The following is a 69,087-nucleotide window of genomic DNA, read 5'->3' on the forward strand; positions in this document are numbered from 1 at the left end:
ATGGGTGTTTTTTTTTCTGTGCTAAGAAGTTTTATTTTGCCTACCCACAAGTTTTGCTTTATAAACAAATTTGAGCTATTACTACTGATTCTTGTAAATTACGCTTAACGTACCTTTTACAAACTCTACACACAAATAATTCAAATAATTCTCAACAGAGGAGGACATCCTCGACAACGCATTCTTACTTTGATCTCAGCGATCAATATTTATGAAACCAGATATCTCCATCACATTCGGATCAGCTTCATTAAACTTATCATCCGCAGGCAGGTCATTGCTGGAAGCATTTAAAATATATACTGAAAATGAACAAAAACACTCCAAAAAGTCCACAAAGCACAAATTCTAGAAAACTATTCACATCAAAAAAATAAATCAAATCAACTTGTAATCGTACTGATCACAAACGCTTTGTAAATGACTGTACTCGGTTGTAATTTATATTTCAGCACCCTAACATGGAGGGTAGCATTGTTTATTGTGGAAAACAGTGGAGAAACATTGAAGTTCTGCTCCTGTTTTTCTACACATACCCTGAACGTAGTGGTTCGGGGCCCCCGCTCGCCTGGAATCCCAGGAAGCCATCAGCGAAGCCTTCACTTCCTTTAGAAAACAAACAATGAGCTCTCACTCAGATCCATGACCCTTTGGCGAGTTTTCATTCAGCCCTGAATGCATGCCAAAGCGCTCGACGTGACAAGGAGATTATTTGCTGTCGGTGTAAAGTAAATAAGCTCTTTATGGCTTTTTTCCAAATTGTATTTGACTCTTTGGGACTCAGTCATGCTTGACCTCAGTCAACACTGTGATTCCCATAAGCTCCACAAATAGAGGTTGAATTAGTGAAGGAGTGCAACGCTTGGGTTTTGACATCTCATCAAGGCAAATTTCTTCTTTAAAAGAAACTTAGTTTTTCTGTTGACTTTCTGTGAAACATTCTATCAACAAAAACCACTTGCCCATGAACTTTTTCTTCCTCCTGTTTCCCTTTAACCCACAACAGGTAACTGTGCCCATTTCCATAAAGGAGGCTGGTGGTACAACGCCTGTGGCCAAGCCAACCTCAACGGTGTCTGGTACACCGGAGGAGTGTACCGCAGCAAATTCCAGGACGGCATCTTCTGGGCTGACTACGGCGGAGGTTTCTACTCCATGAAGTCTGTCCGCATGCTGATCCGGCCCATAGACTGAGGGTGCTGGGTCGTCACATTCAAGACTCACTCTTTAAGTTGCTGCGCTATACAGTACATCTGCAGTGAGAGGTCGATCGCGGATGGACAAACTCAGCTGACGGAAAAGAGGCCGAGCATCGGTTTGCGGGAACAGACGCAAAACTCTGCACATATGGGGATTTAGGAGACACGAATCTGTATCACACATAACTTTGTAAAGTAGCAAAAAGTTAGGAGTTCTTGAACTTTTAAGCATTTTGTGTGATGCCACAACCACAAACTTCGACATGTTTGTTTTAATAAACCAAAGTAGTGCATCTAATAGTTGTATCGTAGGAAAAGAATACATGGTTTTCGTATTATTCACAAATTAAAAACTGAAAAATGTAGCAACCATTTGTTTTGAGCCGCCTTTTACTCTGACATCTATACATAAAATTCAGATGTGGAATAGTTTTTGACCCGTGGCAAACCAATGCAAATTTTATTGATGTATCGTCCATCTTCTGGTAGAACATCACTAATTTGGTAGCCAGAGCTACAATGGAATGCGTTAGAATGTCCCAAAGTCCAGACCAATTAGGAAAACACGAAAAATTTACTTTAAAACACGTCCTCCATTGGGTCATTGGGCGAGAGGCTTGGTACACCTAAGACAAGATGCCAATTTATTTAATAAGTTACAGGGAATTGGCCCAACAGTCATATTTCTGGACTATAGGAGGAAGCAGTTGGATTCTGGGATACACAAACAGAACTCTGTGCAGAAAAACCCAAGACTGGGATTTGAACCCAAGTCTTTCTATCTTCAAGGCAACAGCCTCAAGGCAAATCGCGCAAATTGTAGTTACGAAAATCCATATGAGAATTTTGAAAAGACCCAAGTTTTTCGTTAAAAAGTTTTTTGCGCTAGGATGAGGTGGTTTTTAAGCCGTATCGAAATAAGTGTATTTCGCAAAACTGCGTCGTGTGATCAACGACCGGATGTCACTACTGGCGGAAAGTACTAAGAAGACAACAGGAAGTTTTTGGAGGATGATGGTGCAGCATGTTTCATAATGACTTATCCCGTGAAATATTCACATGTGATTTCAATCGTTCTTCTTATTCCATGAAAAGGCCGCAGTTGCGAAATTGTGTTCTCCAACATCAGAGGAATATTGTAATGGAAACGCAGCTAATGCTACCAACTGTACCACCATCTAATTGGACTGAGTTGGAGCTCTTTGTAAAAAAAAAAGAATGGCTACATATTTATTGGTTTAAAAAAAAAAAACATGGAAACCATGTAAAATATATAGTTTGTGGTTGTTGCTTGACAAAATGTGAAAAAGTTGAAAGAGTATAAATAACCTTTCAAGGCCCTGCATGTTAAAAGGTAAACAATATTTCAGAGTATTCAAATCTATAGCTTTACTGGTACTAACGTCACATGATCCAAATGCAACTTCACCTACCTCACCAAGATAAACATCTGGTGCTAACAAGAGTTTCCGCTTTTACTTAGCTTTAGGTACAAAGAGCTGGAAAACACACTGTGTTGAAACAGGCACAGGCAAACTACACACACTTTTCCTGAAGCAGCACATTTTAATTGCACAATGTTTTTAATTGAAACCCCTACCCCTAAAACAACCTTTCTACTGCATGCTAAAATACTTTGTCCGAGTGCAGGTGACCAGAACGTATAATTTATGCTTACAATTAAGTTATCATAACAGTGAAGAGGGCCAGGAGTCCTTTGAGAGCAGGAAACGATCCTGTAGAATAACAGGAGCCGTTTCCTCCTGCTGTAAATAGGACAATCATTCTCAAAGTGTGCGCGCTCATATGGAAATTGTTCTTGTGTGTTTTTCTCGTTTGGACTTTGATTAAAGTTCAGTATGACTCTGGGAAAGGCAAGCATTGTTGAGAGGGAGGGGGGTTGGAGGGGGGAGGAGAAAAAATGGTGGAATTAAGTCTTGCTTTGCGTGGTTTTGGAGATGGAAAAATATGCCTACCAGGCAAATTGAGAGTTTTAAGCACTGGGACAGACAACGAGAAACACATTTCTGGAAAACAAAAAAAAACAAAAAAACCCAGACTGGATGGAGGGAGGAAGAGAGAGGAGGAAGATGTGAGGGAGGGAGATGGATGGGAATGGAATCGGTCCAAATTTCCATGTTTGTTTTTTTTCTTCACAGTAGCCTACATGCCACCACTCAATCCTGCCTTTTAATACATTCTTTCCACTCAGTGGAGGATCTCTTTATCTTTTGGTGAAGAGATCTCGCATGGATTAAGCCATGGATCCCCATGCAGCGATCAGTTGGAAGCCTTTCAGGGGGGAAATCACGTCAGCAGATGGAAAAGATAAAACATCGAGTCCATGTTGAACAGCAAAACTGCAGAAAACACATTAAAGGCAAGCAGATCTGCAAATAGACCTAAACACCGACCACAAGAGATCTCACACCCAGCGATGTAAGCCTCTTAACAAAGCAACAAAACACTCTATAAGAACTCTAGTCACATTCATTTGGTCACCCATGCATGTTTATGGAAAAACGCAAGCACTATTAGAAGCTGCATCATTTTCCTAAAACTGAAGCACAATAAAAGCTGAGAGCGGTGACTCACTCTCCTCTGAAAAACAACTTCATACAAGAAGCAGACACGAAATACAATCACTCCTGGTTGGCCTCTGCTCTCAGCACATGACATGTTTTCAGTTCGCACACACACATAGTGTTCCTCTTCATGGCGGCGAGAAAAACTATTATTCGGTCTTCATCCAAACCAAATATCAACTAGCCTGCTGCAGGATGTAAAAGCATAAACAACTGTCAGAACTCATCTCCAAGCAAAAGAGTAAAATAGTGGCTACTTAGCTTAGTAAAAAAACTAATGCAAGGTTAATTGTGTTAGTGGGTGTAGTGGCTACTTCGCCACGAGCTGGCCAAGTAGCCACTAGTAGTTAAGTAGCCACTACTGGCTACACTTAGCTAATGACTACTTAGGCTTTAGCTATCCTGGATGGTTAGCTAATGGCTTCGCGTGTGACAGTTCGGCCTAAACCCTACTGTATTGTTTCTGCAAAACCCAAGGGGTTTGCAGTTACAATACATTAGCTAAGTAGCTATGGCTAAGTAGCCACAGCTACCACAGCTACTTTTTAAGTAGCAATTAGCTGTGGCTATCTAGTTCTGACATGTATCTAAGCTAGGTAGCCACGGCTACTTATCTAAGCAAGTCAGGGGCGTTGACTAAGGCTAGTTCAAGGAGCCTGCTGTAGGATGTAAAAGTCATTCCAAGTCTCATTGGAACGTAGACTGCAATTTATTGAACATAAATGTAAAATGATGCAATACTACATCTCATTTTAAATGTGCGTATACATTTTTGTTATATGTCTGCAAGCTTTGGGAAAGCCATTCAGGAAGCCGAATGTAAGTTCACGTTCACCAAAAGTGCTCAATGTTATCCAGTTGGGAGTTAAGTCCACGTCTCAACCAGCCAACCCAAAATGTCACTCTCAAGGAAATTGGTTAGGATTTTCAAGAACAACCAAAGCAGCACCAAGTTTCCATCCAAATACAGACTAGAAGCCACTGGAAGAACTACTCTCACAGTCTCACAGAAATATTACATTACCATGGACAAAAAGGGAGTTAGTAACAAAAAGGGCGTTAGTAAGGAAAGAATCTCCTCCTTCAAAAATCAACATTAAGTAACTTGATTGGGTCTGACCTAAACCCTACTGAAAATTGTAAACTATATATTTATATAGATTTTTTTATTTTTTTTCAAAAACCATACATCCCAGAAACCAAATGTTTTTAATGAGAAAAGTGGTGAAATATCCAGCTGGAATGATATCCTACTGAACAGTGAGGTACAGGTTTGTGCTGCCTCTCAGCCCTAGAGCTGGATCAAAATTGGGTCCAGGTGGGTATGAGTCAATCTGCACACAAAGTGAGTCAAATACTCTTGGGGAAGAACCTTTTGAAGGAGAGGGTGCAGGAAAGAAGACTTCAGAAAATACAATAATAGACAGCAGAAGACTGGTGAATAGTCTTTTCCATCAACAAGGTTCCTCTTTGTAGCATCTCGTAAATAATTTGTCCAAAGGAAGAACAAATTAGATACTGCTATGTTGGCTGTATGCCAACATAGCAGTATCTTAAGCAGTCCATGTGTGCTTACTAACAACTCTGGCCAAGAATTAGAGTGAGGTCAAATTTTCCTCCAAGAATGTCTTAAGCCGTTCCTCCAGTTTGAAAGGAGTCTACCTGTGGTGAATTCAGCCGACTGAACGTGATTTGGAATGGATTCTGAGTCCTATAGGGTCTCATGGTCAACAGCACACCTCAGAGTTGAAGCTAAGCAATAAAATCAAATGAATTGTCTACAGTGCATCAAGACTAGATTGTCAAACCACACATTTGAGAAATGGTATCCCACTTTTGGCAGCAGAGACCGACCCCAGAAGCCTTTTGGTCTCAGTCATTTGGAAACGGTAGATGCTTAGAGCCACAAGCTTTTGACCTAGATCTGCCTGCCAGACCAAAATACATAATCAGCAAAGAGACAAGAGGTCTTGAATCCAAATGAACATTTTTATAAAAACCAACAAGTAGCTGTCTACCAACACTGGCCATCCACTATCCCCTGTGTGTGCCAAGCTTGTAGAGTTACATCTAGTACGACTAGTGGCTGTCACTGCTGCCAGAAGTGCTTCAACAAACACAAAGTCATGGTTGTGAATAACTTCAAGATCAACACTAGAAGTTAACATCCATTTCCTCAGAGAGAACTTAAAGTTTCAACTCTGTAAATATCAGGTTTTTGAATAATTTGGATATAATAGCGATGAAAGCATATGAACTGGTTTCATAAGGTGTTAGCATACTCCAAAAAAGATAGGAAAATATCTTCTGCTCTCTGGCATTCTAGATAATCTGTAGGCACAAGAAGATGTGACTTGCTAGATGCAGACCTAAGCAACCTGATCTTTAAAGCTGCAGTACGTAACTTTTTCCAAAACTTTACGTACTGCAGTTTTGACACAGACAATCTGTGAAAAGACCAAGCTCCTCCACCTTCTTCGAGTGCTACTACTGCTAATGGCCGTAGTTCCAGGAAAAGCATTTATCCGCCATCATCGTAGCCATGCTAAGTAGCACCACTAGCTGTAGCATAGCAGAGAGCAAGGTGGAGGTTGTGAGCATACACGAAGGTGATTGACAGTGCGAGGACCCTTCCCCCTGGCTCTGATTGGTTGTTAACGATGGAACTATGTGGAGAAGTCAGAGGAGCTCAATTTTCTTCCACAGATTATCTGTCTCATATTACAGTCACAACATAGCGATAGTTTTAGCAAATTTGACAAAAAACTTGAAAAATATATATATGTTTTTATATAAAAGTTACATACACTACCTTTAAATCTCTCCTTGTAATTAGGAATGGGTCTACTTTGGTGCTCCGTCAGCGATGGGGCCGCTGTGTGGCTTGCTCCATAACTTCTGGAGCTGTCGGTCCATTTTTCCACTAACTTCGCCCAGCACACAGGCCGAGCCTTTGGATTTTAAACGGCATGGAAATGCACGGGTAGCCCGCGAAAACCAAGCCCCTGCACAGCCCAGACCCTGGAACAGTGGAGGTGACATCCTTGGCTCCCCTGAAAGGACCACACTCACCACCTCCGATCGCTGGCCGACAGACGGAGGATGGCCGACCGCCGCTGCGGTGTGGTCCTCCGAGAAACGCTGCAGGTTTCTGAGCTGAAAGCCCTCCTTGTCGCCGAGAGGAGCTTCCAGTCTACAGAGTTTACCGCAGGGGTCGGAAGATGTTGGGACGGTTCTCTGCCAGAAAAAGATCTGCTGTTGTCCGTGAGAGCAACTCATTAACCCTCCGATGTGCAGTGGAGAGTCTAACGGCAAAATCAACAGGCAGGATGTGGAAGATGTTTTCTTTAAAAATGTCTACCCTGATGGAATGGTGGGAAAAAAAAATCTGTGGGAGTGAGTCCTCCCTTAGAGTTAAGATATTACCAGAAACCTGTACAAAAAAAGGACATAAAAAAAGATTATGTGGAGGGTTCTGGAAAAGGCTCACTTTAGAGCCGAGAGGTTCAGTTCTCACTCCCAGTACTTAATATGATGGAGCGCCAGTTATTTATCTGTGAATAAGAGTTTAAGGCAAAGTATTCACATCCTTTGAAGGTTTGTTTTGTCACTTTACCTCACAGAGCTGCACAAAGTAGTTCACCAGGGGGAGGTTTTCACCACGTCGTACAAATAAAAGTCACACAATCAGATCTAGCCAATACAACACAGAACCAACTATCACTGCAACTGCAACCGCAGGTCTTTTGAGGTACTGTATGTGTCACTCTCTACCAGCTTTGACATTTTTGCCCGTTGTTCTTTCCGAAAAAGCTCAAGCTCGGTTAGATTGGATGGAAAGCATATGGAAAGAACCTTTTTAAGTCTCACCACAGATGCATCATCGGTCCACTCTAACAAACAAATATGCTTTGATCCACCCTAATGTAGCCGTGGCCGGACGGTGGACCTCCACCCCCAGTCTCAAGTCTTCTTCCTGTCGACCCTGACCAGCCTCCTTTATTTCTACTGAAGAAAAGTTTAAATTTTGGTCCAGATGAGTTTTGTCCATGGTTTTGCTGTGTCCCATGGAGTGGCTTGTGGCATCCTGTGGCTTTCAACGCGACCGCTGTCCACATCTGTTGACAGATTCTCCCACCTAAGTTGTTGATCTCTGCAGCTCCTCAGGAGTTACTAGGAACTTCTTTGCTATTTCTCTGATTATTTCTCTGCTTGTCTGATCTGTAAACATATGTGTTGGAGAAACCTACTAAGTCTTGGTAGGTTTATAATTGTGTCAAACTACTTGCTTCTCTGTGAGATTTTTCTAGCTTGGTATATTGCTTTATAGCCCGTTTAAACTATTACTGAAGTCTAAGAGGAGCGAAATGAGATCATGACTAACCATTTCTTCCTCAGTCTGTGACACACGTGATCTCAACTAGGAGATGCTTTGTAAATGATAAAAACACTTCCAGCAAGCATTTTACAGTGACTGTCAAATAATAAGGTACTATCAATGATGACACCCAGATTTGTGAGACCAGTTTTCAGAATACGAGCTAAAGATGCGATAGTTCCTGATTTAAAGACTTTTTTTCATCAGGGGGGAAATAAAAATAGTTTCTGTTTTGTTTGCATTTAACTACATTGTGATGTCGGACAGACAGCTGAATGGTTGAAAAGATTAATACAATTGTATGTCATCAACATAGCGTTTTAGGCTATACCCCCAAGGATGTAAATGCTATAAAAATAGGATAGGGCCCAACACTGAACCTTGAGGTACCCCACAAGACAGTGGTGCACTATGTGAGTAAACCTGGTTCATAAGAACAGAAAAAGATCTTCTAGGTAAGAAGTGAACCAGTTTAAGACAATGTCAGAGATTGAAAAACAAATCTCTCAGTCTGTCACTAACTAGGTATTTGGTTCCACTAGGTATTATTTAGGGATATCTGATCATTGAGGGGGGTGAACATAATTGTACGTTCAACTTTTTCATATTTTCTTAAGGTTTTTTTTATGGATTTATGGATTTTGACAGGATAAGTTAAGTCAACGAGGCTCAAATTAGAGCCCTGCCGTGAGCGTGCTCCTTTGCTTGCTCATTAACAAACGTTTTGTGCGGAAACACATCCGCTAATGACCGAACAAGTCAGATGGTTCTCGTTGTTAATGTGGTTGGATCGGCATGGCTGTTTATTCTAGACTCCAAGCTTGAAACCCTCCACACGATCAAAGGGATCTCCTCTGTCAAGAACTTCGACCTCAAAACACTGTGGAGTCAGCACTTGCTCACTGACGTGAGAAACCCACAAGCAGTCCACAGTAAGACTATTAACTGTATGTGTTCTGGCTGTATGATCCCCACTTATTGTGATGAATGGCGTGAGTCACGGCGTTCTGTTTAAGACTTCATGACCGCCTGCCGATGCAGAGCCAGAGAAGCCATCACCCTGACTACGCGACTGTTTTTGTACCATGGCTGAAACAGAGTAAAAACAAATGGGCCTCCCAATCAGGCCTAAGCTGCCTGAGAGGGGTATGAACCCGAGGGGCCGCGGAGGACCACAGAAGGAACCGCAGAAATACTTTACATCCAGTACAGAGGAGCAACAGGATTCCAAATATAGACCATGCTAGAAGAAAAATAGCATTTAATCTCTTCTTTAAGAAGTATATTTTTGCTGCCGCATTCCACATTAGCGGCAGATGTGACTGACTATTGAACAGGGCAGGAATGCGGAATGGTTAGCAAGGGGGACGTTGTTCAAATATTCCAGCAGACAGCTACTTTAATTCCATTAAAATTGCTGACAGATGCTTGGATTTTATGTAGTAGGAAAGCTATGAAATCAGAAAAGAAAAATATCCTCAGGGGACTGAAAAGGCATATTTCCCATTTGATTAAAGTTAGCAGCAAAAACATTGTGGAAGGTGAAACATTTGGAAATGTCAAGCATCGAATGTCCTTGCATTCGAAGAAGCCAGATTAAGTGTTAATGTCTTTCAGGGAACAGTCAGGAATGATCTCTTTTCTGGCCCAGAAAGGCCTCTATCACACCAATGTGTACTAAGGCTTTTATTTGTGAGTCCAAGTTTTATTTCTAGTACAATTTACATCAGAGTTTTGTGACTAAATCTGGAAGTCATTTCATTATCACTTTTAGAATGTATTCCCCTTGGTATTTTACAACAGTGCGTAGGAGGCAACCAATCAACCAGGCATGGTTCTCCTGTCCACATATGTGTTTTGCATTTCGACAAAGCTTGACCCTGGCGGCACTGCAGAACGACAGAGTCCCTTGGGATGCTTTTAAAGGTTATCCTTGTTTAATCCAAGCAAGAACTCCAAGTCAAACTTGTTCCCAGAGCTCAGAGGAGTCCAGCAGGCCTGCACATGGTCTCTCTCATTCTGGGACTTAGAGTAAAGCTGCCACAGTTGAGGTGGTTCAGACATCTGACCAGGCTACCATTGACACTCTGGATGGATGGATGGATCCATCCATCCTGTACTGGATGAACAGACGGACCCCAACAGGTAGATAGACGCCCACATCTGGGCAAGGATGACTACCAAACACCCGTGCCAACTGAAAGGAAATACCGCCATCTGGTGGTTGAGAAGTTGTATTACAAATGCAAATGTGGTAATCGCACATAGTATTAATTACGGTAAAATTGGAAAGCATCGGAAAATTCACAGCAAATCATCTTCAGTATTTGAATTCATACATTTGTACATTCATACATAAGAATATACTTTTTTTTAAAGTTTATTCTTATAGAATTTTATGTAGATTTCAGTAAAAAGCCAACCTAAATCATAGCAAAAGGATAACGTTATTTGAAAAATCCTTACCATAGTCATCAATCAGTGGAGCGGGATATCGCTAAGTTTGGTTTCATGTTTTGGGGATCAGAAAACAGAAGATAATTACAATATTACATGTTGGGTAGAAATCTTCAGATAATTCAAAATGTCTCCAGAGATTTAAAGACAGGCCATATATGTTCTTTTTCTTTTTTTTTCTGGACACATAAATAATTGTTAGGACGTGTTGTAAGCTTCACAAACCTATTGATAAATTTCAAACTGTTCTTGTGTTTCGTATTTTGTATTCAACTATTTCTCAAGGCAACTCGTTGCATTAAATTAAATTTCGTTTTGTAGTTCATTTATTTACTTAACTTTTTATATGCACTAGTTTATGTTAGTCTATCAAAAAGAGAAAACAAAAACAAAACAAAAGAAAAAACAAGAATACACTGAACCTTTAAATTGAATCCCGACAAAATTTAAAAAGGGGTGAAAGGATAGGTTTGTCTGAACATCAACGGGAAATTTTGGTAAGGATTTTAATTGTAGTATCATATTCTGCCACAAGATAGAAGTAATGATTCGGTAATCCTTCATACTTTTTAAGGTTCAACTGTAAACACCAGTTACTTTCTTTTTGTTCGGAAAACAACATAAAAAAACACACAACTGTCACCTATCAATTGGCTAGTAAATATATATCGGCTAAAAAAACCGTACAAGATTAAAATTTGATCTTTTTTTGTTAAATAACTTCCATTTTTGAATAAAGTTTGTAAAAACCTTTGCGTCGTTTGGTGATGACGTATTTCTGACGCCATGGCGGCTCACGCTAGCGAGCTGGAGATTGCGAAGAAGAATTTAACGAATGCCATCGGCGATAACGTGAAGCAGTAAGATGAGCAGGCTGCTGATGAGTTTCCTCTCTGTGGGGTTTGCTTTGCACCCCATTCCCATGTCGGAGAAAAATCATATAGTTAATTTGAGGCATCTCGGCATGTTAGCACCTGGCTAGCATTTAGCTATTAGCATTAGCTAGCTAATGTTTTTAGCAGTTCATTCCTCACTGAGTATCCATTTGACTTTTTTTTGAGGATTTTTGTGCCTTCCGAGTATTGCTACGATTGATAAACGTCTGCTCTTTCTGTTTTATTTTAGTTAAAATGTGTCATTAACTTGTTTAACGTAAAAAAAGCTATTAATTGTAGCTATTTAAAGTTCTCTCATTCCTAATTTGTTTTGTACTTACAGTTATTGGGCTAACCTAAAGCTGTGGTTCAAACAGAAGATTAGCAAAGAAGAGTTTGACGTCGAGGCACGTCGCCTGTTGCCTCAGGAGAATGGTTGGTGTGCAGAAGAAGCTGCTTTCCTTGCTAGTTTTCTGAAAAGCAATGTGGCTTATCAAAGATGTTCTCTTTTCTATCCCAGTCCACTTTCACAACGACTTCCTGTTGGCCATTCTTACACGATGTCAGATCATTGTTTCTACACCAGGTGAGTTTGATGCATCAGGGTTCGTGCAAACTTTAGAGCATTTTATTCCCCCAAAATGTCAGACAATTTGACTTGCGTGCTACAAATTATTTATTTACTAATGGGTTTTGTAGATAAGGTAAAAATCTGACCTCATATAACTTTATTTAACAATACCTACAGGAGAAACAAGATATTTGCATGAACTGAATAACAAGACACATAATGCAATTTTTTTTCTCTCATTGCCTGAAGTTAAATCTGACCAAACGTCTCTGGTTTTAGGTCAGTCACTACCCAAATTATCTCTATATACTAAACACCAGAAAACTTTTTTGTTTAAAACATTTCAAAGGTTTACAGGCATGACTGTCAAACCTTTTGTGGCATTTAAAAAGTAGAAAAGATTTACTACAGTTAATGAAATGTTCATCAAAGCTGTCAGCGCACATCGACATCTTCATATTCATTACTGTAAGATTCATCACTGTCTTATTTTATTCAACGCAGAATAAAAGGCATTGAAAGCATTTTGGATCAAGCTGTCAAATGCAAAACATTTCCTAGTTTCATAATGTTTGGACAGTCACTTCCATCAGAAAACTGACAGAATTGTTCAGAAAATTATTGGGGGGTTGTAATAAAACTGATTAGAAATTATCATGAAACATCAGAAAACCTCCAAACACATTAAGAAATTCACCAGGACACACAATTATAAAAATTTGGGCTGTTACCTAATAATTATACGGCTGCTGTTCAACCATTTACCAATATCATTGACATTGCACAAGAAAAAAGAAATCTCTTCACTTTCAACACTGTGTGAAACAGAAACAAACGTCTTGATTGAATTAAAGTATTTTTTTACATCTAATTTTTTATGGGAGAGGTGTGTGAAGAATGTTGAGCTTAGCGGTATATACACAAAACGAAAGAAATAAATCAAAGAGCTTAAATTGAGAAACAAATGATTTATTTCTGGTTTAAAAAAAAACAACAACTTTATTTGGGATAATCACTTAAGATCAAGTGCTTAGGTTGCTATTATCATCAGTGTACGCAGACAACATGGAATAAATCCAGGGTGTGTTTAACCAGAAAATCAACTGGATAACTGATTTCCAAAGCATGTTGTATTTTTTAATAGCATCAACAAAGTAATTGTACGAATCTGTTTGGCCATACTTTCTGCTTCTCACAGAAGGAATTAATTTAAGTTAATGAGTCCCAACAACACTTAATTTCCTTTTGAGATCAATATAGTATTTTTTTTAAAATTGAACTGAATAGTAATGTTATCAGTCAAGAGGTTGTAGCCACACCTTGTTCCAGCTTGTATTTTCAACAAAGTTGCACCAGCATAACTGAGAAAGTGACCAAGTCTTTCAAATCAGTTGATCGATTCCAATTTGAATTTTTTTTATGTGTCCAACAAGCTAGTTTGGGAAGAAAATGTTTGTATGCATAAGAAATAACCACAATTTATTCTTTTTGAATTTTTTTTTTCAGTCTTCCCATAATCAGATATTTGTAAAACTGGCCAGAAAGAGAGCAAAGCTTTTAGACGCATTTCAAAAGAAAACAACAACAAGGTTTTATGAAGTCAACTGTTGTTGATCTCCAGTCTACTAGTGCTTTAATTCTCATGTTGCTCTGGTCTTGTTTTGCTTTAGAAATAACACCTTTATAAGATAGTGAGTAGCCTTGCTTTCTTTTTCACCCGTCCGACGTCAGTCGTGTTCTTTTCAGTTTCTGTAAGCAATCAAACTCTCCAATGATCTCAGGATTATGGTTTCCCGCTTAGATTTATGATTGTGTTTAGTCTTCTAAATTCCCACTTTATCCCTGTAACCATAACCTTAAACCTGTGTGGCGCCTGAGTAAGTTTCATAATCTGTCTCGGTTTCATTTAGTCCAGGGAGAGAACTAGGAAATACCCTCCATACATCAAACCTGCGTTGCCACCCGGACACCCCCGCTCGTTCCGCTGCTGCACGCAAAGGCATTTCGTCTCTACGTCTGAAGTTGCTGTCGATTTAGCACTGCTCACATATTCGGGTTTCGAGTGAATTTTCAGGACTAACCCAAAACGCACTATGAAGTTTACAGATTACTTCAACGTAAACCTTTGAATGCACAGGTTTTGCACAACTCTTTGCTCTCTAAAAAAGGAGCTCAGCAGCAAAATTCACGCCGAGTGTCTGTTACATGAATAGGCCAATATGCACGTATTGTATTTGGACACCCAAGAGACCAAGACGACGCCTAGCAACTGATCGCCAGGGCCTTACCATTAGAAGGTCACAAACAGGATGTTGTCTGACAGACGGGGCCACAGAGCTTCATTACCAGGTCGCAACACAGATACAAAGAGACTGAAAGATTCGGTTTACGTGATCGACGCACGTCATAATTCTCCACTGGACTTAAGCGATGGCTGAAAGATATCATAACTATGAAAGAAGTCTTTTCCACTCCAGCAGATCACATCGCAAACCCACCACTCTTAGCTATGACTATGCATCCAAACAGATTTCTCTACAGAAGTTGCAGGTAATGCCCCACAAAACACCGTTTCTATTAGTTGTGCTTTTTTTTAAATTTTTTTATTTCATCTGATGATTTTTGTGACAATCCTATTGCTGTCTCCAGTTGATGAATAAACTTTAAAATCAATTCAGAAACCGAGGCGGCAATCATCACTTTCAGAAACAGAGCGCCGGTGTGTGACGTCAACGGGCCGAAAACGAGTTCTTCGGCTCACTTTGGGAACATAAACCGTTCGCGTAGAGGTCTGATTGCAGTCGCATCAATCAGTGGTATGAACGACCAGGAAACAAAAACAAAATCCAACTTAAGAAAAGAAAAAAAATCTGAATGGAGCATTAAGAGCAGCTGTCTGAACGTAGCCTGAGTCGACTTGTGAACAACGTGAGACGTCGCCGTCAAGACCAAGAGCTCATGACACGTTATGGACGCCGTGAAGACACTGGAGATTTTTTGTTGTGGCATACCCACAACCTTTGTTTGCTTGACGTATTGTTTGACTTTGGAAAAACACAAGTGTACGCTTCTACTTTAATTCTCTTTTTGTATTCTGTAATGTCCCTGGCCTGTGAACTTTTTCTGTTTTCCATGGATTTCACCTGAAAACCAAATATCTCTAACATTTTGTGAAAATGTATGCGCGTGCCAGGTATACTTATTTTTTCGTACGGGACTTTTAGTTTGTTGCAGATAATAAACTAACATCCAAGTTCAGTTCAGACTGCAGATGTGTGTCATGACTTGTGTGACGCCACTACAAGGCTCTTTCCATTGCTTTGTTCATGAGTCATAACCCGTTTTAAGAGCGTATTCTCTCGCTTGCCTACTCTCCATTAGTTATTAATGCTTCTTGTGTTTCCTTCTCTGTGCTCTAGAGGGCCCCGGTTCCATGCAGTGGCAAAGCTGCACCTCAAAGTCTGACAAGTCAAAAGGAAAGAAGAAGTGTTCCTCCAGGCAGAAATTTGACGTAAATCCTCATTCTTCTTCTTATTATTATTTTTTTTCCAAATTCACTTCAGAGGATGTCACAGTTCAGATAAGTCAGTTGTTTGTATCGTGAGCGGTTGTTTTTAACGTCTGGGACAGGTGATGAATGATTCACTGCACGCTTAGTAGTTGACTCACCGTCTCGTTGCGATGTTGCGTTGGGTGCCCCGCAGCACCGCTTCCAGCCACAGAACCCTCTGTTCGGCGCGCAGCCGTTCAGTCCGCGGGAGGCGGGCGGCGAGGAGGAGGAGCTGCGGCTGAGCGCCCACACGCTGCTGCTGCCGACCCGGGGCCAGCTGGAGGCCCGCATGATGGTCACCGCCTTCGAGATGGGGCTGGACAACGTCACAGAAGACGCCATCAGCACCGTGGTCTGCGCTGTAGAGGTGGGCCTTCGTCATCCATATGCCTGCTGACAAACATCGTATGATAACGACTTTCTCCATCACAAACGGCGGGGAAAATACGCATCGGGCAGAATTTGTCATATTACATGTAGACGTGTTTCTGAAGGTGGTTTTGATGTCAAATTTTCACTGAAGTGTTGGCAGTCCCTAAAGAGAAGGAAACAAACAAACAAAAGAAATTAAAGTAATGTGTAATAGTGTAAAATAACAGAGTATTCAGGTAATTGTCAACTAATTTAGTAACGGATTAATCGTCAACCAGCGTTAAGACTCGAAAAATGTCATCTGCTAAAAGAACAACATATTCACAGCCATATTTAAGCCAAAACTACCAAAAATATCAACATTTAGCATTTAAGATAAAGAAAAAAACCCTGTCTGTAAATATGTTCTACCCAGAATTCCTCAGTTTTATCTTCACCTGGTTCAAAACCTGTAAAAATCTTCCTTTGTTATATAAGAATCAATCAATCAATCCAAAAGCAATCAACACATTAGCTCCATAAGTGATGTGAAGTCGAGCAGAACGGGCTCACGTGTCGACATTAGAAGGATTTTTCAGTTGTGGATGAATGGTTTGCTACAAATGCGGTTGATGAATTTTGGGCCATAAAATATTTTCCTTATCTAAAAAAAAGGAATTCTATTGGCTATTGTTGTTTTACGTATTTCTAGTATTGAATAAGATAATCTTAAGTCTCATGTCGCACTGTTACACATAACTTCAATTCTGAACTTATTTGTTTGGGTTTCTTTCTGTGTACGGATTGCTTGGGTATTTACCAACACCTGCTGAAAATTTCACGTCACTAGCACCTTTAGAAATACATTTACCACAAAACATCGGACTTCTTTTACTAATGTCGCATCCTGTTTCTTCAACTTGCTTGGCGTAAATCATCGAACGGAGACCGTTTTCCTCCTGCTCATGCGTTGACGCCGAACTCTCATTTCAGCACCACTTGAAAGACGTCCTGACCGCCGTGATCACTCGGAGGAAGGCGTACCGGCTACGTGACGGACACTTCCCCTACGCCTTCGGCACCGACGTCACGCCTCGGCCTTATCTGAAGAACAGCCTGTCTGCGTACCACGGCATCAGCGAATGGTAGAGAGCGTCAACGTTTTCTAGTTAACTCAGGGGCGTCATACTCATTTTTTTGGTTTTGGGCCACATGAAGATCAAATGTATGTTCCTAGGGACAACGCACATTAATTGATATTTCTATAAATGCACCAGATTTAGCCAAAAACGCTAATTTCTATCTGTTGTGATGTGGAATCTTTTTCCACGTTGATGTAATTTAGCAGAGTATAGATTAAAACTGCTCTGATTTGATTGATAAAAATATGTAAAAAAACACACAAAAAAACAGCTCTTGACACCATTGCCTAATGATGATACAGAACCAACTGCTTTTATTAGTTATTTTTGTGTGTTTTCCTTTTCTTTCTTTTTTTTAAGTCCTCCTCCAAGCGCGTCTCTTGCTGCCTGCCCGCCGCCTCAGGTGTCCCCCGACGATGCCGAGCAGAAAGCCATCCACTTGCTTGCTTGCTCCTCTGACATGCTACCTGCACCGCTTCCTCCAATCAGCATGTTTGACCTCCTGGAAGCGCTAAAGGTACGAAGATCAGCAAAAATGCGTCTGCATATATGAGCAGCAAGTGTTTCTTTTATCTGTCTTTACTTTTAAAAATAGCCAGGGTCGGCTCAAGATAGGATGGGGCCTTGAGTAGAATATAATTTAGGTGAGGGGGGGTGGGGAGGTGCGAAGCAGCTGCTTAGTTTGCTTATTTTTTGGGTCGACTCTGAATGTAATCAGCATTAAAACAACTTTTTTCAAGACTAAGACAATAGCTAATTGCTTAATTGGGATTTACATGAAGTTTAAAAAAAATGTCTTCCAATAACTTATAATTACCAAGTCATAGTTTTAATTTCCTGTACACTTTTAATAATTTTAACACAAAACACAGTTGGACTATAGTGGCCTGACCTGGCACCCCTACCACTGCCATTATGAAGTTTTCTGAACTGATTATCATCAATCCCCTTTGCTCCGTCTTCTCACACTGACAGAGTAAACCTAAAGTTTCCTAGAGTGATGAGGAAAGGCTGTTTTAGCATGCTTTCAGATTTTTAACGCTTCGTGTAACATCTGTGTGGCGCAGGTTCATCGCGGCGTGATGCCCTCCCACACCATGTACGCCCTCAACATGGAGCGCATCCTGGTCCAGCTCTGGCACCCCAGCCACGAGGAACTGGAGCAGGACCGCATACACAGGCAGAGACTGGCCGGTAAGGAGGGCATGCTGGTCAGCTGAGAGGCTGACTCTCTTCTCACCAAACTGTAGGACTGAGCCCGTCTCTGGAAATCAGTCCCATCTCCACAACAGCCACATGGGGGGAAAAAGTGTTTTCCAGGAAGTGAAAGACTTGGATAATACCTGTGGCTTACAGAAGATGGAGCAAGAGGAAAACCAGGGAGCTGGAACACTGCTGTCGTCTGTATGACGTAAAAACTTTACCTGTCCAACTTTAATTACTTGTTGACTGCACAATAGGAATCAATTGGTTATAATAGCTATAATTTAATCTGTTTTAAACTATAGGAGCAAATGAAACACAAGAGTCTAGTTCAAGTGTTTTTGGTCTAGTTTCTAGTGGAAATATTGTAGTTTTGTCTTATTTCAAGTGTACTAATATATTTGCACCAGAAATTAGTCCAAAAATACTATTATGCTTTTCGTGGATTTCATGCGGGAACTTCTTCAAATCTAACCTGCTGCTTTAAGGGATAACAGGTCACATCCTGCATGTCCAAACTATGTCCATCAACTTTACAAACCTGCAAGGAACGTTAATTATCAGAAATTAGATAAAAATACAAAACAAAAATCTTGAAAACAGATTCAATTTGTCAGCTATACCTCCAGCTTTGGTTGTGTACTATGCTTATTACTTCTTCCTAAATAGCACAAAGTTCCATTTTTCCCCCCTGTTTTACTTTATTAATTTAAGTAACATTTTTTTGTTAGCACATAGTTACACATAATTGTGAAGTGTGGCAAATACTTTCCCCCCCACCTTTACAAATAATTTAATCTCACCTTAAACAGATGAAACATGTTGGCACCATTATACCTCCGCAGGTTTAGCTGCAGCAGAAAGCTATGCACCATACTTCTCAGATTTTTAGTTGTAAAATAGAAGGTCTTCCGTTGACAAATTAGGATTAAATCACAGAACTTTCTAGCAAAGTACTATAAGATTTTAGGTTGCAATGTTGATGTGAAAATTGTTAAATTGGTTTAAAAAAAAATACTTCAGTAAAGTGCTGTATATCGGAAAATGCTTAAATATTTTCAACATCTGTTATGTTCAGAGTAAATGTTGGAATCTGCTCTGGAGAACAGCTGAAGTTCACAGTGTGCATTGAACTCCTCTTGAAACATAATATCCAGAATGTCTCATAATATTTACTAGTTTCTAGTGGCAGTGTTGGTGATCCTCAGTGTTTTTACATTGTACATGTGTTCATACATTTTTTTGTTGCTATTTTTTTATATATATATTTCACATAGTTATAAATAAAAGTCATTTTGTTTAAGCTAAATCATACATTGCGTTTTTACTACGCACTTAAGTGTGTAAACAGAGCTGAATTTGCTTCAGTGGTTACTTGTAGGAGTCACCAGCAGCAGAGTGGGGAGAGGGGCGGGGGAGGCCAGTGATTCAGCCACGCGCAGCCTTCCCGGTGCGCCCTCCGAGTCATCTTCCCATATTTGGGCTCCCTGCGGCTTACTTCCGGAAGCCGGGCTCTATCCAATGAGCGCTCGCGCCTGACACGCCACAGAATGACTCAAGGTCCCGTCTGTTCCCGAGTCTGGAATAACAAAAGCCGCTTGCTTCTCGTTCCTTATAAATTAGACAAAAATGCTAGCATATATGTTCAACTTTTCTTTTATTCATTTAGCCTTATTTACATTTAAGTGCTCAAAAATGCAGCGTACAAATATTACAAAGAGTTATTTTTTTTAGGGCTAACAAGTTACACACGTATTAAAAAGTCGTATGAACAAGAGTGTTCTGAAAGTAAGGCAGCTGTCAGTAAGCTACACACACCTAGAAGATAATGATAATAAAAACCGTCTGGAAGGTGTGAAAGCTGTTAGTGTTTTTTTTTCTTTTCTTTAAATGGTGCACGAGCTCCAGAGCTAAACTCGAGCTGTCATTGTGTTTCGCCGTGTGCAGCTTTATCCCACGCCACCTCAGTTCCTGTAATGAGGTGCATATTTTCCACGCGTGACCTACAAGTTCTTGTAGAAATAAAAAAAAAATGTAGTGAAATTCAAAAGTGGGCAGACTATAGGAGCAAAAGTTTCACTCAGCTGTGTGCGTGTGTCTGCAGCACAACAGTTGTTGGCTTCCTTTTACACCGACCAAGCCAAAAACAGTTCGTGTCCATGTGCTGTCGGGAGTGGGGGAAAAAAGTTGATGGAAGATCTCAAGCAGCCATCTGAAGTTGCATTTGGTCCCTTGTTGGCTCCGTCAGTCTCCGAAGCCTAGTAGGCTTGGAGCTGCTGCGTCAGGATGAGCTGACAGCCGCTGTTGACGTGGTCCATGACCTTCTGCTTGAGCAGAGCCAGCTCGTCTCGAAGGACATTGGCGGAGGAAACCAGCTCCGTGTTCTGGGTTTTCAGGTTCTTGACCCTCTCCTCCAGTCGGGAGATCCTCTCCAACTTCCTTTTTCGGCACTTGGACGCGGCCACTCTGTTCCTCATGCGCTTCCTCTCCGCCTTGATGCGCTCCTGGGTCTCCATGTCGATCGGGGAGAGCGGAGGCGTCTCGCCGGACATCTCGGGCACCGTTTGCGGCTCCTCCTTGAGCGCCTGCAACCGTGGGTGCTGCTGCTGTTGCGCCGCCGCCGCCAGTTGGTGGTCCGTGTGGTTGTGTGGCGGCTGCGGGGCTCCCGGATAACTTGTCGGCGGGTGCCTCTCCTCGACAGGTGCGGACGCGGAGCCCACGGTTCGGCTAAAACCGGCCAGGTTGGTGTATTCGGGCGGCTCCGTGCGCACCGTACAGCTGTAGGGAATCCCGCCGCCTTCGCACGGAGCCGCGCCGGGTGCCACCCCGCTAGTCCCGCCGGTCTGAGCGTCAGGGTGGGCGGCGGGGATCTGCTGGTAGTGGAGCTCAGCCAGGGCCCTCACGAACCCTTCGGCGAAGCCCTCCTGCTCGTCGCTGACGTTCTTGGGGCAGATGAACTGGGTCGGGGTGGGGGTCGTCAGCCCGCTGCAGGACTGGATGATCAGTCTCTCCAACTCAGGCGACGCCAGCTTCAGTAAACCGACGTCGGGCGAAGTGAGAATGTCCAGGGCCTTCGCCCCCAGCTGGGGCTTGAAGTTTTTCGGGTCGTTCAGATTCAGGGTCATGGTTTGTTTCAGTGTCTTGGGGTTGAACCCGTACACAGCCGCCCCGTCATGCTGGGAGTTGGAGGCATTTACAGCTTCGTCGTAGAACGTCGCTTCCATTTTACGGATTTTTCTAGACATAAACTTTTCTTCTAAATCCCGTCCAAATAGTAGAGTTTGAACAAAGAGTCCGATTTCTGCTGTTTTTACGGTATATTCTGTGACGATCTGTCCACTGTCCCGAGGCAGATGCTGCCTATTGTTGGGAGTTCAACTCACTTGACAACTTTGCGTCCCGAGAAAAGTTTTCCTTTGTGAACCGTGCGGTCATCGACAAACAAAAACGTTTCTTCCGCCGCCGAGCTTCTGTGCGTCTACCCCCCGTCAAACCTCCTGTTTTGGATTGTCCTCCCGTTCTAATAACTAAAAAAAAAACAACACTCCGAAAACGGGTAATACTTTCAATCACTTCCAACGTGGAGACGAACTTTATCCACCTCTAAGCTGCAGTCCCACTGAAAATAACAATGATGTCATTTCTACGCCCTGTGATTGGCTGGAGACGAGAAAGCGGGCGGGGATCGTCTAATGACATGTGTGTTGCTCCGACAACCGGCCCTGTCCCCGCCTCTCCTCGCTAGGGTTTATGGGATTAGGTAATGCAAGGCGCAGCAGCAATGTACTCTGGGATTACGTAGTGTTTTTGAATATTTAGTTACCCGCTTAATTTCTATTTATCCATCCCGATCACGACACTTTTTATACGATTATGGACGCCACGACTCAGGTTTTAGGGGAGCAAATTTAAGTATCAAAGCGCAAAAGTCTCGGGAGTGACGGTCAGGAATAGAAAGATAAAGCGGTTCAGGAAGTGACCACTGCTCGGCCGTGAAAGTATGTTTAAACATAGACTACAGATGATGAGCCTGACCTAGATCAAGAGTGCTTTTGTTCTAGGGAAGACGCTCTTACAGTCACAGTTCTGCAGTTTGTGTCAAACCCGCAGATGGAAATATTATCCCAAGTCCTAAACGAAGACACTTTGAAGTGCTTTGCATGAAAAGTACATTCAAAAGCCAGTGCGTGCTTAAGAATAAGTGTATCATAGTTTAGGTTTTGCATAAAAAGAAGCTGTAAAATGGAAATAAAAGTAAATGAGTAGAGAGTAGAGGCTGATAAAAAAATAGATTAGTGTTTGCCTTTGCTGAAAAGCTGATGTAAACTGTGTTTCCAGTCCTGATTTAAAGGAGCCAACACAGCTGAGGAGCTCAGAAACTAGATGCTGCCTCCCGCTTATTAGTTCTGGTTCTGGGAATCCATGGAAAGAGGTCCCTGCTGACCAGAGAGGTCCAGGTGGTTTTTAGCTAGCAAACAGCTGAAATAAATTTGGTTCATTTAGTGATATTAGAAGATTTTCAAAATCTCTCTTTCTGAGAAAGAGAAAACGTGTCACAATGTAAAGACTGCTGTGGGATGTTTAATTTCCTAATACCGCTCAGAACTTTGGTAACAACATTTTGGATGAGACATAATTTCCTTTTTCATATAAGTTTAGACATTTGTGGAAACAACACAACTTACTGGAAAATAAGTCACTACTGTCTTCATTAAATCTTATTTCTTCTATTAACAAATTGTACACAGACAGTAAAAGTACAGCTGATGGATAAAGTGTAGATTTCCACTGAGGGATTTCATAAGGTATGTTTTCTATTAATTTATTTTTTTAGTATTTGGGTTGATGACATCACACAAAGTCCAATAATTGAGCTGACCGACTACTAGGGAATGTGAATTACTTTTCTCACAATTTACAAAAACAAAAAAAGGTTTTGAACCAGTGAAGTTGCATTAATGAAAAAAATAGATTTTGAATAAAAGTAGCACCGGAATGGAGCCTTGAGGAACCTCACATGTAATCTTTGCCCAATCATGTCTACTACATGATGAAACACAGTTACGCTCTACCAAGTAAAATCTGAATTAATTTAGCAAAGTAACAGAAAATCCGACACACTTTTCTTGTCCAGTCAGTAAATCATGTTTAGCCGTCTCAACAACAACAACAAAGACAAAATTTGAGCGTATTGATGTAAACTGGTTTTCCTTTAAAAAAAATATTTACAACTTATGATTTCGCAGAAACAATCATCTTTGTTTAGTCTGCTTATATAAAATAGATGAAAATCTTACATAGGTTTTTATTTATGGATTTCCACAAAATATTGTAGAACAAGCAGCTGTAATACATTTTTATAGGGTTAATTCACAACAAATTTGATTTTATCGCACTTTACAAAAAAAACAAAAAACAAGTTCAGTCAGTTCATACTGAATTTAATTTTAATTTTTTTTTTTTAGTTCTAATGAATTCTAATCCAGTCAATGTTTGGCAAGCGCAGGTGTATGGATGCTGTGTGTATTCTACGTAGAGGAAGTTCTGATAGTATTGTGTATGTTTTGCAAACAACCAATGACCTTGATGCTTAGGACAATGCAGAGTTCGCCCATACACCCGAGGTATTCTGACTGTTAAAAAAATGTGATACAGGCCAGTTTTTGTGACTCCCACATGCAAGGCCTTCTGGTATCACTGAATCTGCACTGCTGCCTGAAGCCTGTGTGTAGCTGCAGTCCAGTCCGGCTGGGTTCCCTCACTCTATTATTCAACATGTTCTTCTCTGGCCAACTAAATAAGTCAACAAGCCCCAGTTAAGTTAAACTGGGAGAACCAGAGGTGCCTCAAGTCAACACTGCTAGTGTTGTCGCAAAGCCTGTTGTATATAAGTAGTTCAAAACCTTAAAGTTGCAGTGTGCAACTTTTATGTTAAAAAATGTGTTTTCTTTTTTACATATTTGTTAGAGTTATGGTTATGTTGTTACAGTATAATATATAAGACAAATAATCTGTAGAAAAAAAACAAATAAAAAAAAAAACTAATTGCTGAAATACACCACTCAGTCAGAAACAACCAATCAGAGCCAGGAGGGAGGGTCTTAGCGCTGTCCATCACACTTGTGCTCTCTGCTAAGCTAAAGCTGGTTCACGACAACATAGCCTGCCACGAAAGCTGAAGGTAGTTAGCATAGCCACAGATTACGGCGGATAAACAGTTTTCCCGTAACGGTAACTTGTTTTTCCACCGTTGGCACATTGAGCAGCGTACAGGAGGTTGATTGGCAGTGCTAAGACTCTCCTTCATGACTCTGATTGGTTGTCTGACTGGGAGCGGTGCGTTTCTGTAGATTACTGTAGTGGCACCGAGAGAAGATGGATGTTTGTTTTACTTCATGACATATTATCTGTCTCATAACAAACTGCCATGACATGGTGACAGTTTTAATAAATAGGAAACAAAACAACACATTTTTGTAAAAGTTCCACTCTGCAGCTTTAAGGACTCCAGTGGTTGTTTTCTCAGAAACTTCTTTTGCCTCCTTTGTGGTAGCAAACACATCTGCCTCTGCATTTGTCCTACTCAGACTCTTATCTCTTTCTTCACAGGTTAGAGATTTCTAAGACATACACTGTATCTGAATTTGTCTCTGTGCACCTGTGTCAGGTCCACAGAATAGTCATTTCCCATCTAAGTACAACACTGCCACGGCCATGCTTCCTGTTTCTCTGTTGTCTTTTTCCCTCCAGCTGGCCCAGCGGGGTCACCTTTAGAGAATAGCGTTTCCCCCCCCTGTCCCATCTCTCTCTGCCAAGGCCAGCTGTTTCCTCTGCACACAGTTTTCCAGTCGGAAGCTGAAAGCCATCGGCCTCCCGGCAGTGGCGGAACGGTCCGAGATTCCTCCACCCGAGCAAAACACACACACACACAGAGAGAGAGAGAGGTTATGGTGCGTGTGTTGGGTGTATTAACAGAGCAAAGTTTTGCTTACCTTCACGCGTGGACTCGAGAGGAGATCCAAATCGAGGCTCCGAGAGAGAGACGGATGAGATTTCAAACACTGTCTGTGCTGTGTTTGTTGAAGAGCAGCTGTTTCTTCCTGTCCCGCTGCTTCGGTTTTCCTCTGTGCCTCCACGTCTGCTGACCATTAATGGCCCAAACACACAGCTCTCAGCCCACGCCGCTCCCTTTAGACAGCTGCTTCAACCAAAGAACACAACAGCAGAGTGGGAAGAAAGATGAAGTTGAGTAGTTTTAACTGACTATGTTTCTGTCCTTTCCAACAATTGTTTTTTTGCAAAGTTGTTTCCTTGTGAATAAATCAGCTGAACCGAGCGAGGTTGTGTTTTTGTAATTCTGGGTGAGTCAGTAGTACACTTTCATATGTTTTGATCTTTCATCCGCACAAACACTTTAATACCACTAAACGGTTATTTAGAAAAACACAGACCGCAGAGGAGATTTGAGAAAATTGCATTTGTTTTTGCGTGTGTACGTGAGAAAACAGAGATTCACGGTCCTCATGCATTACAGTGTAACAAATAATCACCAATATTTACAGATATTTGCTTTGACATGATTCTCAATCAACATTGTCAATTATTTTACCAAGCCGGTGGCATACAGTTCTGGTCAGACTTTCAAAGTGAATAAATTCATTTGAAGCTTTCAGTGAGTTATTTAAACTATTTTTTTTTATTTTTTTTTATTAAAACACAACTCCAACGTTTTTTGTTTTTGTTTTTTTATTTAAAACAAGAATTGGATTCAGTAAGATTTTCTTACATAGTCATTACTAAACAACAAACTTGATGTTTATTTTGTTTTTACTTCAGTCTGGGTGTCAAAATCAAATCAATAATAGTTAACATTATCACTGTGCTGCATTATTTTCAATATCACTATCCCATGGCGATTGTCTCACAGAGAGTAGTGATGTACTCTGTAAAATTATATCTGTCAAACATTTGGCAAATCTAAGGAAAACTTTGAAAGAACGTCATGAAACCTGAACAATCAATACTCAGAGACAAGTTTAAAGCTATTACAAGAGGGTAAGCTGAAGCAGAATTTGAAGATATTTGTTTTAAAAACTTGCTGAAAATAAACCGTATTTCGCTGAATATTTAGTTCTCATGCTGGTTTTGTTGAATCTGTGTCGTGGTTTGGACCACATTATCATAAGGTAAGTGATTATTTTGAATCTTGGCCTCGACTGTCTGAAAAAGCCCAGGCTTCTGAACTGTGTGCTTCCAAAATGTAATGGTCGTAGCTTTATACACAAAGCTCAACATGTGTTTTGTAGAGCTGAAGTTTTAATCAGTTCGAAATTTTGTTAAAGGCGCCCCAATGATATTCAAGGGACCCCGATATTTGTAAAATATGATACATAAGTAAATAACTTATTTCTCCAATGTAATTTTTTTAGGTAACCTATCATTAGAATTAAAGTGTTTTATTACCATGTTATAGTCTTTCTAATCCTAACAGCGTGGCTAGGGTCTCCAGAGTTTGTTTTGCTTCGGCAAGAAAAATGCGACTGTTATCCTTTTTGGCCGCTTTCGCGTTCCGTCTTAGCCCACTGTCCGGTACATATCAAAGTTCATGGTAAGAAATTTGTACGTGATTGAACGCTGTTTTCTCGCTCTCTCTACCGTGAAATAAGATTTTAGAGTAAACACTCTGTGTGTTTGAGTTTGATAGCAAATGCGTTATTGGTTGTTGTTGTTGTTTTTCGTTTTTTTTTTAATGCACGTGGTATTCAAAATACAATCTGCGCTTTTGATTGGTGTAAATCTGCAGCTGTTATTAAAACTGAGGACACAAGTGTCCTTAATGATAACTGCGTATAAGGCTGCGAGATATAGTTTTAGTCTTTCTGTATTCATGAATGAATAAAGGAATTGAAAGAAGAATAATAATGAGATGAGTCATTCACTCACTCTGGTGTCAACATTTTATTTATTCAACAGTGCGCCCAGGTTGATTCTTGACCGGAGGATCCTCAGCGGCTACTCCTCATGGCGGAAGTCTATTATGTTGGGGTTGATGTGGGTACTGCCAGTGTGAGGGCTGCCCTGGTGACAAGACAGGGGCTCCTGAAGACCACCGCAGAGGAACCCATCACCATCTGGAAGCCCCAGCCGGAGCACTACGTCCAGTCCTCCACAGAGATATGGCAGAAATGCTGCTCAGTGGTCAAGGTAGGAAGATCTCGGTGCAAGAGATGGTAAATAAAAAATGCAATTGGTACCAAAGGACTCGATTGTAAATGAGTTCTTTGATAATCGCTTCATCAAACTGTTCAGATCCCATAGGCGTACGTAGCATTATAAAAGTAAGTTATTTCAAAACCTTTTTTCATCTTTAACGTGACATACATCCTGTACAACTGAAATATAAATATGTACCTCCAGCTCACACCTGTTATCATAATTTGCAGAGGTTACAAAGATTAAAACTTTACACATTGTTGTAAGGTATCAGTCAGGATAAGGCTGTACAGTCCAATTTAATCAATTACAATGAGGCTCGTTTGTCAGATTAAAAGTACTTTTGAAAAACAATCTTTTAGCAGATACTACCCATATGTTTCATTAAGTCCACATTTTTGTATTTGAAGTGTTATTTCTTTTTTTTATTTCAAACCTAAATGTTGTATTTAGGTTTCAGAAAACACAGGACTCTCAGCATGTGTTTAATGGAATGGAATGAGAATAAGTGTCAAAGAAATGAAGAAAAAGGCAAAGAAAGCCAAGAAACCAACTGAAATCTATCTGTATTTAGAAAGCATTCCCACTGCTGTGTTGTTTTTTTTAGCTAACACCATTTGCCTTACTTAATCTGTCTGCTTAGCCATCTTTCTTTACATTTTGCTGTTTCCCTCATTTGTTCATTGTCTTATTTTACTGCTCATGATTAGGTTGTGTCTTACCAAATTTCCTGTATTAAAATTTTTTCACATGTAGCTTTTTTGTGTGATTTAATCTAACGTTTACTCATTTTAGCTAGCAGTTTAGCTAGCTAAAATGAGTAAATTAGGCTATCAGTTATTTTTGTCAAAGCAGTGTGGCTACAGCTTATTTGTTCAGAGCGTATTTATTAGCGATTTAAGCTAGTTTTTACATTTTAACATCTCTATTATGAGACGACAACAGGTGTATAAATGGAAGACACGCATCCTGGATTATGTGGTGTAAAAGCAAGCTGTACATCTTCTATAGTTAAAATTCACCTGGTTAAGAGGTCAAAAATATTATCTCAATATCCTTTAGAGTTGCTAATTTTTTGAGAAGTGTAATAGATTATTTTAAGTTGGAACATTCTGTGACAATCCAACACTTGATCACACATTTGTTCCTTACTTTAGCGATATTCGGTGGCCAGTGGTGTGGTTATATACCATTTTGGCTCTGTTTTGTTGCAGAAAGTGATCAGAGAGGTGCAGAGTGACCAGGTCCGGGGCGTCGGCTTTGATGCCACCTGCTCTCTTGTAGTTTTGGATGAAAGCTTCCAGCCTGTGCCAGTCACTCAGGATGGTGAGCATCACGTTAGTTAGCTTCCTGTCATCTTCAACCTTTAGCCTGGCGATTGTCTTGAACCCATTCACCAACTAAAGTCATGTTTCTTCCCTCCTAGCTGATTTCAGATGAACAAAATGCGGTGTCTGTAAAACCCGATGCTTTCTCCTGATTTTTATTGTTTGTTTTTTTTTCTTATTTAGGCGACCCGCAGAAGAACGTGGTGATGTGGATGGACCATCGCGCTGCGGAGCAGGCGGATCGGATAACAAACACCGGACACAGGGTCCTGAACAGGGTGGGAGGGGTCATGTCGCAGGAGATGCAACCTCCGAAGCTCCTCTGGCTGAAAGAGGTGAGGAAGGTCACCACCTCTTCCTCTGCGCTCTGTGTGTGTTTTTTGTTTTTCTTTTAAACCAGCTGGTTATCATATATACTTTTGAACAATCCACCAGCTTCCATCTGTTTGGTGGTGTTAAGTTTGCCTGACGTGTGCTCATCTACAGTTTGAGTCAGCCGTGTAGCTACAGATTCTCGTTGCCTCTTTGTCAGAATCTAAAGGACAGCTGCTGGAACAAAGCCGCTCACTTCTTTGACCTGCCGGACTTCCTGTCTTGGAAAGCTACGGGCTCCACAACGAGGTCAGCTCCCTCGGCTTGGTCTTTTTTTGTGGATAGGAAGGATTTATATTATTCACACACAAAAGTACGCAAACCTCTTCAACTTTTTACACGTTTTGTCACGTTACATTCAGACGTTTTGCTTTGTTTTACTGGGGTTTTACATGAAAAGATCAACACAAAGTAATTGAAAAGTGGAAGGGAAAAAAACAACCTGGCATTTCTGCCCGTTCTTCTTTGACATCTGTACAGCTTATGTTTAATTTAACCCCTTAACTGTCATGATGACATAGGTGTCCTGATGGACCCGTTGACCTACATGTAAATATTTCGAGGGCTTTAAAGTCTTTCCACAAATTTTCAATTGGTTTTGAGTATTTACTTATTTCTTTCGAGATTCGACTCCAAGTTCTATCCCTGCTGAAGAAAAGCAATGCCCATTGCATGATTCTGCCAGTACCATGCTTCACTATGTGAGTTTATTGCCACACTTAGCATTTTACAAACAGGCCAGGAAGTTCAGATCAGGTCTCATGAGAAGAGAGCGTGCTGTGTCCGCCACACGGCTGGTGGCAAACGTTTCTTTCAACCGTTACTTTTAATCTCGATGCTCCGTGAAGAAGTTCAGATTTGTGGAGTTCTTGAGTAGTAATTCATTTATCCACTAAACTCCAGCCTGTGTATGTCTGCAGTTCCTCCGGTAACCCTTTGGCAGAAAATCTTAAGTATTTTTAGCCTAGTTTTTAGTGCAAATGTCTTGGATGCACTTGAAATAAGATAGCTGTTCAGAAAAATATAGGGTTATTTTACTTATAACAAGACATTTTTCTCAAAAGTGAAATAATTTGCCAGCAGAGCAATTACTTTTTCATCAATGTTGAGGAATTATTGACTCTAAACGAGCTGCTATTTCTTGCTGAAAAGCTACTTCTAAGTTAATTGTCTTATGAACTTAAAACTAGACCAAAATGGTAAGAGTTTAAGATTTTGCAGTGAAACTGAAATACACAGGTGGGGATCATGGTTATAATGTAGCAAAAATATGCAAAAGTTCAAGAAGAATTAATACTTTCGCTAGGCCCTGTTTTTAATCTTACTGTGTTAGATACCAAACTGCATGTTTTGTTTTTTGTTTTGGGAACACCAACCTAATTTCTCGGAGTAAAAACAGAGCAGCAGGACAGATTTAAAAAGTTATCTATGTCTTTTTTGTTGTCAGATTGTTTCGGACCTTGTGTTCTGAAGAGAACAGGAGATAACCGGAGAGATATTAAAATTCACCCAATATGCAATGTAATCTGGTGTTATTCTCCCCCGCTGTCCCTCAGGTCTTTATGTACTCTAGTGTGTAAGTGGACATACTGTCCTTCCGCTGGCTGGGATTCCAGCTTTTGGACCATCGTTGGACTGGAGGATCTTCTGGAAAATAATTTCTCCAAAATAGGCAAATACATTTTTTTTTTCTTTAAACAAATCTCACCCGTCTCACAAGTATTTGCTTCATTTTGATTGTCGTCTTCTACCATTGTAATGATTTTCCATCCAGGCAGTGAGACGTGTCCTCCAGGAAGTCCTCTGGCAGGAGGCCTGACCCCGCAGGCCGCAGCAGATCTGGGTCTGAACCCAGGAACAGCAGTCGGCGCTTCACTCATTGATGCTCATGCCGGAGGCTTAGGTAGCACACACAGCGGAGACAAAAAGGAAACAAAAGTCGTGTCCAAACTGAAGCCACTTATTTTAACCGTACCAGCTCACTGAGGCTTCTCAAAAAAAAAAAAAAAAAAAAAAGAAAACTTACAAAAAAAACCCATCATCCTCCACGAAGCAAGAATCCAACTCTGGAAAAATACTTGTTTCTCGTTGTAAACTTCCAGGACAGGTTTCTGCAGGCGTGGAGTGCAGTGTTTGTTTATTATCCGAACCCGTTTGGCCAAAAAGCACAGAGGACCTGCAGGGGCAGAAGGTGGAAAACTACCTTTACTGAGTCACGTGTCTGCAGAGCGAGCGCAAAGAGAACGCAAACAGGAGCGTATGTTGGGACAGGAGCAAGAGCCTCACTAAGTTAAAGACATTTTTATGGGTTTGCAGCCTCAAAAGTCCTACAGAATGAAATCAGTGCATTATGAATCAGTCAATCAAGTTTATTTATGTAGAACATTTCAGCAACATGGCAGTTCAAAGTGTGTTACATCATAAAAACGCAAAAAAAATAAAAAAATAAAAGTCAGAAACAGGTGGTTCGAGTACCAGAACCTGTACTCAAGTAAGAGTAGCAGTACTTCGACATATTTTTACTGAAATAAGAGTAAAAAGTAGCCGTCCAAGAAATGACTGAAGTGAGAGTAAAAAGTATTTGGTAAAAAGTCTACTCAAGTACAGAGTAACTGATCAAATGATTAATCATTTAATATTAACATCATCTCTTCTATATTTCTATATTATATAAAGTTAAGTGGAAATTTTGATACTTTAAGGGACAAGAATGACAATAATTCAAATAATTAACAAAAAAACCAAAGAAAATCAGGCAAAATAAGATTTTTCCAAATTAGTTTCTTTCAGTAAAACAAAAGAAAAAAAACTTATGAAACTTCAACAAAAACTGCAGGTCTTTCTGTCTGTGTGTCTGGTGAGGTTTTGGTTAAAACATGTTCGTTTTTCATTCAGCTGGGAGAAAATCCTGAAATTTTACTCGGGTAACAGTATTATTAATTTCTTTTTATTTCTCTTTCTCACTGTTTACGTTTTAATGATATAAAGCCCCCCGGAAAATGTCCCAGTTAAAAGACGTTTAATTAAAGTCCTGCGGGGTTTAGAGTCTCAGTTCACGCCGTTTCAACTAAAAACCTAGAGGTTGGAGTCCTTGTCAAACGGTGTTTTTGACTAAAGTCCCAGAGGGTTAGAGCCCCAGTTAAACGACATTTAACTGAGGTCCTCAAAGGGGTGCAGGTTTTAATGTTTTTATCTTTTTTAAATCTTTTTCAAAATGTCTTTCTCTTTCTCACTGTTTCGGTGATTTTAATGTTTTCATCTTTTAAAAAAAAAGAAGAAAAAAAAAAGGCGTTTTGACTAAAGTCCAAAGGGTTGGAGTCCCAGTTGACGGCGTCTCAACTAAAGTTCTACAGCTTTTTATTTCTCTTTCTCACTGTTTACGTTTTAATTATGTTTTTTAAATCTTTTTCTCACATGCTGTTTTTATTTTAATTATGTAAAGCACTTTGAAATGCCTTGCTGCTGAAATGTGCTATACAAATAAAATTTGATTGATTGATAGAGTTGCTTCATATTACATTAAATTACTCAAGTAAAAGCAAAACGTACAGCCTTCGGGTTGGGAGGAGAGAAGCGCCTGTGCAGCTCCTGGAATCCCAACCATCTGGTTTGGCTGTGAGAGCTACACCCGCTCGTGAACCCTACCCTTTGACCCTCGGTCGGGACCTCTGCCAGCCGCATATTGTTGCATCGGTCAGGGGTCGAATCGCTCCGAACCGAAGTTTGTTGTTCCTGCCAGTATACACGCAGGCGAGGACTCTTCCTATAAAACACAAACCAGCTCTGCAAACATTATTGGAGCAGTCGGTGTCATCGCTGAATCCCACTTGAAGGCTGAGGAGCTGATTTAATGCTCCACTTCTGCATGTAGATTATATTATCCCCTCACCTCAATGAGGTTCACTGCACTGAACCCCATTGAAAACCTCCTAGTTATTCCACCAAATGTTGATTTCTGAACTCTCCCCGAGTTAAAACATTGGTATTTTTGTTTATAAATGAACATGAACCTGTTTTCTTTGCATTATTAGAAGTATTTGTCATTATTTTGACCATTTCTCATTTTCTGCAAATAAGCACTAAATCTTTGCTTGGAATTTCAAAGACATGTCAGTAGTTCATAGAATAAAAGAACAATGTTCGTTTTACTCAAACATATTCCTATAAAAAGTAAAATCAGAGAAAATGATCGTTTTGTGGTGGTCTCTTAAATTTTTCCAGAGTTGTTTCTTTATTCTTGTTTTGTTTTTTAGAAATTATTATTTTTATTTATTTGTTCAAAATGAACATATTCATATTCAATACTAAATTTGACACCGAAGCCGTGTCACCTGCCACGAAAGTCGAAAGCTGCCACTCCTGAGCCGTGGCAGCTGACACCATTAGTGCCTCTACAGCTGCCTCTGCCTCAGTTTGAGCTCGCTGCCTCTCAGTAGTGGAGAGAAAACGTGGAAACTTCTGAGTTGCAAAAGTTGAACATTTTTGACTTTTCCAATTCAGAAATTTCATTGTTTTTTTTCTAGCAATTTTCTAACAATCTCAAAATTTGAGGGGTTTTTTCCTAGAAAATGTTTGACTTTTGGAACTCAGAAATTTCCACATTTTTTTCTAAAAAAAAATTTCAACGGGAATGTACTCCTTATTTTTAAAATCTTCCATCTCAATGACTCCGATACGGCGTCTTACTCCTCCCAGGTGTCGTAGGCGCTGATGTGCAAGGCTTCGATTTACCCTGCGAGGGTTGGCCAATCACGTCGCGCATGGCGATGATCTGTGGGACATCCACTTGTCACATGGCGGTCAGTGGATTTTAGGGATGCATGACTTTCTCTCATCAATTGCTTTGTTTTTTTAACTTCTTTTTTTGTTTTGTTTTTTTTGCATAATCACTCATGTATGTCGTTTCTGAGCAGATCAGTGAGCAGCCTCGGATTGTGCCTGGAGTGTGGGGACCCTACCTGTCCGCCATGGTGCCAGACCTGTGGCTTAACGAGGGAGGACAGAGTGCCACAGGAAGGCTGGTCAGACGCCCTGCCACAGTCACCTTTTCACACATGTGGACATATTCATATACAGTTTTAACCATCCTGGGGAGACTGAAGCAATATGAGTTCCTGATTTTGAAACTGAAAAACAGACCCTTTCTAATAGGATTGTGCGATATGGATTAAACCATAATATCCAGGGTTTCCCTCCCAATGTATTATAAGCCTTGTTGTTTTTGTTTAAAAAAAAACATTAACCTTCAATCAAATCCCCTTCCTTGAGGTAAATAACACTATAGCCATTATTATGTTCATGTTTCTTTTGAAAGAATTAAATATTTTTCCGATTGTCCATTGTTTTTCATAGGATGTGCAGATATATAGTCTAAAGTAGCGACCTAAAACTAAAAGCAAACACCACAATCTATTGACTTCCTGCACTCATTCACTAGAAAAAAACCCATCCACTTCTGTTGTAACTCATTCATTACTCAGCTAGCCTGTTTCTCACGTCCTTGTGAGCCTTCTTGTTATCAGCTGCTTCTCCATTATCCCTCTCCTCCCTGCAGGTCGACCACATTGTGAAGGGCCACGCTGCTTACGCCGAGCTACAGGAACAGGTTAACCAGAGGTCAGCTCACAGCGATTCAGTTGGTTTTTCTTGCTTCTACACACACAGCTGACTGAAGGAGGCGCTGTCCTGCTGACTGCTAATGTGGTGGATTCTGTGTGACTGGGTTAACACAGAGATTAAAACCCGAGTCCATCCCATTCTGCTTCCACAAGTTGTAAGAAGAAAAGTGGCTGTGTGTCTGCCTCTTTAAAATTTGCCTTTGTTTTTGTTAAAAAGACAACAACAGAACAGCTCAGGTTTGCATCTGATGGGACCAAAGTGGAGTTATTGGGCAATGACGACCAGCATCATGTTTTCAGGCCCCAACTAACGATTATTTTAGTAGTCGATTATTTTATTCTGACGATTAATCGATTAATTGGATGGGAAAACTTTTTTTTTTTTTTTTTGCATGTTCTCCAGATTTTTAATTTAACCATTGAAGCCATCGTTACACAATAGATGCACAATAAAAGATGCAAATACATCTTTTATAATCACAGTTTAATTCCTTTTTTAAGTAAACTAAACATTTTACAGACTAAAATGGAATAACACAGGACTCCTTTAGTGAACGATTAATCATTTGTAGCAACAATTAATCATTTTTTAGCAGCTAAAATATACTTCTAACATCAATACGGTGTAGAGCTAATCTGATAATTTATTGAAATAAATTAATAATTGATAGCTTAACATGAGAATTTGAAGCAGGTAAAACTAAAATTATGCTACTTGAGTATTTCTGAGTAGATGTTTTACAAACTGTTATTTTTGTCTTAAATTCAAGATGTATACATTTTTGGACAAATTTGGCTTAATAGCTGTTCTGAATGTGTTGTTCTCAAAGCAAATTTTCTCCTTTTTTTGTGTATGATCAAGTTAGCAATTAATCGATCACTAAATTATTTGATGATTAATTCAGTAATCGATTAATTGCAATTAATTGTTTCAGCCCCAACGTGTTCAGAGAAAACCAAACATATCACACCAAACACAGTGATGATGAATTAAAGTTAGATCATTCCCATTGCATGGTTGTTTTTCTCGTGTCTCTTTCTCTTTCTACTAAAGTCTGCTGCATTGGTCTCAACTAGGCCCTTTTATTGAAGGACAATTTTGTTTACAAAGGCTTCAGTTTCCATTTTATTTTCTGTTCTGGTTGTTTTGTTTTTTGTTTTGCGTATTTAAAATGTCTTCCAGTTCCAGTGTTAAATATTTGCTAGAAATTAAACTTTATTCCCATCGTACTACTTCAAAATGGCCTCAAAACGACAATGTTATCGTTTATTGCAATAACTTCTTGTACAGTTTATTGTCCAGCACAATTTATCGAGACAGGCCTGATCATGAACACTTTCTTTCCCCAATAAACCAAATATCGGGCTGACGTTAAAGTCCAGCAGGCGTCTTAAGAGTATTTTTTATTTCTCATTTCAGAGTTCCCTTCACAGGCGCCGACGTTTACTCGTATCTGAACAGCCACTTGGCTCAGATGGCCGGCTCACCACCTGATGTGGACCTGCTGGGATCCAGCATTCACGTGTGGCCGGATTTCCACGGCAACAGGTCGCCGCTCGCTGACCCCACTCTGAAGGGAATGGTGAGGCCTGGCGCCACACTCTCGGCACATGAAGCTCCTTTTTCTCCTCTGAACTTTAGGGTTAATATATTTTCTTCGAATGTGTCGTAAAACTCAACAAGTGAAATATTTTATGAAGTAGCAAGCTTTTTCTCAGATCTGGGTTCAATTGGTGATTCAGCCCTTCCTCTTCCTGTTCGCCTGACTGTGTTGCAGGTGATTGGTCTGCCTCTTTCCCAAACCGTGGATGACTTGGCCCGGCTGTATTTAGCTACGCTGCAGGCTCTCGCTGTAAGCCACGTGTTTATCACTCTTCCGGTGTCGGCTGTGTGCAAAACCGAAACGCTTACAAGGCGACCCTCTTCTTCTTCTTGGGTCTGACTTTCAGCTCGGGACGCGTCACATTCTGGAATCCATGAAAGAAGCAGGATATGACATCAGAACCCTCTTCCTGTGTGGCGGTTTGAGCAAAAACCTCCTGTTTGTACAGATCCAGGCTAGCGCTACAGGTACGTGGTGCGTTCAGGGTGACGTGTGGGAGTTACGCTGCGTTCCTCTTACCACGGCAGTGGGAACTCCGAAGTGGGTTTGATGTCAGACTCCAATTAACAGCTTTAGGAAGACGGAATTTCAATATGGAGACACCCATAAACATTTTTAAGTTTTACTTTCCATAAACAAACACCATTTTTATTTTATAGAGTTGAAGGCGCTACATGTGCGTCTCCTGAAATAAACATGTTTTCACCATCGTACGAAGAGCGGCCATATTGAAATTTGGCCTTACAAGTTGTAACTTGTGGTGGTCGGAGTTGCTCCTTCTTTCCCATTGGGAAAATTTATTTCAGAAGACGGTCCAGTAGATTTTTCTAAAAGGGAAGTTGGAATTTCCCAGTTCAGCTACTAGAACGCAGCGTTAGCTGACCAAGGAACAAAGAGGACTCATCAGGAGAGAATAGAAAACAGCTGAGAGGAAGCAAGAGATGGGGAACAGCTGGGATGAGGAGTAAGCTGACAGGCTGGTGGGAAGCTGAGACATAAACACAGCAGAGAATTCAAACTGTAGTTGTGGCGTTTAGTAATGTTTTTGTTGTGGTCATTTTATGTGACTATTTATAGTGATTGTAAACAGGGTATGTGTGGACATTGAATGTTGTAAGACTTTTCCTCTATATTATATCTATATTATTACAGATGGAAACTCGCTTAATCTAAATCCAGTGAAAAGCATCTTTTGTTAGTGTTTTTGCATGTTGTACCTGTCACGATGACACATTCTGCTGGACAACAAAATTGTCCCAGAACCGAATATTGTTGTTTTGAGAACATTTTCGAGTAATATAATAGTAATAGTGGCATAAAAATCCAAGCACATGTTCTCAAAGATCAATAAACTTTCAATTCTAATTAACATTTAAACACTGGAACTGGAAGAGATGTAGAAGATCCAAAATAAAGAAAGAAAACAACAGAAACAACAAATAAAATAAATAATGAAGTCCCTGTAAACAAAGTCAGCTTTCAAAAAAAGGATAGTTGAGACCAAAACACCAGACTGAAGACTTTTATCATTCAGTTTTTTGGTAAAAAGAGAGAGAGAAAAGAGACAAACGATAAATCAAGCAAATGAAAATGATTGAGTTTCTTTTAATTTATCATGCGATTAATTGATTTATTGTTTGTGAGAGGCCTACTTGTACCTGTTAAATAAACGAATAAACCCAAAGAGAAAACCACCCAAAACACAGATGGATGAATTAAAACACAAAGGGATAAACTAAAATGACAAGATCTAAGCAAATAAACTACAGAGAATAATCCAAGTTCAAACACCAAGAAAGTCTGGAGACAGGAAAGAACCGTTGCTAAGCGTCGTTTCTCTTCTCAGCACTTCCTGTGGTGTTGCCGGATCAGTCCGAGGCCGTTTTAGTGGGCGCAGCGGTTCTGGGCGCCTGTGCATCCCAGGACTATGGGACCATACAGGTACAGTCACACACACATCTGCTACACCACGTCTCCATTTTGGATTCATTCATGCTTACTGACTAACAGCAGCGTTTTGGCATTTTATATGCTTGAGGTTAGCTTTTAATCACTTTAGAACCTGGTGAAGTCCAGTGCTTTCATTTGTTATTCTAATTCATATCATTTTTTAAAACCACGTCATTAGACTTTGTTTGCCCATAAAAGTTGCATTACAAGATATTTCTTAGTTTGACTGACCTGGATTTCAGCAAATATTTTAAAATCGATACTCTGTTTAGTAAAAACAAAAAGTATGTGACTGGATGAGCTAGATTTCAAATTTCATGCTAATTAGCAAAACTGAGGTTTTACATTTAGTTTAATAATAATAATTTAGTGTGAAAATGACTTTCATTTCCTAATGTTGATGGATTTATTTAGCTTTTTTTCCCCACACAATTCTTCAAGTTCCTTGGTTTTCATAACTGGGTTACACTGAACAAGAATTAAAGCATAAAAAGTCATAAAAAGTGTATCTTTGTTGCATGGGTTGGACTACTTGTATAGTTTGATGGGTTTTTTATCCCAGGTGTCAATAATTCATACAGACCTCTTTTCTCAGTAGGTTTTAATGTGACACAAAGAGGTGCATGCTGGGTATTCACATAAAAGAGCTTAGAAAAGGACCTGGAAAGCATGCGGAGTAACTCGTTAAAAGGTATTGCTGAAATGTAACTCAGTGTCACCACCTGCTGGAGGGATACCAGCGCATAAAACTCCCCTGGGTTTTGCTGGCTGTATTCACGGAGCAGAGCCTGTTTGGTGCACAAAATATGGATTGAGATGTAAGACTTTAAATCTTTTTTCGGGACAAAGTTTCACAGCAACCTCGGAGCCATATAGACTAAAAATAAGGCGTTATTATTTGGACCAGGCGGCAGCTGTTAGCTTGTTTTCAGCCATAAATACATCAGACAGTTGTTGTGTCTGATCCCTCCCCTCAGCTGAAAGTGCTCCGCTGTCTGGATTTTGTAGGTTTAGGTAGGAGTGAGAGCCCTCCGTGCATTAATCATGAGCCGACGCAAACCAGAACCACAGCAGTCGGATTGTGTTTGTGAGACAAGTAGGTCACGGGCTGACGTGAAATTAAAACGCGTGTCTCTGTATGCCCGTTTATGGAGTGCTGTTTGTCTTTGCAATTTTGTGTCTCAGGAGGCCATGGAGAAAATGGCTAAAGTTGGGCGAGTCATTCAGCCAAACCAGGAGCTCAAGAGGTGAGGAAAACGACTTTCCAACCAGTACACAACGTCAACATCCTGTATTTTCTTGGAAATTTACACGGTAGTCAAATACAAAGTAGCAGATAAACTAAAGTGGATTTATAAATGATACATTTAACTGTTTTTACAAATACAGCACATCCTTCAACATTACATTCATGCATCTAACATGAAGGCCTTAAAATGTCTAACTGTATCTAAAAATTTAATTTGGCCCTAAATATTTTAATTTTTGTTTTGGTTGGATTATTTAATATTGTGTGTACTTGTTTTTTTTTCTCCTAAGAAAAAAAAAACTTCAGTCTAGCAGAAATTTGAGTCACGCACAGACATCTTGTATTCTGGCTCGAGGCAATTGAGGCTGACGTGACGTTAACATACTAGCTAGCTAACTTTTATGCGTCTTATCAGAAGTGCACGTTTATCGCCGGTTGATTGGACTACATTTGTTTTCTTCACTGTCTCACTTCTGTTGCCAACCCCATGCGAGGCTACGTGCATTCTAAAAACACGTGAAGTTTGGCACTACTTTTATTTTTTAAAGTATTTTTTCTGTCTTAAATGTCATTCAGTGTGGCATTAAGGTCTGCCAAGTCTTAAATTGATTTCCTGATACCTGTAGATACTCTTTTACAGCTCTACGTCTCAAATCTTTGTGAACCAATCTCAACTGGATTTGGGTCTGGGCTTTGACTGCGGTAATTTAACAGATGAATATAAGGGGGTGACGTTGTGGAGAAGATTCAACCACCCTTAGGGTCGAAAACAGCATCCCAAGCTAAGAAACATCTCGCTGTGAAATTTCATCAATAATCTACAAACGTAAAGCTGCCAAGTTATGGCCAGGCAAGGAGCAGCAGCTTGGATTTTGTATCAAGCCATGTAGGGTACGCAGTAATCATGTGACCTACATGCAAAACACTATTAGTAATCTAGGAATGGGTCAAAGTCCAATCCAGTTAATGAGGCGATAGTTTAAAATATATATTTACAAATGTTCTCGACCCAATTTGAAATTGGATTGGACTTTTCTTTGGAAAAAATGGGATTTTTTTTCACCCCCTTGCCCTCTCCTCTCCCCTGTAGCAAGTATTATTGTTTCAAAAACATTCAGTAAACTGTGTCAATTTTCTTGCCTCTTCATAATTAGCAAGACAGTTTATGTGGGTCTATCAAATAAAATCCCAATAAAAGTTGAAGAAGGTTTTGTGAGGCTCTGCATATATGATGCAAAATTTCTATGTAATTATTTATTAGTAACCTACAGTATATGCTTATTTAAAATAGATTATCAGTGCTTTCTTTTTTTTTTTTTTTTTGTTGGCTTTAATAAAACTGAATTCAGTTTAATTTTGGTTTAAAAAAATCTCAATTGATCAACGAACAAGATGCAATATTAACTTCGTAACACAGCTTTTGGTTTTCCTTTCACAGTTTCTATGACAGGAAGTACAAGGTGTTCCTGCAGCTGTTCTCCCACCAGAGGGAGTACCAGGCCCTCATGAAGCACCGATGAGACGAGCGAACACACTGGGGAAACTGCAGCAGATGTCTTAACCTCGCAGCTCTTCATTTCGCCTGAAGAAAACCCACATGCTGAAGGTTTTTCAAGTCGGTATCACGTCTTATATTTTGCTGCCATCAACTTTATGTGCATTCCTAATAAATTTTGCTAATTTTGAAATACTTCCGCGCTTACTTTTCATTGAAGTCGCAGCTGGGTCACTGGGTAATGTCCTTCATTTGGAGAGCGGCGTGTCCGCTCCAGATTCTCCTTCCTTCCTGTTCGGTTCGCCCCGGCTGTCCTCGCGCTCTGCTGTCAGGCTGCTGCCCGCGTTCCTAAGATCAAAGCTGCTCGCTGATGCCGCCGACTGACCCGGTGAGGAGGAACGCCAAATCCTACACAGCTGACTTAATGCGTCCAGCTTAATGCATCGAGCAGTTATAAGACCTGGAAGTTGGCGTCTGATAGGGAATGTGACGGGGCTTTTCTAAGGCCAAAGTAAGTGGAGGAAAAAGTATATATATATTTTTTTTTAAAAAAGGGTGTGGTTAATTGTTTAATTACAGCAGAATTATTCATAATTGTAGACAAAAACTATGAAATTTCTGGAGTCTGTTTGTGGCCTTCAACCTTTTGTCGCTATGTGTTTGGTTTCACCCGAGTGGTGATGACTTTAGTTCGTCATTGTCGTTTATCGCTACCCCATGGCAAACCCATAGCTAGCAAGGTTAGCTACCGGTAATAGACTTACACGCCTCACATAAAGTCTGAGCAAGACAAATTTTTTTTTGCCTGACATGAAATTACCATTATATATATATATATATATAAACTACATAGACGTGGTTAGTTCTTTCATAATAAAATTTAAGACCTGTGGTTAGCGAATTTAATGACCACCTTGCATTTTTTTTTAAATGAATTTAGGTCCTTATTTTAGATGTATTCATTTAAAAACTTTTAAGGATGCAAGGACACCTTGAACTCTATTTATAAAGCACCTTTCAAATTTAAAACCCAGATAGTGCTTCACAGTAGTACAAAAGCCAAAGAGTTCACAATGCATAAAAAATATATCTGTTTTTAACTGCCTTTCAGAGGAGACCAGAAAGTCCACCCATCTCAAGTCCGAAGTCTGGAAGCCACTGGACAAATGGCTTCTTTTGTTTTCAACAAAAATAAATAAATGGGGCACAACCAGTTTGAGAGGTAGGAAAGACTCTTTACAATCACCCTAATGTTTAACTTCTTACACAGATTTGACATAAGTAAAGATTAAGGACTCCATAGATAGCCCAATAAAAAAAATCATAGTATTTATTTCCAGATTTAAAGGTTACTTTAAACCTAAATCTGCTAGTGTTATGCATAATTTTGGGATTCTTGTAAATGATTTTCATTCCTTGTTTTTATTTTAAGGAAAATCTGAAAAAAGATTTTCAAATTTTGTTGTTCGTACAGAAAAATAGTTCAAACCTCAGTCGGACAGAGACTCTCTGAACAGCAGTTTTCAAATCTTGCCACAGATTCTCAGTTGAATTTCTACCGGCTAATTTACGTTAGCCGGTAGAAATTATTTATTAAGGCTCCCTTGAAAAAGTGAATCACTGAAGAAAAAGCATCAGTTCAAACAGCTAAACCTGCTGAAGCTAAGCCAACCTGTAACAGTGACTAGAACCAAACATAATGAATCGGTGCATGTGCTTTTACATCAAGATCAGCTTCACAAAACTTTGTCACTCAGATTATTAATCAATAGCCCTGAATGAGAAGAAGAAGAAGTGAATCAATGGTAAACATCAGTCATTAACCCAGTTGGAAGCAGTTCTAAAATCTCATCTGTTTCACCACAGAGAAAAATATTTTATTTAATTTAAAGCTGCTAGCCGCCCTTTTTATTGAGCCAACACATCACGGTCAGTTTTCTATTAGTTTTCTGTTTAGTTTTAAATCGGTATTTAATCTTGCCTCCTAAAATCAAGCTTCCACAGTGTTGACCAGTTCCTCTGTTGACATCGCGTAAGGCGGCAAATCAGTTTGAGCTCATCTGTTTTTATTTTCTTTTTTATTATTTATTTATTCAATTACCCCCTTTGAGGTGTTTATTTGTATTCTACTGCAAAATGTAGGAGTGTAGGGATTTAAGGGGTCCAGCATGACCAGAGCGACTGCCAGCTCCCGCTTGCTGTCTGCGATGATGGGATGGGCAACTCGCAGCCCTCAGTCTCCTCACAGTTGTAAGACACATGGATGTTGTTTCTGAGGAGGACCAAGGTAGAACAGAATGGGCTGATTTTTATTATTATTCGTTATTTTATTATTAGTTCAGACTGGATGCAGTGCCACTGGCCTTTGAACATATACACACACAACAATGTGTAAGGTGAAAGCAAAATTTATTTTCTTTATTTGCTTATGTTAACTCATTACAAACAAGTTGTATAAGAGTAACTCTGCTTCTTACAATAAGATATATTGTATTCATCGCATTGATCTGCTCGAAAAGCCCGTTGTTACAGAGTCGTGGGTAATTCGGGTTCAGCCGGTGGCGGTTCACAGCCTTTCCTATCCTGTGGATCTGGAGTGTAGCGCAGGTACTTCCTCCCAGAAGGCAGCTCCTTGCTGAAGACGCCGATCGGGAACAAAGCGGCGGCCTCCTCCTCAGGCATGTTCGGAGGCACCATCACGCAGCCTCCCGGCTGGACAGAAGAAATGCAACATGTGGAATCAAGGTTTTTCTACTTTTTTTTTTCTACTACAACCTTTAAGTTATTTTCAGAGATTTTATGTGATGGAGCAACACAGATTAGCGCATGTAGCTCAAGTGGAAGGAAATGGTAAAAAAACTAAAAAAGTGTGGCATGCTTAGGTGTTTAATTCAGATATCCGCGAATAAAAATCTACATGCAAATCTACATACATGTTGGCGATAAGGTGGTAGCCAACAAACCACCATATGAAAACAGACATGCCAGATTATGCCCAAATTGAACATGTTTGTCTGTATTACCCTGATGAAACATGCTGTGGGGAGTGATCTCTAGAAGCTTAAAGCTACAGCAGACTCCAAAAATCTGCTGTTGTAATCTCATTAAATGCTGTTTTAAGCACCTTCCACAAAAAAGCAGACTGTATCAAGCACAAACGCAGGTCAGGTTTTCAGATTTAAACATTTTATTTCTCTCTTTTTCTCATTAATGCTGCACTTTGTGTTGGGTTATCACATAAAATCCCACTAAAATTCATAAGGTCCATTCTTATTGCTGTGCGCTGGGTTCCTGTTGAGGATTTTTTTCAAAAGGTACCACAAACCATCCACTCGGTGGGCGTGGCCACTTGTTTGTGAGCTGTGAGCTGGAGGCTGTCGACCACACGCAGGATCTCATCGAAGCTGCGTCCAGTGGTGTTGGGGTAAAGCAGGGACAGTTTCAGCGTTTTGTCAGGCCCAATAATAAAAACCTGGACAAAAGAGGGGAAATCAGAGTGGAAGGTTAAAGCGGGTCTCAAATCCTCAACTCAGGTCGCAGATTCAGGGTTTTCGAAGTGAACTGCAACTTCACTTCGAAAACCCTGACGTGGTTGAAAACAACGTGGTTGTGAAGCTCACGCAGCGAGCCGTGACCGGGATGCCGTTTTTGTCCTTCTCGACGGGGTCCAGCATGCCCAGAGCGACTGCCAGCTCCCGCTTGTTGTCTGCGATGATGGGATAGGGCAACTCACAGCCCTCAGTCTCCTCACAGTTGTAAGCCAGGATGTCCTAGTCAGAGAGGAGACACGCAGGGCCTTGATGAGTTATTTAAACCAAAGCAGCTGCCAAGACTACAGAGCTTACACATCCATTTATAACCAAAACCAGTGGTGGGCACTGCTAGCTAAAAAGTTAGTGGCACTAACCCTACAACCCTACTCATAAACATTAGTTCCATTAACACTAATATACTACACCAAGCGGAAGCTAATGCTAAAGCGCTACACTAACATGGTAGTGAAGCAAAACCAAATATTGAAAGGACACATTTTCAAGATGGTTTTATGAAAAAAAGGGTAACGTATGCAGATTTAGTTATTTCCAAACCACATTCTTTAAAAAGAAGAAGAAGGGCATAGTTGCATTGAACATTTTTGAGATGTCTTTGAAATGTTACATCAGTAATGCCTCAAGGCCAATTATTTTAGTCTCCAATATAAGTCAAGCATGGAATTTAATTGATTAAAAATTGAGACTTTATAATAAGCATTTATTTAAAATAACATTTTGTTATGTTACAACTCAAAGCTTTAAGAGTAGTAGATCAGTACAAAGTAGTGGTTTGCATGACCACAGAATTCTATGCTCTTTCTTCTTTGCAAAGCTCCTTAAAGTGAGTCATTCTGAAATAGACTTTGGTCTGGACTTTAACTAGGACCTACTAACAAATGAACATGTCTTGCTCTGAACCAGTGCTTCTCAAACTTTTTCAGGCTGAGAACCATTTAACCCATTTAACAAACTTACAGACCACCTGTCTTGAAGTTGCCCCTGCAGTAACACAACATATTAATATATGCAACTTGAAATAAAAGTATGAGTCTCTTAACACACTTATTGTTGTCTTTGTTCATCCTAATGAGAAGAGTCGTGCTGTTTTATAAATGTGACTGTCTACGACAAAACCACGTGTGGATTCTTAGCTTTGTTTTCTTCCAGCCCAACTTAAAATAAAATTATTTACAGATGCAGTTGGTCAGCGTGGGCGCACCACTGCTCACCGCCTCATCACTGCCATATTGCACTCAGCACCATAAACATTGCAGCCTCTGGTCAGGCACAAAACTAAATCTGCATGCCGGTGGCATGTAATAGTATTCTGAAAACAAAAGCTCTGCAACTAACTCCAAGAAACTGAAAAATATTCCCACAGACGTGAATTGCTCTGAACAAATAAGCAATCCTGGCATTGTTTTCTATCCACTGGTAACTTTAGATTTTTTTTTGAGTGACCCTGTCTGAAGCTACTTATCCATTATTATTTCCAATTACAATCCTTTGGTAAGCTATCTGTATGCGTCGTCGCACTTTGTGATCTCGTCATGGCAAGTACCGTTGTTGTTTGTGATTGTGACACGACAAGACGTAGGCAGTTTTGAGATCTTTCACGAGGCGCTGCGTATCACCTTGCTCCAGTTGCGGTGATCCTCCAGGCTGTCGACGGACAGAGCGATCAGCTTGACGTCGCGCTTGCTGAACTCGCCGCTCAGCCTGGCGACTCGACCCAGCTCCGTGGTGCACACAGGGGTGTAGTCTCTGGGATGCGAGAACAAGATACCCCACCTATAGAGAAGATGGACATTTTAGAGACCAGTAGGGTAGGGGGTTTAAGATGAGTTCTGAAATAGGTTGAAGTAGGAATGATAACAATCTGACATTTGAACGACAGGATGTGACCTGATTTTTGCTGCACTGTATATGATCAAGGAGCTACTTTTGTTGAGGTCAGGAACATGATCAATGAGGTCGAGGTTTCATACGCTTGACATGTTCTGTCGTCTCACTGATGAGCTAATTTTACACGTTGAGATAAATGATTGCTATTATTTCTGAAACACACCCTAATTATTTGTTACTGTCTGCACCAAGAGTTTTCTTTAGCAGACTCCACTCTTTTTGTTTCTGTGATGTTTTCGTTGTCTGCCTATGGTTTGGCAAAGAGGTGAAGAGACATTCAGTTTGCATCGGCCATGTTTCCAAATAGTGAGAGGAATGTGTAAGACATTTTACTGCTGTCAAAGCTTTCTTGTTCCTACTCCCCACTTGGATTTTTACAGTTTCTGGTAAGCTTTATTAAGCTGACGCATTAGGTATGTCATGCCAAACGTTAGCCATTGGGTATAAAATCAGACCCAATTGTTTGTAACTTAAGCGGAGCCCCCACCAATCGTTTCTCAATAGCCAAAGTTCAAACCCTCTGTACAGAGCCAAACGTAGAACGAGGAACTGGTTCCTAGGCCACCATTATCTCCAATACAAACTGTACAAGCCTTAGTTAGCATGTTGAATCGTTAAAGTTCACAAGAGAATAGGGAAAGACTAAATAAATGTATCGATTTTGGAGGGGCTGACATCACAAAATCTTTTTTATGGAACATGGAAGCCGTAAGAATGTTTCTACTATGACAAGATTACACCAAAATAGAAACTTTCAGCTATGATGTACATCTCAAATCAACCGTCAATCACAGAGGAGGAAAGGGGATGACTTCAGTTTAGGCTGCCAAAGCATCTGGAAACTTTGCACTCATTGAATTTATATGAAGCCTTCGGTATACCCAAAGTTTTCTAGAATCGAAAATGAGGCCATATGTCCAACAGATTTTGCTTGGCCCAAATTTAGGTCTAGGATAGCCGCTAATTGATATTGCCTCATAAATTTATAAAGCTGCGATCAAAAGCAAATGAGGGCAAATCCCAAACATGACACAAGAGACTGATAGGGTTACACAAAACTGAATTACTTAGTTGGTGAACGTGGAAGTTCTTTTAAACTTTGAAGCACTGATTGACTTAATTCTTCGCAAAAAGGTTCTACCTTCTGTTTTGCTACATAATTAAATGAGAGTGTGTGCTAAATGAAAGGGTTTTTGTTGATGAGTTATGTTGCTGACAGAAAAATAACAGGATGTGACCTGGTTTGCAGATGAATTTTTAATCTGATGACACAGGATTTTTTTCTTTCCCCATAGGTCAGCAATGTGATAGTGTGAAGCATCTTTGATATGACTCATACAAACCTGACATATTTCAGCTTATTGTTGCTGTTAATCTGATGTACAGAATTCAGTTGTATGTATAGTTTATCTGTCTCCACTGTTGAACAAGTATACCTCAGACGCACTCAAAGCAGAAATCAGAAAGCTGTTAACAGGAATCACACTTGGTAAAACTCCCCCACCCTTACTTGTTATGCTGACTGAATTATCATCAAACTACTGCAAAGCTTTCGCGCAGTCAATAATCAGCAGATCTTTACTTACGAATCACCAAAATATTCATGGAGTTTCACTGTCCCAGCAGTGGTCTCCACCTCGAAATTAGGAAGCTCGTCTCCGAGCAGCAGCCCCGGCATGTTGGATGTGGTCGTGGGTTGGCCTGCGAGAGACGGCTTTAAACAGAGAGAAAGCGGAAAGTTTTCTCTTAAATACGGTGCAAACAGCGAGGGGGTGGGGGCAGTAGGATGATGTGACCACAATGTTGTGTTCAAGTCACCAGAAACCACAAGCTGTTCAAAACACACTTAGTCTTTCTATCACTATGAGAAATGTTGAGTCTAACTAGGGCTGTATGCTGACATGTGAGATAATAATAATGAGCAAGATAAGCAAACTGAGCAAAGGTATTGTTAGTCTTTATAGGACACCATTTTGAACTACCTACTACAATCTGGCCAAGTCAAGTTGTACAGCACATTTCAGCAACAAGGCAGTTCAACAAAGATCAGAAGAAGAATTTTGTCATTGTCAGAAAGACAACAAAATTCCAGTTCCAGTATAACTTTCCAGTTCAAAGTGCTTTGCACCATAAAAACCCATTACAACAGCTAATTATGAAACAAGCAACAAACATTACATTGTGTCAAATGCCATCATCAAAATTATCAAGCGACATATACAACAAATATTTTGATCAATGTTCCGTTTACTGGGGTTCTGTGGTGGCGCAGGGACTGAGCACAACCCAGATACGGGTTGTATCTACGGGTTGAGCTACAAAGCCTTAGTCCTCGACACGGCCGCCGCAGGTTTGATCCCCGGCCTGGTGACTTTTGCTGCATGTCTTCTTCCCCTTTCTCTCATTACCCACTTTTCTGTCAATTCACTATCAAATAAAGGCCACTAGAGCCAATAAAACCTAAAAAAAAAAAGTTCCATTTGCTACTTATCAAATACAACTGTAAACAGGTGAGTTTATAGTCTAGATATACAGGAGCTTAGTGTTATGGCTGTTGTTTTTTTTTTAGTTTTCTGGAAGTTTGTTCCAGATTTGTGGTGCACAGAAGCTGAATGCTGCTTCTCCATATTTGATTCTGGTTCTGGGGATCCAGAGCAGACCAGAACCAGAAGACCCGGTCTGGGAGGGTGATACCACAACAGCAGATTATTAATGTATTGAGATGCTAAACCGGTCAGTGATTTATAAACTAACAAAGTCTATATTCTCTGAGCTACAAGGAGCAAGTGGAAGGACTTTAGAACTGATGTGATGTGCTCCATCTTCCTGTCTTTAAGTGTCTCTGGAGGATCAGGTCTGAGTTCATCACCCAGATTTCAGACCTGATCACTAGTTTCTGAGCTGTAATAACTGAAGCTGTGTGCTTTGACTCTGGATCGTTCCTCTTTAGGTCCAAAAGATAATGTCAGCTAACCAGACTGCGTGATGGCATAGTTACCTTGAAAAAGTAACTTGATTTCTGACTACACCCTGAAAAAGCAGTTACTTTACTGATTACTTGATTATACAAGTAAGGAAGTTAGGCTTCTCTAATAGTTACTTTCAGCAGCCCCGCCTCCTTCAACATAAACCTGATCGCCATTCTTCAGGGCAGCATTTCTTCAACTATACACTGTCTGACCAACTTCTTCAACTCTCCCCCACTGTTTGGGTGGTGGGGGACCTCTTGAATTTGTCTGGTGGGACTTGCTCTTTTTGACTGACTGTTCCATGATGCTGCGACTTTGGAGGCTCCTTGCGCAGCATATTTTTTAATGACTTACAATGTGAACAAACTCGTGCTTTTAAATGCGTTTCTTATTTAATGGAAACACCGCGATTGCAGAATTATTTTTTTAACATTAGCGGAAAATTGACAATGTTTTGCACACATTTGTAATGGAAACGCAGCTCATGTTTGAGCTGGCAAAATAAAATATTTTTTCTCTAGATAGTTTTATGTGTGGCAGATAATTTAAGCTTGTTTCTTTCATGAAAATCTGAACCACTGTTTTCTCAGAATACCCTTGACTCCAAATATTTTTGCAGAGTTCGAGAAATCTCAAGGAAATAAAGACAAATTGTTTGAGAGTAACATCTATTAAGAGTGTTGCGAGCCCACGTGATCGAAGGGGGGGGAGGGGGGGCCCGGTTCTAAACTGGTGCCAGATTACCGGACCCGTTTGCAGGATGGTTTGCGTCTGAGCGCAGCGGGACTCAGAGAGCCGCGCGGATCACTGCCCCACACTCTGTCAGAGGAAGCGATGTCCTCCCCGGGGAGCAGACGGAACAGCTGCCGAGGAGCCGCGGCTGGAAGCAGAGCATCGTCGGAGTCGGTCCCCCCCGGGCGCCGCCGGGCCTCCTCCAGCTGCCCTTACTTCTCCCCCGGCGCGCAGGCCGAGGACTTCTCCGTCAGTCTGAGCCAGCCCATGTTCGCCATAACGCTGCGGTTCCTGCTGGCGGTGGACCTGTGGCTGTCCAAGAAGCTCGGGGTGTGCGCGTGCGAGGAGTCGCCGTGGGGCGGCATCCGGCCGCTGGTGCGGCTGGTGGAGTTCTCCGGGCACGTCGTCCCGTGGCTCGTCGGCGCCGTGTACACTCTGCTCCGGGGGGGAAGCGTGGCGGAGCAGGAGCTCATGCTGAATTTGACCCTGGGTGAGGAAAGTGTTTGGAGTGGAAAATGTTGGACTCGATCTGGTTTGGAATAATTCCGACTAATTTTTCCATTTCGAAACGAATCATTTCGACTCATTTCCTCACTGAGCCATTTTAACACCTATAACTACTTTTCTGTTAGATACAACAGGTTCCTTTTACTGACCTTTTTTTTTTCACCAAATTTGATAGCGGACGCGCGCGCGCGCTGTTACGCACAAACGTGCCAATAACTCGGCAAGACCTTTGGCAGTCATTGTCGCGCTCTACTGTTGTCTGGTCTAAGCTGTGCAATGATAATGGCTGTTGAAATAGCGCAACGAGCTAAATCAGTCTCCCCATGGGTCACATAATGTACAGTACAAAGGGGAATGTGGCCCCCTACCAACAAACAGCAGGGTTGGAGTTTGGGGGGTCGGCTCCAGTTGGAACACAAGTTTCTGAGAGCCACGGTTGTGTGTGGTAGTTCACACTTTCACGTGTGTCTTTTATTTATTGATTGATTGCTTTAAACCCTTTAACAATTGTTTTGCGCTTTAATGAAACACCACAGCTATTCCTGGAACACAGGGGCCAAATTCATATGACATGTTTTACTGTTAATGTCAGACAGCAGGCATACATCAGAGGCCTGTGCACTAATAATAATAATAAAAACAACTCCAGGCCATAAATCCATGTAGCAGTAAACACAGAAACACAATCGAGTTCCAGGTTTAGGTTAATGTTGAAAATACTTAATATTTGTTTCAATGTACTTTAGCTAACCACAGGTAGGTGATCTAATGCAGCTTTTTATGTTCAGCCTTGACATTGTAAATAATAATAATAATAACAATAAAGAAATACGTATTTTTGTTGAAATAAGTTAATAGATTTAAACCATAAAAAAATATGAAAGTTTCAAATTCAAAAGTATATTTGAAATTATTTTCTGGCCCAAATTAAATTTGAAATATTAAATTTTTGTAATAGAAAGAAAAATAATCAATATTAATCTAACAAGTACTTAGCAAAATTATATCCATAGTAGAAAAGAAATAATAATAATTAATAAAAACACTTTCTCCCCACGTTAAAAATTTCTCAGCTACCCATCCCCATTGTTTACCAGAACCACTCTGGTCATTGAGAACTACTATAAAAGTTGTATCTAAAAAAAAATGTAAACCGTGTCTATTGCTATATCTTTCTGTCTTGTAATTTGAGGCATTTTATGTGAAGCAGTTTTAGTGTATAAAAATGTTCATTTACACCAAATGGCATTGGTTGCCCACTTCCTGTAAACCCTTCAGCCAGTTACCACCACAGTAACACCAGTTTCCTGTTGTAATGTGCCACCTTACACATTTAACACAATTTTTAAACAAATGAATATGTCTCGCTTCGGCCGCTATTATACACGTTATTTCATCAATTATCACTTTGGATCAAAATCTGATTGCTGTAAGTAAATAGTTGAGAAAGGGTTTTTTTGTGTGACTTATTAATTTAGTCTAGATCATGTGTATTTCACTCTAGTGGCACATTGATTGATTTATTTTATTTTTTTCATCAGGAAGAACAGGCTCAAGTTTACTTAGTTGCTATGAGAGCAACTGAAAAAATGTATGACTCTTTCATATCTGCTATTCAGAAACTGTCGATGAGAATTTTAAAAAGTAGCCATATTCCTGATAAATGATGCTTTTAGCTCGCTCTGATTTTAACATTACTGTAACTGTAACCTTTTTTCTAATGGCTCACAAAATGTCTCTTGATATTTCTCCCGAGTCTTACTAAAACTATTTTAGAAATTGTGTGTCTTATTAAAATCACAAGAAATAAAGGCTTGAAATATTTCACTATGTGTAACAAATCTATATAATGAGTTTTACTTTCAAAAATGAGTTTTAAATATATTGAACCTTTTTACAATATCCCTTTTTTTTTAGATGCAGTTGTAATTTTCTTCTTCCTCGGCTCCTGATCTAATTTGTTTATAGGCTCTGTGTACGATGCCTTCTGATTGAGGGTTGCATGGCTGCTGTTGGCATGCACGGTCCATGCATGGGTGAAGTTCGTGACTCATCTGGTTGATGTCTCTGCTGATTCTTCTCACTAAACATCTCAAGGTTATTACATAGCCCTGCAAGGCTAGACAAATTGATTTGTTTACCAGAAGTGGTAAGAACAATATACATTTTTTTTCTTTAAAAAACATCTCGTACTTGACAAGAGCTTAACTTTTAAGGCCTCTTAATAAAGATCCTGTTGTATGGTTTGTATGTAATGGTTCTGAGACATCACGCAAGAAAAAAAGTTATTTCCGGATGATGTGTCAAGAACAATCCAAGAGATCCACAACCAAGAAGAGAATACATTTTTCTGTTCTTGTGTAGTAATGGTGTTTCTGTTGAGTCCTCCATGGTTGTGTTGCGTCTACTGTTGAGTCGCCAATGTTTCCATTGAGTCATTTTTGTTTCTGTCAAGTCCTTTGGATTTCTGTTGAGTCCATCCTTTTTCTCTTGAGTTCTCCTTGTTTCCATTGAGTCTTTTGTGTTTTGGTTGGGTCCTCCGTGTTTCTGTTAAGTCCTCTTGGTTTCTGTTGAGTCCTCCATGGTTCTGCTGAGTCCTCCTTATTTCCACTGAGTCCTCTTGGTTTCCATTGAATAAGTTGTATTTCTGTTGAGTCCTTCAAGTTTCTGTTGTGTCCTCTTTGTTTCCATTGAGTCCATTGTGTTTTTGTTAAGTTCATATTTCTGTTGAGTTCTCAGTGGCTCTCTTGAGTCTTCTGTGCTTTTGTCTACTATATTTCTGGTGCATTTACTAACTTGAGTAAGTAGATACTCAATATTCAACCGAATCTATGTCTACAGTTTCCAGTGAGTCGACTTCCTCTCCATGATTTCACTAGTTTACCCTGTGTACTTAGAAGCAGCCAAAGTTTGGACTCACAGGTCAGACATTCTGTACAAAGATTTGAATCACTACCCCTCGCTGGTGATGGCCAAAATATCTGTGACAGGCAGGCCTGTCTAGTCATAGTCTATAGTTTCAATGCAGGACGGTGATGCGGAAGTCTTTGTATCCTGACATGTTTTCTTACACTATTGAAATGAAGAGCAGACGCACAGGATTGGACTTTGTGTAAAACTAAAAGGAATAGAAAGACTTTGTTAATATCCTATGGCTTGTCTTTCCAGTGTGATCCAGAGTTTTTTATGCCTCTCTCCATCTTCACAGCTCTAATTTTGGACCTGCTGCTGGTCAGAGCCGTGAAGACGCTGGTGAGACGACGAACACCAGTCCAGAACCGCTCTGACATCCTCTCAGCCTTCTTCATGGAGCGCTACTCCTTCCCTTCGGGCCACGCCTCGAGGGCCACCATGTGCGCCCGCTTCTTCCTCGCCCAGGTAGCAGACACGGCCTCCATGAGGGTCCTGGTGGTGAGCTGGGCGGTCCTGGTGAGCTTATCTCGGCTGCTCCTCGCCAGGCACTATGTGACGGATGTAGGCTTTGGCTTGGCCATGGGTTACTGCCAGTACAGCGTGGTGGAGAGGTTGTGGGTGACTTGGGACTCTCTGCAGGACTTGGTTTTTATTCGACTGAGGGAAAGCCTGGACAGGGCTTATGAGGGACTGTGGATGATAGAGTGGAAACAATAAGTCAAATATGTGTGTGTGGGCGTGTGTATGTATGTGTGTGTGTCCTGGTCAGCCTTTGTGTTGAGAAAATGTGTGGCCTGTTTGTATTTTAAAACCAAAAATCCTGCTGAATTTTAGTTATTTTTCAAATAAAGTCACGTATGTGCTGTTCTGAACTGGTGTTCTGTTTTCTTTTCTGGTTTGAGAACTTCTAACCCGTGCATACTGAAAACATTTGAAAATCATGTGTCTAAAATGAAGGCCTTAAAATGTCTTAAATGCATTTAAAAATGTGACTTGGCCTTAAATACATTAATCATAAGCCTCAACATTTCTGTCAGGCAAAATTTTGGCAGACATCTTCATTCTGTCTTGTGACTCAAGATTGCTGAACTACCACTAATTAGCTGCTGACAGACCCTTTCCAGCTAGCTAGCTTTCTTAGGTCTGTCATGAGTAAGTGTAAATTTAACGCCAGTTGGCTGGATGACGCTCTTCTCCACTGGCTCAGTTCTGGTGCCAACCCATATGAGGGTAGGTGGATTCTATTAAGGGGGGGAAAAAAACACAAGTTTGTCACTATAGAGTTTAAGGGTGTAGAGAGCCAGTGTGAGAAGAACAAAGCTGCTGCCAGGAACCACAAACAGACCCCAAAATGTCAAAGTTTTTGCTATTCTTAATTGTAACACTATTGATGACCCAACCATCCTCTATATTTATAGTTTTTAGGTCTTACAAAGTCATTAAAAAGTGTTACATTTCACAGAGTCTTTTCTTCCACACTGAAATCCCGTCAAAATGTAGCTGCGTTTTTAGCTCTGTGTTTAACACATACAGCAGTGGTTCGCACGTGCTTCCTGATAAGGTTTGTTTGTGTTTCAACGTGAGCTGTCAGATTTCACAGTGCAAACTATATTTATGTGATCCCTGCTGGCGGGGAAAGTCAGCTCCCACTCACCCAAGTTTCCATCAGCTGCTACCGAGTCTCCTGACATTATATTGTACGACACTTCTCTCGTGTTTCAATGTTGATGAACTGAGCTGCCGACACCTTCTGTTTAACGCGCCGTCACCGAACCAAACAAAACCCCGCGCTAATGTCACGACTTCATTCTTAGGAGGTTAATGTGCGTCCTTAATGGCGCCGGGAATAAATTGAAACATTATAAGCAGACAACTCAGAGCTGTGACGTTAAGTGCGGTTTCCTTTTTTGTCCCCCAGGGGGCAGCATGTAATGCCTCCTCATAATTGAGATATTTCTTAGAAATAATTAGTTTATATAGCAAGACAATTTGCTTTGAGGTGACAGTTACAAACATTACAAATTTAATGTTGAATTTGAATTAATTTGAATGTATAATAACACAAATTTTAACGTATATACATTTTTTTTCTCCATAAAATGTTCAGATATAAAATTTGTAGTGGACTTGAAAAAAGATGTAGAGAAAAAAATAACCAAATATTTGGTTATATATTTGGATATATATATATCCAAATATATTTGTAAGTTTTATCACAATTTGGTACATGTGCATGGCCATTTCATTCCCTCCTATTTCCATGAAGTACCTGTAAATAATCTACTTTTCTTTGTAGTAAAGAATTCTCCTGAATTTATTTGTACAAATGCATTTGAAATATTTAGACATTATTGGACACTCATGCACTCTGCTCCCATTTGTTTTGATACTGATCCATGTTTGAGACAACGCAGGTGTTGTAAACAAATTTTCACAGCGCAAAGTTTCAAGTGTAAGTTTTCATTTGGTACAGTAAAAAAAATGATTGCTGTACTTTGACAGTTAGTTGTTTGATCCATATTTTGTTCTGTCTTTCTTTGGACTCATCATAGCCTGCAAAAGTATTCACACACCTGGGACTTTCTTACCAGTTTAACTGTAAGTTTTAATGTATCTAACCATAAATTTAAGAGATAAACAACACAAGGTATTAGTAAATGTAATTGTCAAGTGTTTTTATCCATAAATAACTAATGGTTGTATTAGTCAAATATAGGGAGGCTGAAATCAATGCATACACTAGAATGCATATATTTGTCCATAATTCATTCCAAACATAGAACATTTGTAAAAAGAATTTGCTGCAGATTCTTAGTCCTGCAGTTGGTTGCACAGGATTTTATTTACAGTTATCAGAGTCAAGAGATCTAAAGACAAATGTGCAAAAACAAAATTAAAAAATCAGCAATTTAATAAGTGAGGCAAAATCTTTATTGAACAGTTACAAATAGAGCACCATAGATTCACTATGTGCATCACAGCTCTTGTTAAGATACATTATTTACAGGGGGAAAGAAACATTGAGAGAAACTCCTAAACCTGCAGTATCTAACTTTTACAAAATATGTTCTTTTATTTATTTAATTGTTAAAACTGTAACTATCTTGTGACAGTATAATATGACACCGATAATGTGTGAGAAAATCAAGCTTCTCCTACTCCTTCCAGTGCTCCTATTGCCATCTGCAGAAGTGCACCGCTTCTGGTCAGAAACAACCAATCAGAACCAGGAGGAGGGTCTTAGTGTTGTCAATTGTGTTTGTGTACACATGTTCAAGGAAAACGGTTTATCTGGTGTCATCTGTGGCCGTGCTAACTAGCCTTAGCGTTCATGACAGACTTCATTGTCTGGAAGAAGCTATAGTGTAGCAGAGAGGAAGGGAAGGATGTGAGCAGTGAGTACATGTGGGTGATTGACAGTGTTAAGATCCTGCTCCTGGCTCTCATTGGTTGTTTCTGACCGAGTGGTGTATTTCTGCAGATGACACAAAATAGTGACAGTTTTAACAAATATGTAAAAAAAACAAAACAAAAAAAAAAAAACAACGCAATATTTTTTTAAAGTAAGTTACATAATGCAGCTTTAAATTCTTTTTTTTAAAAACGTGTCAAAGCTTTACAAAAATAATGCCCAATAAAACCAGTTATATGTAGGTATATTCAACTGAACACGAGTCTCTTCAAGTCCCGTTTAGCTTCTTCCTTTACCAGCCCATCCCAGTCTCACATCGTAGGTGACCATGTGGAAGTTATCCCAAGCGTACAGCTTCCTCTGGGCATGGTTGTAGTCCACCATGCTGTTGTAGCGGTACTTGTTCACGAAGGGCACAGCGACGGCCTGGCCCTCACTAGTGGCGGTGTCAAACATGTAGTTGATGGTGGTGTTGGGTGTCGTGTAGCTGGCCACCGTGTACAAGCGTCCACACACCATGAAGGCATTGCCAACCGAGTTCTTCCTGATCTTGGTCTCCCAGCTCCTCCTCACTTCCAGGCTCGCGGGATCCAGCTGGGAAATAACAATTGCCCCCTTCGCTTTGCCTGTGCTGTAGATGACCCACAGCCCCTGCTCGTCCGCCGCCAAGTCGATGTCCGTGTAGCCGCCCCAGGAGTAGGGGTGCTGTCCGTGAAAGCCGGCATGAGGCAGGTCCAGTCGGGATGCAAGACTCTCTGAGGTGAGGTTGTAGCGAAGCAGGGTCCGGCTGCGTCTGCGCTGGTAGTACAGGGAACCTCGGTACACGGTGGCCCCTGTGCTTTCCACTGGCTCCGGCAGAACCAGGACCTTCATGGGGAAGCCTTTGGAAAACTGGTCCATATCTTCATACACAAAGAGCTGGCGAATTTCTCTACCAATCGAATCGATTCGCCACACCGTCTTGTTGGTATAATAGGGGCCCTGAGGGTCTGGATCCTGAAGCCACACTCCATACTTCCCCGTGATGGCGTCAGCTTTTCTGTGCAGCACGGGTTCTCCAACAGACAACAACTCTCCGCAACCTGAGGAAATGTTTGAACTGAGCTTTGGACTACTTGCTCGTTGGATTCCCTCAGGAAGGAGGCGGGATGCAGGGAGCTCTTTCACCTTAGCCTTCATTTCCTGATAGGAGGTATTTTCAAAGTGAAATACAGGGTCTGGAAAAAAAAACAGAATGCAAAGCAATCAGTTTTATCTTGAGCAAGATGAAAATATGAAACTTCTTAAGTTGTTTTCTGACAAAACCTGAGACCTGGAAACCTGGAATCTTCATTGCCACCACAAAAACATTACCGTAAGTCTCTAATTCTAGAAACAACATACCTCTGAGAGGTCTGTTTTCATGCCGGGTTCCACCTGAGGTGTGTGTCTGCTCACAGGGTCTCTGCCGGAGCCTCTCCGCCTCCCGGTTTAACTCAGCCACTGTGCCCTGCAGCTTCTGGACTTGTGCGTTCAGACGCTTCTGGTCCTGTTGCAGCTGGTTTCTTTCTCTTGTAACCTGGGCGTAAGCCTCGTGAAGATTCTCCTCACTGTGCCTCACCCCACCAAAAGCGGTTCCCCGCTCCTCTCTTGCTGTCAGCCGACTGACCAGAGCTTCAAGCAAGGTGAGTCTGGTCAGGACTTCATCCATCTCTGATTTGGCGTTTCCTCCTGGGCAACTGGACTCCTGTGGACTCACTACAGTGAAGGAGTAGACGCAGCGTCCGTTGGGGTCATTGGAGCGGCTGAGAGAGGCTTGACCCTGGCTTTGGGAGAACACAGCAAAGCAGAATAAAGAGAGGAAAGACAAGAGGAGAAGCATCTTGGAAGTCTTGATTGCAGCTTTATCTGTTTCTATCTTCTCTGTTTTCTGTCTGTCTGTCACTGTCAGTGCAGGTTGATGCCTGAATCCCAGCAGAACTTTGAGTATTTATGCAGAAAAGAAGGAGGGGATGGACCAACCAGGGGGTGTGGAGTGTTTTTGTAAGTGCTCCATGTGTTTCTTGTTTTTTTATTCTGATGGTGAAGGAGGTGTGCCGAGACCGACAAACAACCTGAAAACCAGATTTGGGTATAGTTACGTTTACTTGAGTAAATTTTGGAAGAAAAAGGAATAGTTTTATAAAGAATTGCTACTCTTACTTGAGTAAAATTTCTGGATACATTAACTTCACTGAATAAAGAATAAACATATTTTAACCAGAAATTCACAAATCTCAGTTTCATGGTTGTGCTTTATGTTAAAGTGAGACCTCTTGTTTGGACACAATCTTTGTTGTTCTAATGTAATTCCTATTAGTATCTGCAGAGTGTTGTGTCATTTAGAGATAAAATGAATAATGTAGTAAACACCATGTTGCCACTGAAAGCACGTTACCCTTTACCTAATGTAAATATTAGTTTCAAAATAATGAAAAAAATTACTTGTGGAAAAAAAAAACATTCTGCTGTTACCAAAATGCAAGAATTTCAACGTAACTTCCTATTTTTCTCTGACGTAATTTTAAAATATTAAAATAATATTAAATACTTTTTTTAATCTAACTTGAGTAATACCTTGAACGGCTACTTTTTACTTTTACTTGAATCAGTTTGTGATGAAGTAGTGCTACTCTTACTTGAGTTCAGCTTTTGTGAACTCAACCCACCTCTGCTGAAAACCTGACAGCGGAAGAATAAACCTTTTTTTTCCCCCTCCGTCGCTGAATTCCTGCTTTGTGTCTCATCGTTTGGTTTGCCTCTATAGGTTGTTTTGACCGGACAATCTCTTTTTTTATGTGTCTAGCCGCCGTCACCGGCAGTTTTGTTTACTTCCTCAACAACTAATAGTTTTCCCATTAAACCACTGCATGATTAACCGTAATAAACCCAGTTTGCGGCCACAACACAAGGTGAAATTACCACCGGAGGGGAAAAGGTGGCGGAGGAATGTGTCGGCAGCGCCTCCGGGGCAAGGCGGCGCTTCAGATGGCCGGAGAATGTAGCGGTACAGCCGGGCTGCATCACAGCTGGGCAGGATGTCTGGCACGGGAGGCAAGCTAAGCTAACTACTGATGCAACGTGACTGTTCCCTGTTTTTGTCTGGGATTAGGGGGAGAGAGAGACCCTGAAATTCAATTAAGAGATCATTTATGCCGCCATCTATGCACATTAGTTGAGCTTTACTGTGGAAAATGAACAATTTCAACAGAAAAATAATCCCTTTTGGCCTTCAGCAGCGTGAGGCAAATGTTTTTTTTTTTCCAACTCTTAAGTGGAGTTGTTAAATGTAGCAACAGGCATTAGCATATAAATGTGAAGTGGAAGGACTTTGGTGCATTATTATTTTACAAATAAAAATCTGAAAAGAGTGACGTATACCAGAGGCGGGAAGATCGATCCAAAAACACTGGTAATACCAATACTAATTCTGCATCACTTTTGGTTTGATACAAGCATACTAGGATCAATACTTTAGTTTAACAATCCATCTGAAATTTTTATTTTACTTTTATATTTTAGTTTTTCTGCTCTACATAAAAAAATGTTTAATTGAATGCAAAAAAATATTTTGCACTTTGCATAATTAGTAAAAATGCACACAAATCCTGTTAAAATGTTATTAATGTATTTTGTCGACACTTTTAAACTTTGTCTAAATTCTGTCCTTTGAACAAAACAATTCAAAGGAAAACCATAAAAACACATGGAGGTCAGAAGTTTGATGATATGAAAATATCCATTATTAAATAAAAAGTATCAGTATCGGCAATACTGGACATGTACTCATTCGGTATCGGATTGATACCAAAACATGCAGTATCGCACACCTCTGTCAAATATCTAGTGCAAATAAATGCCATGCACTCCATAAATCTGGACTTAATGGTTTAGTGGCAACATATTCTTGGGATATTCTTGTGTGACCATGACCCAGTCAAAGTCTAGTACCTGCTTATCCTTGCAGGGTCATGGGTAGGCTGGTGCTTAAGGTGGTAAAATGTTGAAAAAACAAACAAAACAAAAAAAACACTTTGTCACCTCTTCTCGCTCTGTTTCTAAAAGTTATTCTCTATTTCTTGTTCGTCTTCCATATGGACACAAAATATTTACCTCAACATACACATAAGAAATGGAGGAAAATGCTGAGGTGCTCCTCTGTGTTTCCATGAGATCAGTCCGCTGCTTAATTAATCTGTCTAGTCTCCAGCCCACGGAAAGTCTCCGGGTTCCACAGTGTTTTTGCCATGGAGGTGTGTTTTTCTTGCACAACGTAGTATTTCAGGAATTCTGGTAAAGCCTCTGCTCCAGAGTTAAACCAGAGGGAATCATGGGGGGAGACTGGAAGTTCTTCCATAAGCTCCCCCAGAAGGCAGAGCCCAGCTGAGAGGTTCATCATGCTCATCTTTAGTTATGAACACAGTAGTTGGAGAAAGGTTTGATTTCACTATTTGTCACATAGAACGGTTGCTTTTGTTCAAGCAAGATGGCTCGTATCTCCATCTTCATGTATTTCCAGTCAGAACCTTAGAAGCACAAATAGTGATTTATTTTTATTACGAGTTTGTATTATTCTTTTTCTAAGATGGAATAATTACACAATTTCAGTGATTTCTGTTTTTTTATGAGAACTTTAGACACTTTGCTGTTTGAATATTTGAGCTCATTTCTAGATCATATTAATTGGCAATTTAATTTATTTCCTTTATGGTTGGGTTTAGCCTAGCCAGGGAGCTCTGCCGTCCCACACTATTCCAATTTAGTTATCAACTAGTCTCACTTAACTTTACTTCGATTTGTCCGGCTCAATTTCTACCGAACCAATCAGCAAACACAAGGAGAAATTGTGAACGATGATGTTGAAGCCGTTCAGTCCGTGTTGGCCACGTCTCCAAATATTGAATTAACATTAACATCTGTCTCGCTCAGCTCTGCACTTTTCTCTTGGCAGTGGAGGATGTTTTTTTTTTACAGTGCAGGAAATTTCCGGTATGCCCCATAGCATCGAACTGGTGCATTACATGATACCTCACCGGCAAACGTTAGCTATCGGGTAACATTTAGAATAGAGTCCAACGATAGGAAACTATTGTTTCTCAATAGCTGAGGGTCCAGACCAGAACATGGGTCAGGTAATTGGATTCCAAAAGCAGATATTTATCTGTGTTTGGGACTATTGTCCCATTTCAATGACTTTGTCATTGGCTGGTTCCAGTAAAAACTGGTGACAGATGGACATAAGTTGCCTGAAATGATAAGATGTCTCAGAGTAACAAGAGCTCCCTGAGAACTACGACCTCCACTTGAGAGTTTGATCAGTTGTTTGTGTGTGCTCGACTTTGCTTTACTCCTTCAAACATACTCTTTGTCAGCGCAAAGCTTTTTTTTTTTTTCTCTCCGACCGTAAAGCTTTTCTCCAGAACTCGCTTGGCGTGTCCATGTGGGCAGCTGGAAATTTCAGTTACACTTGAAGGTACTTGAAGGGAATGACAAAACATTTTCAACAATGTGTTGTGAATGTTAATAATGCCACTGGAGAAATATGTTTGATCCTCTGTTGTAAATTATGGCATGAACAATAAAAAAATAGCATAGAACAACATCCTGAGATGGAGAAACAATAAATAGTTAGTTTGGCAGTTCTCTCAGAAGCCCTCTGAAAGTACAATTGCAGAGTTTGTCGGCAGCACATTTTTTCCAGGATTATTTCCAAAGGGACATTTGTCTGAAGGTGAATTTCAAAACACCGTACAACAGAGAGAAAGAGACCGGGGGCTGTTGTGGTAGTCTGTGTGCGGAGTTCACCATCAAAGCAACCGTTGAAAATCTAGATCGCCTCCCCAGAGGTCTGCAGAAACAGTTTGATTATTGATTTCCTGTGATGGAAAGCAGGCACGGAGTCAAATAATACCTCACTTCTCTCAGATATTTATTCAAACAGTGGGTGCAGCATATTCCATGTGCTCAGTGAAGTAACGCTCATGGATGATAGTGATTGGCTCACCAGACTTGCTTTTACAGGCACAAATTGTTGCGTAACATGTCGACACTGGGGCTTATTTGACTTGTTGATGTGAAACATGAGAATTACAAGCCATACAAGTGCTTAGAGCTAGAACACCTCCTCTGGAAAGGTCAAAGGTCTCATTTTAATGATATGCCTCAGTACTTTGGCTGAAATTGTTTTGCTACTTGGAGCTTTCTGTGAGCTTGGAATGTCTAACCTGAGAGTAAATGGGCTTTTAATGCTACAGCTAAAATAAATCACGGCTGATTTACGACACGAAATTATGGCGTGTGGTTAGAAACACTGCCTGGACTGTACTTTTAATGTTTCGTTCTGACCAGGATCAGCAGCAGGGGCAGACTGGCCATCGGGAGCACCGGGACATTTCCCAGTAGGCTGGTTGCTGGCTGCTAAGGGGCGGGACCTAAGGTTCGGGTCATACTGCAGTTGCTATGGGGAAGACAGATGCTCCTGACCCTCTCTTTTCATTTTCTGCGGCTTTCTGTCCCAACAGTGCAGAGGAACACACCAAGTTGCGCACAGGTATTATGCAGGAAAGCGCATGCCTGCAGAGATGAACTTGCCCTGTTGCGGGGATGCGCATCACGCAATACTTTCACATCGATGAGAAAATGGATTTAAATATGATACGAAACATTTCCAGTTGTTTCAGTGTAATGAACAACAACAACAAAACCTCAAAATGATATGAAAAAAGTCTAATTGATGAGAAACAGTCAAGAAATAAATGCAAAAACTACACATTAATGTTTGTGGATGCAATGTGACGACATATGAAGAAGTCCAGTGGCTTGTGTAGACTGGAAGACGTCACTGGATGTCAAACCTAAACAAGGTGCATGATTACGGCCTGTCTCACCAGGGAACGTAAATCAAAGAGTTTCAACTGGAAAACGACTCTGAAAACATGGCGCTAACTTGTCTTCCCATTACTAATATTTATGTCTCTTCTGGCACCTAAATGAAACTAATGTCTACCTGTACACTGTAATTCCAACAACTACCTCCTTGCAGACCATCGCCTCTCAGCCATGTTGCTTTAAATAGGTACCGGCAACCAATTTTTTTTCTTTATATTTTTTGTACTCTGAATGCATTTTTCTATTAAGTGCATTACCAGAAAAGAGCAGAAAAAAATTCAGCCCATTATCTCTAACGGTTTCCGAGATTTTGGGGGGTAGGTGTACCTTGCCACAAACCCACCTTTGAGTAGAAAAAGATGGGGTTTTTGAAAGCCGATTACTTAAAAAATAAATAAATTTGACACTTATTTGTAATGACATCCTTTAAATATAAATAAATCATATCGAAAAACATGAATATGTACAGTATAAATAGTTTACTTTTAAAATGAAGGTTCTTTAAAATATGTAATTTTTAAAAATAAATTTCAATATTTACCCTGACAGCAGAGATGGCATGTTTGGGATACTATATTAAAAAATATATGTCGCAACCAAGCCCCAAAAACTATTTTGCGCGTCCTGCTATGTGGTCTTAACAGGCTAAATTTTTTGTAGGGGTCTGGGACTGTTCAATAAAGATTTATTAGGCCGCAAAACTGCTTCCAAAGCTAATTTGACCGATGGAAAAAAATTTCAAAAATTAACAAAATTAAGTATTTTTTGAACACTTCCCAAACTTGGATTTTTCATCAGATTTCAATAAAACTTCTCTACTACAGATAAATTAGGCTGCCGAATAACATAAAGGCATCCATTTTTGGCCATCTTTAATAGTTTCCTTGATATTGCTGGTAGGAAATAGGGATTTTTTGTTTGTTTTTTTTAAAAAATCTAATTTTAGAGAATTTTTGACTTGCACCAAAATGTTTATTTTTTAATGCAGTTCATTGAAACTTCCTTCCTAGATGTCAATTAGGCTGCAACATCATATAAAAACATTTATTTATGGCTATCTTTAGTAGTTTTGTCTATATTGTTGGCAGAAAATAGAGATTGTTTTTTTTTTAGATTTCTTTCTTTATGGAAAATTCCCTACTATCGACCATCTGAAAAAGTGCCAAAGAAAGTACAGTTTATTATAAAAAGTGTCTAGAATTTATCATTTTAGTATAGATACAGTCACTTCATCATGCCGCCACCCACATAATGATGCCCTGGGCGGTTGCCCATGCCTTCCATATCAGAAACCGCCACTGAGCACGTCTGCTAACGCGCTTCATGTCCTTGTTGCAAAAATCGCACAAACTCAGCACAAACCTAAACCACACAAATACAGATCATCATACATAATTCCCGTGGCCCATAAAAACAACGGATCTAATCCGCTTTTTTATTATTATTAAATAATAAGGACAAAGCATACCTGTGGAAGAGGGGGAGGGGAAGGAGGAGGAGGAAGAACAACCCCACGTTCAGGTGAGGAGGGGAAGGGACCATGTTTGCTTAATTTCTCCTCTTTTATAAAAGTTTCTACTAGATTTAACTCCTCCCGCAGTCTTTGTGCGGGGCTCCGGCAGGTCGCGTTAGAACGCGGTGGAGCTCGGCATAGCGCTGTAGAAGTCATGATTAGGCAGCAGGGCGGTCCGTCCGCTTTTCAGTTTGCAAAATCAAAAAAAAAAAAAAAAAAAAAATTGTTAAAACAGGTCCCCGCTAGACCGTGCACACTAAAAAGCTCAGGAGGGGTTCACTCGATCCGCTCTTAGAACTACCGGATGCTTAAAACTCCGGGTATTCGTTTTTAGCTAGCTTCACCACGTAGCCACATTTAGCTTACAGAAAGCGCGAAAGCTGGAAGGGGCGCCTCGGGGGAGATCCGTTCGTGTGTTGATATGCGTGGGGCGTCACGCACATTGATTCTGCAAGTGTGGTTCCAGTATTATATTAAAGCTAACAAATTAACCTTTATTTTAATACCCATTTTGTCGGGTTTATTTTTTATAATTCGTTCGCTATTTGACAAAGTTTTGATACTTTTATGATTTACAAAAAAACTAAAAAAATAACCCTTAACAAACCGGGTATGTATAGTGTTAAGGAAGAATTTCTAAATAAGTTAACTTTGGAAAAAGTTTGGCTCTCTCTTCCTCTGGATCCCAGGTCCTCTCGGCGGGCCACGTGTAGCCACAAGGAAAACAACAATGCGTGTTGACGTCACAGAATTACAGAGTTTAATAAACTTACACCAGAAACTGCAGAACAACGGAGACATACATTCATTTACCTGACAGACTTGGAAAAGAAGGAAAGAAAGCAAAGACGTGCAAAGACATCTTTGGAGAGTTGCAAGAGCAAATCTGATTCGTTACTTCTGTGTAGAAAGTTTTATAGTAAAAGGCGTATTCTTATCTTTAATTTATTCAAATAAGGCGTATCTTTGCTCATTCAACCAGGAGCTATCTCTGACCCTCTCTCAAGCCAGAAACCCCTGCCGTGTTTACGGCCTTTCACAGATGAGTGTGAAAAGCTAGAACTTCCACTGTATTGTTTTCCCACAGACAAAAGTCAGTTCAAGCGATCCTAGCAAACCATCTGCTGTAGTAACTACAGGTAACATAAAGGTCAAAAAGTCAGAATACATTACTAAATTCAAAACCACAATTAAGCCATTTGAATCAAGACATGTTAAGTTTTTAAAACTAGCTTATTTTAAATTTATTTTCTCAACAATAGAAAGCCTATAGTTTAAGGATTAATATGACATCACTGTTGGCTCATTTGGTCATGTGTTCGTGGCGCCCGAACCGATTTTCTTGGACAATGTTTCAGCGCCTTTCAGGAGGGGCGTTCGAATTAGCATAAATAATGCGGCTTTTCAAAAAAAAATAGAAAAATACTCGAAAATTTAAAGTGTTTTATTTACTTAAACATACATAAAACTGGTATCGTTGGAAAGTAAAATCAATTAACTTTAACACAGCAGTGTTGCTTTTGGAAAAAAAAAATTTTTCTGAAAAGGACTTTTGATGGTGGGAAGTTAGGGCATTTTCTGTGATCAGCATGCGTTCTCTCTCATTCCTGAGTGGAAAGAGCATCGCTGCCGGTACCTACTTTAAAGTACTGGCTCCCAGGATTCCTGACATACTGCCTGCATTGAAAGTCTTTTTATTTTTTATGCTAATTACAGTAGCAGCTCTTGTTCCATCTGTGTGCGCACTCAGACTGGATGTGTGTAAGCCGCGCGGTGCATCGCTAAAGAGGAAACGCGTGCCTTCTCTGTTTTTCCTCTCTCTTGCAGATGACAGAGTAAGCAAGTTCATATCACTACTGCTGTAAAGTCAGGCAAATGGTTAACAACAAAGCTCCAAACACAAACCTTTTCAACCACATGTGTGGCATCATCTACACATTTACAGTTGGTGTCTTTATTTGGTGATCGGAAATATTTAAATGTGACGTAAAAGTAGAAAACAGAAGAAATGCGTTAGGGAGGAAATGCTTCTCGTAGCACTGTTCACAAGCAGGAAGGACAAGAAAATGATCGGACACCAATAAGCTACAGAATAGTAATAATGAAAAAAACAAAAGGAAACAAGAACCTTAATGCATGATCTTAACTTGTGTTTTTACTTGCGGTGCACCAATTGCAGTTTTCTGGCTGACCCTCACCCTAACCCAATTCTGATTTTGGTCGATGTTGATTGTTATTTGTCTAAAGTGTTATGAAATACATCGACAAAGTCGTCAAGTCGGCAACAGTGGGGTGACAATTGTTAACCACTGGTGTGGAAACTTGACCAAGTCTATCAGCACAACGTTTCTCACAACAGAGCAAAATGGGACAGTAGCTGATTTTCAAACCATTGCAGAAGTAGATCGGTGAATAAGATCAGTTTTTCTTGCGAGCATCAGCCAATCGCGATCACTCAAAATTAAAGAAATCGGGGCCGATTTATAGACCAGCAGCCTTACTTTTTACTGTATGTACTGCTCAGCTGTAATATTGTAATCTCCTTGATTGGTCTCCACAAACTGTGTAATCTGACACCCGTCTCTCAGAACTATCTGCAGTTTGAGCAGCAGTATCAGATCATTATTTGGTTCCAGCAATGAATAACTAGTTCACTGCATTCTTTTGACCACTTTATTTACTGACCACTACAGACTGGGAGCATCTCACAAGAGAGGTGCAGTTTTAGAGATGCTCTGACCCAGTTGTCTGGTCATCACTGTCCAAATGCTCCTGACATTTCCAGTTTGAGGACACGATGTTAACAGGCAACTCATTCATAAACTCCTCAGAGTTTATGAAAACAAGCATCTTGGATGAGGAATAACTGTGATAGCGTAGAGGGCCGTTGTAGTTAGGAAAAAAGAGGAGTCATTTTATGCTGAAAAACTCAGACATTTTGGGATTAACATCAGAAATTTTCTAGAAAAACACATGAAACTCATAAAAGTGAGTTTCAGACGTCAAATGATTTTTAGTTTTGAAACTCTAAAAATTTTTTTCTAGAAAATTCTTGGTTTTTCAAACTCAGAAATTTCCTAGATTTTTCTGGACAATTTCTGAGATTTCATCTGTGGGACCTCTGAACTCATGCTTTAAATTTCTGACTTTTTTTTCTAGCAAATTTTTCACTTTTCAAACTCAAAAATGTGCAAAATGTTTCTGGAAAAGATTAACCTCAATTTTTTTTTTCTCACAAATCTTCGAATTTTGGTGCTCAGAAATTTCCTTGTTTTTCTAGAAAATTTCTAAGATCATTCTCAAAAATTCTGAGGTTTTTTTTGGCGCAAATTTAGTTACTTTTTTCGTCGACAAATGGTCCTAATACATCGTCCTAAATAACCAATAAGGACGTTGGTGGCGGAGACAAACAGTTGAATAGATCATTACCGCCATCTAGCGTTCATCACATCACGTTGCATCGACTCCAGAGGCCTGTCCATGATGACAAGGGCAAATTCAACAATAATGACATTTTGTGGCCTAGAAATGAATGAGCGACCCTAATAGCTTTGCTT

General features: G+C 40.3%; 7 protein-coding genes across 10 annotated transcripts in view; 4 read left to right on the forward strand and 3 right to left on the reverse strand.

The window, feature by feature from the left end:
* Positions 1-3,072, forward strand: part of LOC103140031 (angiopoietin-related protein 1-like) — a 20,713-nt gene extending 17,641 nt beyond the window's left edge. The window contains exon 5 of the mRNA XM_007554956.2: positions 1,007-3,072. Coding sequence (XP_007555018.1) covers positions 1,007-1,194 — 188 coding nt within the window. The 3' untranslated portion in view covers positions 1,195-3,072. The remainder of the gene's footprint in view (positions 1-1,006) is intronic.
* An 8,297-nt stretch (positions 3,073-11,369) lies between these two features.
* tada1 (transcriptional adaptor 1) lies at positions 11,370-19,026 on the forward strand. Of its 2 annotated transcripts, none has more exons than XM_016672896.1 (8): positions 11,370-11,479; positions 11,838-11,929; positions 12,015-12,080; positions 15,485-15,576; positions 15,767-15,982; positions 16,960-17,111; positions 17,469-17,625; positions 18,176-19,026. In XM_016672896.1, the coding sequence occupies exons 1-8, from the start codon at positions 11,406-11,408 to the stop codon at positions 18,326-18,328; spliced, it is 1,002 nt and encodes a 333-aa protein (XP_016528382.1). In that variant the 5' UTR covers positions 11,370-11,405; the 3' UTR covers positions 18,329-19,026. The 2 variants fall into 2 exon arrangements, with proteins under 2 accessions (XP_016528382.1, XP_007555019.1); XM_007554957.2 differs by having other exon boundaries at positions 11,406-11,479; positions 15,770-15,982; positions 18,176-18,328.
* A 927-nt stretch (positions 19,027-19,953) lies between these two features.
* Positions 19,954-23,517, reverse strand: LOC103140033 (transcription factor AP-1). The gene has a single exon (XM_007554958.2). The coding sequence runs from the start codon at positions 21,554-21,556 to the stop codon at positions 20,570-20,572; it is 987 nt and encodes a 328-aa protein (XP_007555020.2). The 5' UTR covers positions 21,557-23,517; the 3' UTR covers positions 19,954-20,569.
* Positions 23,518-26,188: 2,671 nt separating this feature from the next.
* On the forward strand, positions 26,189-41,335 carry fggy (FGGY carbohydrate kinase domain containing). Of its 3 annotated transcripts, none has more exons than XM_016672894.1 (17): positions 26,252-26,453; positions 26,541-26,985; positions 27,285-27,515; positions 28,739-28,850; positions 29,036-29,187; positions 29,385-29,473; positions 30,781-30,896; positions 30,999-31,127; positions 33,920-34,023; positions 34,138-34,245; positions 34,779-34,840; positions 36,263-36,425; positions 36,621-36,695; positions 36,793-36,913; positions 38,293-38,387; positions 39,582-39,643; positions 41,084-41,335. In XM_016672894.1, exons 3-17 carry the CDS (start codon positions 27,333-27,335, stop codon positions 41,163-41,165), a joined length of 1,653 nt encoding a protein of 550 aa, XP_016528380.1. In that variant the 5' UTR covers positions 26,252-26,453; positions 26,541-26,985; positions 27,285-27,332; the 3' UTR covers positions 41,166-41,335. The 3 variants fall into 3 exon arrangements, with proteins under 3 accessions (XP_016528381.1, XP_016528380.1, XP_007555026.1); XM_007554964.2 differs by having other exon boundaries at positions 26,541-26,919; XM_016672895.1 differs by lacking the exon at positions 38,293-38,387 and having other exon boundaries at positions 26,189-26,453; positions 26,541-27,515; positions 41,084-41,171.
* A 2,197-nt stretch (positions 41,336-43,532) lies between these two features.
* On the reverse strand, positions 43,533-48,476 carry LOC103140036 (peroxiredoxin-6-like). Its single transcript, XM_007554962.2, has 5 exons — positions 48,165-48,476; positions 46,308-46,464; positions 44,761-44,910; positions 44,466-44,612; positions 43,533-43,852 (listed from the first exon to the last, which is right to left on the reverse strand). Exons 1-5 carry the CDS (start codon positions 48,254-48,256, stop codon positions 43,667-43,669), a joined length of 732 nt encoding a protein of 243 aa, XP_007555024.1. The 5' UTR covers positions 48,257-48,476; the 3' UTR covers positions 43,533-43,666.
* A 1,573-nt stretch (positions 48,477-50,049) lies between these two features.
* LOC103140035 (phospholipid phosphatase 6-like) lies at positions 50,050-54,571 on the forward strand. The gene is made up of 2 exons (XM_007554961.2): positions 50,050-50,769; positions 53,995-54,571. The coding sequence occupies exons 1-2, from the start codon at positions 50,382-50,384 to the stop codon at positions 54,414-54,416; spliced, it is 810 nt and encodes a 269-aa protein (XP_007555023.1). The 5' UTR covers positions 50,050-50,381; the 3' UTR covers positions 54,417-54,571.
* Positions 54,572-57,299: 2,728 nt separating this feature from the next.
* Positions 57,300-59,204, reverse strand: LOC103140034 (myocilin-like). The gene is made up of 2 exons (XM_007554959.2): positions 58,495-59,204; positions 57,300-58,328 (listed from the first exon to the last, which is right to left on the reverse strand). The coding sequence occupies exons 1-2, from the start codon at positions 58,970-58,972 to the stop codon at positions 57,391-57,393; spliced, it is 1,416 nt and encodes a 471-aa protein (XP_007555021.1). The 5' UTR covers positions 58,973-59,204; the 3' UTR covers positions 57,300-57,390.
* Positions 59,205-69,087: the final 9,883 nt, after the last annotated feature.

Source organism: Poecilia formosa, unplaced genomic scaffold (genome assembly GCF_000485575.1).
Source record: "Poecilia formosa unplaced genomic scaffold, Poecilia_formosa-5.1.2 Scaffold67, whole genome shotgun sequence".
NCBI classification, from domain to species: domain Eukaryota; kingdom Metazoa; phylum Chordata; class Actinopteri; order Cyprinodontiformes; family Poeciliidae; genus Poecilia; species Poecilia formosa.

Excerpts from the sequence above, each read along its gene's own strand:
- LOC103140033 (XM_007554958.2), bottom strand. The coding sequence starts at position 21,556 with ATGTCTAGAAAAATCCGTAAAATGGAAGCGACGTTCTACGACGAAGCT.
- LOC103140036 (XM_007554962.2), bottom strand. The coding sequence starts at position 48,256 with ATGCCGGGGCTGCTGCTCGGAGACGAGCTTCCTAATTTCGAGGTGGAG. Across the intron at positions 44,911-46,307 it reads ATCACCGCAACTGGAGCAAG|GACATCCTGGCTTACAACTG; the intron begins GTGATACGCAGC and ends CTCTCTGACTAG. Across the intron at positions 44,613-44,760 it reads TCCCGGTCACGGCTCGCTGC|GTTTTTATTATTGGGCCTGA; the intron begins GTGAGCTTCACA and ends TCTTTTGTCCAG.
- LOC103140035 (XM_007554961.2), top strand. The coding sequence starts at position 50,382 with ATGTCCTCCCCGGGGAGCAGACGGAACAGCTGCCGAGGAGCCGCGGCT. Across the intron at positions 50,770-53,994 it reads CATGCTGAATTTGACCCTGG|CTCTAATTTTGGACCTGCTG; the intron begins GTGAGGAAAGTG and ends CCATCTTCACAG.
- fggy (XM_016672894.1), top strand. The coding sequence starts at position 27,333 with ATGGCGGAAGTCTATTATGTTGGGGTTGATGTGGGTACTGCCAGTGTG. Across the intron at positions 36,696-36,792 it reads CTACGCTGCAGGCTCTCGCT|CTCGGGACGCGTCACATTCT; the intron begins GTAAGCCACGTG and ends TCTGACTTTCAG. Across the intron at positions 36,914-38,292 it reads GATCCAGGCTAGCGCTACAG|CACTTCCTGTGGTGTTGCCG; the intron begins GTACGTGGTGCG and ends TTCTCTTCTCAG.
- LOC103140034 (XM_007554959.2), bottom strand. The coding sequence starts at position 58,972 with ATGCTTCTCCTCTTGTCTTTCCTCTCTTTATTCTGCTTTGCTGTGTTC. Across the intron at positions 58,329-58,494 it reads TGAAAACAGACCTCTCAGAG|ACCCTGTATTTCACTTTGAA; the intron begins GTATGTTGTTTC and ends TTTTTTTTCCAG.
- tada1 (XM_016672896.1), top strand. The coding sequence starts at position 11,406 with ATGGCGGCTCACGCTAGCGAGCTGGAGATTGCGAAGAAGAATTTAACG. Across the intron at positions 11,480-11,837 it reads ATCGGCGATAACGTGAAGCA|TTATTGGGCTAACCTAAAGC; the intron begins GTAAGATGAGCA and ends TTGTACTTACAG. Across the intron at positions 15,577-15,766 it reads CCTCCAGGCAGAAATTTGAC|CAGCACCGCTTCCAGCCACA; the intron begins GTAAATCCTCAT and ends TTGGGTGCCCCG.